The sequence below is a fragment of the Dermacentor silvarum genome, chromosome 7 (genome assembly GCF_013339745.2).
Source record: "Dermacentor silvarum isolate Dsil-2018 chromosome 7, BIME_Dsil_1.4, whole genome shotgun sequence".
NCBI lineage: Eukaryota > Metazoa > Arthropoda > Arachnida > Ixodida > Ixodidae > Dermacentor > Dermacentor silvarum.
In genome coordinates, this window is record NC_051160.1 from 132,457,017 (window position 1) to 132,529,105 (window position 72,089).

General features: G+C 45.7%; 1 protein-coding gene across 2 annotated transcripts; it reads left to right on the forward strand.

Annotated features, from left to right (window-relative positions):
• Nucleotides 1-23,995: 23,995 nt before the first annotated feature.
• Nucleotides 23,996-56,354, forward strand: LOC119458452 (uncharacterized). Of its 2 annotated transcripts, none has more exons than XM_037720292.2 (6): nt 23,996-24,135; nt 43,830-43,995; nt 46,534-46,807; nt 49,545-49,582; nt 51,243-51,392; nt 53,313-56,354. In XM_037720292.2, the coding sequence occupies exons 2-6, from the start codon at nt 43,903-43,905 to the stop codon at nt 53,382-53,384; spliced, it is 627 nt and encodes a 208-aa protein (XP_037576220.1). In that variant the 5' UTR covers nt 23,996-24,135; nt 43,830-43,902; the 3' UTR covers nt 53,385-56,354. The 2 variants fall into 2 exon arrangements, with proteins under 2 accessions (XP_037576220.1, XP_049527176.1); XM_049671219.1 differs by having other exon boundaries at nt 23,999-24,139.
• Nucleotides 56,355-72,089: the final 15,735 nt, after the last annotated feature.

A 72,089-nucleotide genomic window follows, 5' to 3' on the forward strand; every position in this document is an offset into this window, starting at 1 on the left:
CTAGTCACCCTTCCAGTGACCACTGCCAGCGCAGAGAGAATATTGTTTTAGCAAGAGTTTACTAAAAACTACTTGCGCTCTACAATGTCTGTGGAACGCATGGTTAGGCTGGCGCTTCTATACACCCACAGAGACGTCGGCATGAACGTGTCCGAAGTCATTGACCGCTTCGCTCAACTTTCCCGCCGAGAGAAGTTTGTCCTTTAGATAGCAAAGCAGCAAAAATAAATGTAAGTAAAAAGCACTGTTCCTTCAGGTTCGTAAGTTCTTAATTATGAAAACGTATGACCGTTCATTAGCTTTTAAAACCGCAGAAATTTTCGCCTTTTATTCTAGCAGTTGGCATCATGATCACAATTATCACGCGAATACAAAAATTACGAGAATACCAATAACCAATTTTGACCGACCTTGCTCATTGAAAGCCCGGCCCACGCGGCGTTCGCCAAAAACACACTCGGATATTGGGTAGTTCAACTTAACGCATCATCTGTGGCCTTTGTTTGTCCTTTTCTTTCCTTTTTTAGCTACCTGCTTTTATTTCGTTTTTGAAACGAAGGAATACCCTCCTTTAATTTAGGGTGCAGAATAATTGTTGGCGTTGTGCAGGCAGTTAAATTACACATTTTCGTACTGATTTATGCATTATTCCTCTATTATTCTACCCACATGGCGCTGTCGCCACCGCTGCATGGCCCAAGTACATAACACAATTTCTGCGATCATAGTTATGTTCTTGCCTAGATCATCTGTATTTCTGTGCGCAAAGTTACTATCTGTGACTGAGCAACATGTTTATTTGTCTTATTTGACGCATTATATACACTGACGTTTGCTTAAATGCGTAGATTTATTGGAGACTCATACGTATTTTTAAATATCCTATTGCGAGGTTTTGTGTATACAAGCAGCGAACTTTGTTTCCAGCGACTCTTTTTTTTTTGCCCTTTAGCGAGTTGTATCTTCGCATTTGTATATTCCATTCTATCTTCGCATTTCTAATATATATTTTGCAGAACTCCCACTTTTTATTTGTACTCACTGCTGCGAGTATTATCTCGGTGTAATTACAATACACGACCGGTAACAGCTGCTCCTGCGCAATCGATTGCAAGATTGCAACGAGAGATAGCGTCATTGACGTTTCTTCCTGGCCGTTGCATATCTAGAAAAAGGTAAACAAGGTTATTGAATGACAAAGATTCATCAAAATATTTGTCCTTTAACTTATTCATGTCATGGCCTTTGCGTTTTTCATATAAGCTGCATGCACTGCTTTGCTGGTTTCGAACTGATATTGAACCTTTTCGCGGCGATCCCGTGGGCGCTGTCATATTTGATCACGTGGTGACGCGTCCATTGCTTGCCTCAACTGCCTCCGTTGCCTCGTTGTTTACAATGGAAGTGTATGACGCCGGCGCGGCTTAGAAAACCTCTGTTTTCCAAGATATCGTGGACGACACGAAGCTTTGATCAGAGCTTCAGAGAACATGCAAAAGCGATTTCGGAGCTGATTAAGCTATGTCCAAAGCGCGCAAGCAGTGTATATGGTGCTTCGTCTAAATGTGGGGCTAAATATGCATTTCTAGCTTTCCGATTATGAATTCAGTCAGGATTAGTGTGTCTTGGTTTTTATTCTTTATTCGGCAAATATTTTGAAGCAGTGGCTTGTCAGTTTCTGACTCAGTGAAGTTCCTCGGTGTGGCCTCTATCTGATTATTTTCTGCCTTATCACTCGCGGGTGTGCTCAGTTCCGAATCCGATAGATTTGTTCTTGCTGCGCACAAGGCTTGAAACGTAGCTGTTTTGTACATTGTAATATACAGGGTGTTTCAGCGAACACTTTCAAAATTTATTTAAGGTTGCATGTGGCAGATAACCCAATTCTAGTTAATGATCTGGTCTACTCGAAGAGGTGGACATTACTTGCACAAAAATTTAAAATGCATAATCGAATAATTAACAAAAATTCGCTAATTAAGTTTATACTAATTACCCGATGGCCCATATTGCAATTTACAAATTGTAGCCGTGGAATTCGCAAGGCGGATCCACCTGGAATTGATTCTCGGGATGACACTAGTTTCGAGACAATATTTCCCGAACTTTGCGGAGAAATGCATTCGCGTTCCAGTTTCCAGTTAATTTTGTGCTTCAATGCATAAAGCGACGTTTTGTTAAGGAACTAACTGGAGCGCCAATGCATTTCTCCTCAGAGTTCGGGAATTAATATCTCGAAACTGGTGTCATCCTGAGAATTAATTCCAAGTGGATCCGCCTTGCGAACTCCACGGCTACAATTTGTAAATTGCAATATGGGCCATCTGGTAATTAGTTAAAAACCTAATTAGTGAATTTTCGTTATTTAGTCGATTATGCATCTCAATTTCTTGTGCAAGTAATGTCCGCCTCTATGAGTAGACCAGCTCATGAACTAGAATTGTGCTATCTGCCACAAGCAACCTTTAAGAATTTTTGAAAGTGTTCGCTGAAACACCCTGTATATTACAGCTAGTAACTTGCTTACTCTTTTTTTTAATTATGGGGTTTTACGTGCCAAAACCAGTTCTGATTATGAGGCACGCCGTAGCGGGGGACTCCGGAAATTTGGACCACCTGGGGTTCTTTAACGTGCACCTAAATCTAAGTACACGGGTGTTTTCGCATTTCGCCCCCATCGAAATTCGGCCGCCGTGGCCGGGATTCGATCCCGCGAACTTGCTTACTCTTGTGGACCGTCAGGAAACATTCAGCTTCGACCATTGGTGCGCCATAGGTGTAGTCCGTCATTTATTGTGTGCATACAGTGCGCATATATTCAAGTGTGCGTCCATTCACTTATTCTTGATACGTCGGCGATAGAGTGGGCGTAAGTGTTCCTGCCATTTGGACAGATGTGTATAGATAACCTGCGCGCAACTTACTGTGACAGGAAGCGGCGCTACTCCCTTTGTCATTGTTTAACGAGTGGCTGAGTCACTCTTGCCGACGTTCTGGGGATGAAGCCCTTTCTTTGAAGGTTAGCGATACAAGGCTGGCGGATGAGCAAATTTCTGTATCCTCTAGGAAAGCCGTACATAACGAAGTGCCGGTAATACGTTCGGACAGTTGCAGCAGCGGTCCGCGAACTTCGCCACACAGATTCATTCTATTCCTTAACATGCCAGTCACTATTTTTGCAGCCAACTACTGCACACGTCTTCAATCCACATTATTCAATCTAGCATAATTGGAGCACAGTGTGTTAGTGAAAACTGATAGCACAGAAGCAAGGTAGAAGCGGTAATGGTTTCGTATTCGTGCGCGGTCGCTGAGGAGAGGTATGGCGCGCCGCCGTGAGCGCCATCTCGTTTCTCTAAAACAAACTGCTCCGCGCAAAGGGTCAATAGTTTCAAAGTTCATGTGATGTTTTCTTTACTTATTAATTAGACAAAAAAACGCGGAAGCATTGATATTAGTTACTTCTGCCACAATTTTGGGGGCATACGAATATATTCTTTATGAAAACATACATATTTTAATGGACAGTGAATAGCGTTCAATAATTCGTTGCAGCATCTAATATACAATGAAATTGGCAATGCAGTTATTATTCATGCATTTGATCTCTCGACAAATTCTATAAGGAGGAGACCGCGCTGCAACCTGAGCCCCCCCCCCCGAACAAAATTTCTGGCTACGCCACTGCTCAGCACTGCTGCCGCACTTCACCCGATGTCCCGCCTTGATGTGCGAAGCGAACGATCCGGAGCATTCCAAGAAATTTCAGCAATGCGTTTGAGGAAGTTGCTTCGACCTTTGCTCTGCAACTGAGCTGGCAACGTAAATGCAACGGTTGAGCGTCTTTTAAAGCTGGTACAAAAACCACTATCAAGAAAAGTCTTGAGACTCTGATGCGAGTCAATGGGCTTGATGTTTTTATAATAACATGCGCAGCCCAAAACACAAGAAACATGGGCAGGCAAGAACGCGAACTTGGCATTCAATAAATTCATTTCGTGTCGTTTGTCCGTATTTCATATTCACTGTTGGAATTATGTGTGGGATGAAAGTTATCTTGCGGGAAATTTTCTTTTAGGTGACGCGAATTCATTTCTGCGACATGGTCGCACACACGTGAGAAGCATTAGTTTCTGGCTGTGGTACGTGATATTTCATCATATGTACTATCAGCGGGTTTAGAGGCAGCTGCAGGAACGAATAAGTTTTCGAAATTGCAGCTGTTTGCGAAGTATTTTTTTATCTGATTGTAATGATTAAACGCGAATGGCCTAATATATTAAGACACATATGGAGAACTTGGTCTGTTAGGCAAGGTGAAACATCTCTAGAACCGCTAGCTGAGATTCTATTGAATACCGGGGAAATATGCCCCTGATTACTTCTTCGAAGAGCGATCGGTGCGCGAAGTCGCATCTCGGAGATGCAGGGCAAGCCCGCAAATTCCCTAACAGCTGCAGCTGTCGTAAAGCAAGAGTGGTAATGAAGAATTGTGTGCTTTAGGTGGCTTTTAAACGAATATTTTGCGCGTGGTGGAACGACGCACGCGCCCAAGCAAAACTACAGCAGCGCGCGGCGCATTTCATCCCACGCGCACTCGCAACAACCGTCCCCATCCGGTGGCGCCGCGGCGGTGGCACGGAAAACTAAGCCCCCTCACGCAGTTTTCAGAGCGCGCGGCAGGCCGCACCGTGTGCGCTTGCATCCAGCGGCCGTGGCTCTACAGTCTCTGGTACATCGCAAAGGCGACAAATCACCGTGGATACAAAAGTTCCTTTTTTGTGCAACCAAGTACCTACAGGTAACGTTTCACTGTGCAATTTAAAGAAAAATGGTTTTGTACATGGGGATAAAGGCACCTTGCGGACTCGCTGCAACACGTCATGGCCTGGCAGACTGGAGAAGGTAGAACGGTAAACGGGAGGTTGGAAAATGATTGATGTCCAATCCTTATACATTTGTTTTTACGAAGCTGTGTAGAGATACTCGGTATAAAACCGTACCAAGCCCGTCTTTCCGGCGAAGGGCCATGGTCAACGGGCTGCGCAGCTCAACTAACTTGATTTACAATCTACAAAGCGCACGAGGGTGGACGTGCCTGCACACTGACACGAATGGCGGTACTGTAGTTTTTTTTTAAAGGCGATAGTCTTTCTTGGGGAACTTGAACGCTGAAAATTTGGTCTGTCTGTCTGTCTGTCTGTCTGTATGTCTTTCTGTTTGTCTGTCTGTCAACCGATTCAGCCACCCGGCCAAAGTTGGACCACTTGCTTACCGCCCACACTACTTAAACTGGTACGGCTGTTCATACTTGTGAACGTTATCGATCAAAAAGTAAATATTACGCATATCTGAGGCGCAACATCACTAGGTAAGTATTAGGAGGTGTGTTCCTTTAATAGAAAATACATAGATACGTAACTCTAAAGACCCTAGTTTCTTAAGCCGCGCTGAAAATGCCATGCTATGCGCGCCGACGTACGCCTCCTACTTCAGGGTACACATACCTCTGCTCTGCTTGGTTGCCAATGCGTCGGACGACGAGGGATGTCATGGTGACACTCAGTGTGCCAGTGGTACCAGTGCCACTGTGGAACGTGATCGTGCCTCACACCCTGGCGTCACCGGAGACGGGAAGGCGTCTACTTCGGCGCACCAGTAGTACATGCGCACAGCCATTGACCCTTCCACGCAATAAAATACATTCATGTCTCACAAATGGTTCTTCTTTGCAAACTATCATGCTATACAGTATACCACACGCGACCGAAACATTGCTGACATATCGTGGAGGTACGAACACATGGCATGCCAGCAGTGATAATGCGGTAAAATGAAATCTGTTCAAACAAACTTCCATTGCATTTATCATGCCAGGACGGAAATGGTACGAGAACAGCATCACGGGTGGCCGCGGATCAGACCAGCACTCATGTAGTACGGCCGGCAGAAGTCTTTCGACGACATTTGCAGCGAAGCACGCAGATACGCGGCCATTTTTTTTCTTTTTTTTTCAAGGGGCTCTTGCGGTTCAAGCGGTTCATGGGGCTTAGCGCCATCCTGTGTGACGAGGGAACACTTCTGGTGGAAGAAAAAATAATGTGACACCATATGCGCTAAAACAGAAGTGACTTCATTGTGTTCTCAATTGCGCGAAATTTGTTTTGGTGGCTTGCCATTAGAGATGTATTTTCAAATCTCCCGCCATTCGACTTATGGGCGTTTCGAGCTACCAGTGCGCACAGCAATACAGTAAAACGTCTGTCGTACGGGTGTCGAGGTTTCACCCCTGCAAAGAATATACTTTTTTGGGAGAAGACGAAAGCTTTGGGTGTAGAGGGCTGGTCCAATCGTCGGACGCCAAGCGCGTCGGCCAGCGCTGTCGCACGAAATCAGCTAACGTAAACAACTATCTCCTGGGCGTACCTGACTACTTTTGACTGAACAGGTAAAGAAACTATGAAACTACCCACGTCATCAAATTCAGGCAAACGTCGGCAAGCAAAACAACAAAACGTGTTAGGGGGGAGTATTGCAACAGTTGGACTTTACGCGCGCGTCTTTGTGCACTCTTTAAGAGCTGCATTGCATTGCAAGTGATAGCGGCGTCAGCGCCTTGCGTTGAAAAAAGGTATTTCTTGATAATGATAAATTAAATAGAGTTGAATGTCCTTTCCTCGCCACGCGCATATAAAATTGATTAGGAATTTTATTTTCGTTGAATCAATCAAACTGTATCTCGTTTCAATTAAAGAACGCTTTTTTCTTTCCCAATGTTTGTTCCCTCCTCACATATTCGCGCTTCAATCGCTGCTCCCATAACCACACTTGCTGATTGTCGGTCACAATTTGTTCTGACTCCCTTTTAGTCCGAAGTCTTGCGACTTATTTGGATCGTCGTTGCATGCACTACGATACAATGTTATTGGGCTTGATTGTACAGCAGAACGCCGTTCCAGGAGAAAAAGAAAGATAGCTTGCTGATTGTTATAAAGATACACAAGTCAATAAGAAAAAGGCGAAACTGAGTTATAATAGCACACAGTCTTTGTTACGTTATTGTTGCCGTGTTGTACCCTCCCCACCCTAGTCTATCAGGCATGTGAAGGGGTGCAATCCATCGCGGGGTTTCGCCAACATCGCCCACGGCCCCAACGGCAGACAACCTGGGCACTCGGAGACGCTGTGAGCATCCTCCTCTAGCCTTGAGTTTTCCCGCCTCCCATCACGATAGAGATACATAGATGCACTAGCACTTTGGCCAGCCTCCAATCGATCTGGTGATAACATCATGTCTAGGAGGGAGATAAATATATCCTAACAAGAAAGATGTATTTGTAATAGTTTACATTTTACAGCATAAGCTGTTGTGTACTCATTCTAATAGCTGTTTCGGTTGGCGATGGTATCGACCGCCATGGCTGCCGTCGCTGGTGTCCGTCGTAGCTATCGCCGGGAATTATAAAAAAAACACCCAGTTCCCGCCGGGATTGAACACGGGCCCGCTGCTCGGAAGTCACATACTCGGCCAGTCAACTACGTCAGTGCTGTGCTTTTTTACAGACATGGTATTTGTTGCATCATGTATAAGTGAGAAACATACTATACGTGAGAGACGTGCAAGCAATGGCCAAGACATCTCGTATTCATGGCCTAGAAAGTACTTTAAATCACGTTGAGAACACCATGCACAAACAAAAACTACGAGTAGCTTTGAACTTAAAAGAGTGGCAACGACAAGCCACTTATGAAGATGTGGTACCAGTCTGGTTGAAACTCTGTTATGTCATACATGTCTTTCAAGCGACCAATCATTTGAGCATACTGAAATTTTGACGCAACAACAGGTTCAGTGTTTCGGACCAACATGCCTGTCTTTCATGATCTATGTAGTACAATTAAGAAAAACATATCTACCATAAACGTCTTCTCCGTGGGGTGCAGTCAAGTATCGTATTGTATGCTGATTTAAAATGAAGTATTTCTGAAGAGTTCTTTGAACAACAACCCAAAATAAGATTGCATCTTTACAACTCATGATTATGAATCAGTGCTCTATAGTCTCGTGTACATCGCAAGGCGACAATTCACAGTGGATACAAAAATTCCTGTTTTGTGCAACCAAGTTCCTACAGGTAACGTTTAACTGTGGAATTTAAAGAAAAATACGTAGCGATAAAGGCATCTTGCGGACTCGCTGAAACACGTCATGCCCTGGCACACTGGAGAATGTAGAACGGTAAACGGGAGGTTGGAAAACGATTGATGTCAAATCCTTATACAGTTGTTTTCTAGGGGTTGTGTAGAAATACTCAGTAGATAACCGAACGAAAAGGAACTGCACAGTGAAATATACTACATACATAAACCCCCCCCAAACAAGCTGTTTCAGAATATTGGGATGAAACTACCAGGTTGGGTAAAGCATTCATTAAGTTAACTTATATGAATTACCGTAGTACAGGGAGTGAAATATCTCTAAAAAAGAAGAAACGACAAACATGGTGTCGTACAAATAGATGCACCAGACCAAGTCCACCAGCACATACTGTTCTCATGATATTATCTCGTCTCATAGGCTCAAAAGTAGAAGACCACACAACTGTAGCGAATATTCTATGAAAATGTTTAATATAAGTGCAGGCAGAACGAAGTATCTGCAGTTCATAAAATATTTTTGTACTCACATCCATGGCTTTAAAATTTTGGGCAATGAACTCAAAGTATTATCTTAACCAGATGATGTTGCCTTTTTCTGCCCAGACAAACCGAGCATGGACAAAGTTCTATCACTGACTGAAAAATTCGCTATGACTTCTAGTGCCTAGGTAAATTGGTCAAAAATCTCAGGTATTTGGTTTGGTTTATGTGGATGTACGCCGGACTTAATATGCTGGTATAGAATGGACCACCGCGCCACCTAAATACCTTCGTGTTCCTTTTGATACGTTTCTAGTGGCAAATTATACAAGCACTTCAATTCCGTGCGGATACCTTTACGTTATGCCGCCTTCATATATTTGGTGGGGGGGCAGCTTGTATCTTGTTCCTAAGCCACGCCAGCGCTTGCTAGCGTGTCGCGGAAAAAATGCCCTGTACCGGCGTCTTGGCGCGCGAGAAGACACGCGATGTGAGATGCGCGCCACGTAGCGTCCATAAGTTCCCTCTTCGCATTGCTGTTGTATAATATTACAACAAGTGGCACGCCGTGTAACAGTTGGATAGGTAGCGGTACAAGGTCGTCTGTGTTTCCTATCAAATATGTGGCTCCTACCCTCTATGGGGGAGAGGCCAAGAAAGAGATGGATTGTCTTGAGGAAGAAAAGAAGATTAGGGAGATGTATAAAGAATGGTAGAATGAAAAACACGTACGGCATACATGAATAAATCAAGCAGGCCAGGTAACTGTTTATCCCCGCTCCATTTCAAGGGGCTACTAATAAGTCATCTTATCATTAGCATCGTACCGGGCCACTTGGCACACGATGCGATAAGCGGGCCGCGTACGTCAGTACGTGCACGCTTTGCTTTACAGTACCCTATTATCACACCAGCTGGCACTCCATGTACCAGTGGCGGGTAGCAGTTGCATGTAGCAGTTGCACGTTTTTATGAAGCGGAGCCTGGTCAACCAAAGCAGGTAGGTGACCATTTATCACCGCCTCGTTTCAAAGAAGGGGCTAATAAATGATCATCATCATCGTCAACACATCATATCGTGCCATGGGTCAACGAATGTGGCATCAGCGCCGCACAGTCTCGAAACGTTTGTTTAGTCTTCGGTACACATTATGGCACCTCCTCTCAAGGTACGAACCCTCTAGGGCATTCTGCCGAAAATGGACTTCCTATGGAGAGAGACGGAGAGAAAGGCAACGGAAAGACAGGGAGGTTAACCAGACATTATATTCGGTTAGCTACCCTGTACCGCGAGAGGGGTAAAGTGATACGATAGGTTAGAGAGAGAAAAATAATAAAAGAAATAAATGTTATATATATATACGCACAAAAAACAGTTTCTGAGTACACTGTCACGCGGTCTGATGAAGGCGTTCTAATGTTACACCGTGTCAACGTCACATCCTACGTCACACTGTGTACAGTGACAAAGCTGCTAGGAAACCACACGAAGGCGCAAACTTTGGACTGCCGCAGCCCAACACCTAAGCAAGATAGCGCACACTATGACATTGGAGAAGTGGCACACACCTGAATTCACCCAGCATCGGCTGCATTCTCTCGACCCATCTATTCAACTGCGGCTGTTACCTGGACTTCCGCGAAGTGAGGAAACCATGCTGTGCCGCTTACGCTTGGGGGTCGCATTCACCAATGCATACACGTGTTTCATCAGCATGGCTGATAGCGCTGAGTGCAATGCTTGCGGTGTCGAGGAGACCACAGAACACCTACTCTGCTACTGCCCATCATATGAAAACGAAAGACATAAACTGTGCGCAGCTCTCAATCAGCTAGATAAAAAACCATTCATATTGAACAAGATCTTGGGACCATGACCTCGAATATCGCAGCTACAAAAGGCCACAAAAGCGCTGCTGCGATTTTTGAAAACTACAGGATTGAGTGACCGTCTGTGATCCGGACTGAGTGATCGTCAGTGATAGAGCAGAGATCTGTTGCTATACGTCGGCAATATCCACAGTGGACTATCTATTCTTCTCTTTAACTTTCTGTCCCCTTTTCGCTTCCCCCAGTGTAGGGTAGCCAACCGGGCTCTGTCCTGGTTAACTTCCCTGCCTTTCATTACTCATTTTCTTTCTCTGTCTCCGTCACAAAGTCCGGTGTCTTTTAAGTACCACTGGTTGTTCTTTATTAGCAGCTCGCGCTGATGTTCATGTAGGCCAGTTTCGAAAAATGCTATTTTCCGTTATTGGGCGCTTGTCCAGTTGGTCTAGCATGGTTTAAAGGGCGGATCTTTGAGGGTTCAAACGAGGGGACTCACAGGAATGGTACGCGATTGTTTCGTTGCACCCACAGAAGTCAGAAAGTGGGCTATTGGCCGTTCGGATAAGAAAGAAGTACGCATTTGAAAATGCTACTCCCACCCATAGACGGACTAGAAAAGTGCAGCCACGTCGTGGAAGGTCGGACAGAATACGGAGCTGGAAATAAGGGTCCAGGGTATGAAGGCGTGCACTTGTGAAGTCGGACCAGTTCCACTGAAGCAATATTAGGTCGCTTGCAAGCACGGAAATTTTTTCGCTGTGTCGGCTCTCGAAAGAGGAATGGCAATGCAGTTGACGCCATCATGGGCAGATCGGGCAGCTGCATCCGCTCGATCATTGTCTTGTATGCCACAGTGGCTAAGCAACCACCGACATATTCTATCGTGTCCTTCATCAACTATGCGATGGTGGGCTTGTCTGATCTTACTGACGAGCTGCTCATGTGATCCATGGCGCAGTGCTGAGAGTAAACTCTGGAGGGCTGCCGTGGAGCAACAGAAGATTCACAATGGATGGGATGGTGCCTCCTGAATGAAATGAAGACTCGCATGGCGGGCTACCAGTTCAGGAGCGGTCGTTGATGATAAATGTGAGGTTTGGATGCATTTTGACGGATCTTGCTAGAATCACCTCCGCGGTAGCTGAACTTGTAGGAGTGACTGTGCCATGGATGCAAACATACACGCAGCCACTGTAAACCTCATGTCAAAGCCCTAATGTGTACTGTTTCCGGTAGAAGGTCGGTATGTGAGCGTTCTTCGTGATTCCTGAGATGGTGAGGCGTATTTCAGGTTTGTGCAGGCCCCATGAAGCTGAGGGAGGTCTCGCTGCAGGTATGTAGTTCGATGGAAAAGAGGTAGGTTTGGCAGCAATTAAACGACTGAAAGTTGCGTGTGGCCTTTCTGTTGCTACGTCGGCGATATCCACAGCGGACTTTATATTCTTCTCTCAATCTTTCACTTCCCTTTTTCCTTCCCCCAGCGTATGGTAGCCAACTGGGCTCAGTCCTGGTTGTGAGAAGCAATGCTGTGAGAAGGTAGAGGGTAACGTGCCGAATATGTGCCCTGAGAGCATCGGTGGCTGTGTACGTTGATATTGGGTGATCTCGCGCTATGACAATCGTTGCCTCTGTAGACGCACACTTCGGAAGACCAAGACACTTCCTTGGGGCTTGAGCTTGTAGTTCGTGGAGTCCACGCAGGTTTGTTTTGCAGGTGTTGCCGAGCACAGGGAGGTTGTATCGTGTGAAACAGAAGAACAAGGCATTATAAAGGTGCAGCATTGACCGTACCGATCAGCCCCATGACTTTCCACCGAGAAATTTGAAGTGTGTTATTGACTTTAACCTCCTGTTTAGGTCTGAAACGTTGGGGCTCTATATAGGTCGTGGTCGATAACTACCCCTAAAAAGCGGTGTTTCCGTGCGTTTTCAATTGCTTGCCCATTGACACTTACAGCGTAAGGCCTCATAGTCTTCCGAATCGATGTAACAAGGCAGCATTTCTGTAAAGATTGCTCCAAGTTGGGCTTTCGCAAGTACAATGATGTTAACGCAGCTGCCTTTTGTGGCCTTGCTCGTACCGGCAGTCGTGTCACAGCAGATTCCCAGATGCAGATGTCATCAGCATACATTGCTTGAACGGTGTTGGGCAAGCATATGACTGGGTCAGCGAGCACTGGGTTGAATAGTGTCGGCGTCAACACCCCACATTGCGGTACTCCACGGAATGTTTGGCGGTGAGTCGTGGCGCCATCCTCGGTCATCACGAAGAAATGTAACTCGGTCAAATAACTGCAGAGGCACGGAAAAGCGCGGCCACCAATTCTGGCTTTAATCACAGCCTCTGTAATGGCCTAATCGGCTACATTATTCGAGGCGCCTTTTATGTCATGGAACAATGCCGCAGTGAGTCGGTTCAGACGTTTTTGATGTTGAAGAAGCGAGCCCAAATCGATGGCATTATCTATGGATGAGCACCTACGCCAGAAGCCAGCCATAGCATCTGCATACACGTTGTAATTTTCAAGGTACCATTCCAGGTACCTTTCACCGCGGTGCGAAGACCTAGTAGAACCAGAGGCAGGCGCTCTGTCCATATAATTTTTGAGTCATGCACACGCAATGATGCCTTCAGTTGATGGTGGAAGCGTTCCACCATGTCATTGGAACTGGGGTGGTAAGCCGTAGTTCATATGTGTGTCACGCCTAGAAGGCCGGAGAGAGCCCGAAAGAGGGACGATTCGAATTGTCTCCCTCGGTCTGTCATTATGGTGTGTGGCACGCTATAACGAATGATCCAGGTGTGTACAAGAGCCTGTGCAACAGACTGTGCAGCGATGTTGCTTAGCGGCATTGCTTCCGGCCAGCCGGTAAATCTGTCGATACAAGTGAATATGTAACGTTGGTTCGCGGACGGTCGCAGCGGTCCCACAATGTCGACGTGAACATGGCCAAAACGAATGTCCGGTGGTGGAAAATGACCCGGCGCACTCATGGTGTGTCTGTGGACCTTGGCACGCTGGCATTGGATTCACGACCGCGCCCAGCAACGGACATCAGCATTCATACGGGGCCAAAGGTAGCGGGAGGTGACAAGACGTTGCGTAGCTCGCACTCCTGGGTGCGATAAGGAGTGTAGAGCGTCGAAGACCTGTCGTCAGAATTCGTGTGGGACATACGGTCGTGGCCGACCTGTAGACACGTCGCAAATGACGGTATAGTCGCAGCCAGGTAGCAAGACCTCTTCGAAGCGCAGGGAATTGTTCGCAGTTCGGAGTGTCAAAAGGTCGGAGTCTGTGCGCTGAGCAGTAGCTAGGCGCATGAAGTCGATGCCGGAACGAGCGACTTGAGTTGCGTTGATGTGAATCCGTGACAGGGCGTGAGCAACCGGATTGTTGGTACCACTGATATGTCGAATGTCGGTAGTGAACTCCGTAATATAGGTAAAATGGCGAATTTCACGTGGCGTGTGTGAGGAACTGTTGAAAGCAATAGCATAAATCAGTGGCCTGTGGTCGGTGAGAATAAAGAAGCGGCGACCTTCGAGGTTATGACGGAAGTGGCGGACTGCGAGGTAGATTGCCAGGAGTTCGCGGCCGAAAGTGCTGTAGCGAGTTTCTTGCACTGTCAGCTTCCTCGAGAAGAAATGTATGGGCTGCCAAGCATTGTTAACCAGCTGTTGAAGAACAGCGCCAACAGCTATGTCGGATGCGTCCACCATAACGGAAATTGGCGCATCTGGCTTCGGGTGCGCTAGAAGAGTGGCGGAAGCGAGAGAATTTTTCGCAGTGGCAAAAGTACTTTCGGCAGCACTCGTCCATAGTAGAGGCGTGTTTGCTTGGGGTTTTTTTGAGAGCAGGCTCTGCAGCGGCTGCAAGATGGATGCGCAACGAGGAATCAAACGGCGGTAGTAATTGATGAGGCCCAGAAATTGCCGCAATTTCTTTGTGGTCGACGGTTGCGGGTAATCTTTAATAACTTGAACGTGGAGTGAGACGGGCTGGATGCCACGTTGATCAATTCGATGCCCGAGGAAATCAAAGGAATCGACGCCAAACTCGCTCTTCGAGACGTTGATAACGAGGCCGTATTGACGGAGACGTTCGAAGACCTTACGCAGGTCCGATTCATGATCTGCAGCAGATCGGCTGAAAACGAGAATGTCGTCTAAATAGACGAAACAACAAGTCAGCCCACGTAGCACTTGGTCAACGAACCGCTGAAATGTTTGAGCAGCATTTCTGAGACCGAAGGGAATGCGGACGTATTCAAACATGCCGCATGGTGTGATGATAGCGGTTTTAGGAATGTCGGAAGGCTCCACAGGAATCTGATGATAAGCTTTAACTCGATCCACTTTGCTGAATATGCAGCAACCGTGAAGCGAAGCGGTGAAGTCGTGAATGTGAAGAATAGGATACCGGTCGGGAATCGTCACTTTGTTTAACGCGTGGTAATCTCCGCATGGCCTCCAATCACCTGTCTTCTTGGGAACCATGTGTAAAGCGGACGCCCAAGGGCTAGCAGAAGGCCGAACGAAACCCAACTCGAGCATGTGATCGAATTCCTGCTTTGCAATTTTCAGGCGTTCAGGTGCTAAGCGGCGGGGTCGGGCATATACTGGTGGTCCTTTCGTGACAATGTGGTGCGTGACCTTGTATAGGATTGGGCGATCAGCCGAGGGAGGTTGAAATAATTCTGGAAATTCTTGTAGTATGGTGGATCAAGGTCTCGATACCTGGGTGTGTGCTTGTAGGAGACGCAAGGGCGGTGCAGTTGTGGTGATGCCTTGTATCGACAGGTTTGTCGTGGAGTCCAGCAGGCGGCATAGGCGTAGGTCGACAACCAAGTTGAACTTCCGCAAAAAATCGGCACCGTTGATGGGGCTGCGGACGTCAGCGACGGTGAATAGCCATCGAAAGGGACGCTGCAGTCCGAGATGAAGAGTCACTGATCTCTGGCCATATGTTCTAATATTAGAACCGTTGACCGCAGTGAGAAAGGACGTATCGTGGCAATGTCGTCTTCGGTCGTCAAAGGTAGGCGGAAGCACACAAATTTCTGCGCCAGTGTCTACAAGGTAGCGAACTTTCGTTACGCGGTCGGTGACATTGAAAAGGCGGCTTGACGTAGGGCCGGTAGCCCTTGCCGTCATCAGCGACTGGCCCTACCGTTTCCCGAAAAGTTACACGGTGGACGGCACTGATGTGCACGAGTGCCGTATCGGGCGTGGTACCAACAAATAGCGGCAGTGGAATAGCGGGAGTGTCTCTGGTTGGGCGTGCGATGACGTGACTGGTCTCTCCCCCCAGAGAAACGCAAGGTAGCTAGCTCAGTAGTTAGTCGATGCACTTGCGAGCCAAGCTGTGTGTTTGAGGCGCTGAGTTCGTCAAAGCGCTGCTCTAACTGTAACGGACTTGAGACGGGCGCCTGACAACGGTCGATGGCAGATACGAAAGGATGGGAAGTATCCATGATCTCGTCTGCCGTTGTTGCTAAGTCTTCAATGGAGGTTGTCGCAGGTGAGGCACATAAAATCATCCGTACCTGATTCGGTAGACGCTGAAGGAAGAGCTCGCGGACGAGTTTTGAGTCCGTTGAAGATGAATTGCCTGCGAGTAGCAGGGTCATGCGACGAAGCAGCTCGGTCGGCTTTCGGTCGCCAAGTTCATCCGATAGAAGCTGTTGAATGCGTCGCGACTCGGAGTCAGTCGTGCGTTGAAGCAACTCCCGTTTGAGGACATTGTAGGGGTTGTCGGGTGGGGGAGTGAGCAAAACGTCGCGGATCAAAGCTGTGGTGGTCGGGCTGAGTGCACTCACGACATAGTCGTACTTGGCCGTCTGCGATGCGATGCGGTGACGGCGGAACTGCACTTCGATGTGGAGAAACCAGAGCTCACTATCTGCAGGCCAGAACTCGGTAAGCTTGAGTGTGGCGATGGAAGATGCTGGTATTGTCTTGGGAGTTCGATTCCATGGCGTCGAAGAGAAGCGGCGGGATGAATAGTTGCGATGCGGGATCACGTCCGAGGTCACCAACTTGTGGGAACGGAAGACTCGGAACAAATAAACATTTATTCATCGGGGCAACTAAACTGATGTTGCGGCCATGATGTAGATGTAGATGTAGAGCCTTCGAGTTACTGGCACATGCCCACTCTGGGGGATTGGCCAAGTACCGGGTAGTTTGAAATAACAATCAGAAGGGAGATGTATAAAACAATACAAACACTAAATGTGGGAGTATATGCGCAACTGAGAATGAATACTTAGAATATATCAAATGACTTGAATAGAATAAAGGAGTAAATGATGACTAAAAAAAGAAGTAGACAGCAAGTCATCAAATTTGTAAAAATATTTCGGTACCCTAAGCCATGATTCTGTCATATAAATCTTTTTGACCCTGTAATGTAATTCTGGATGGCATCTACAACCTTCCCGTCGCTGAGCCCAAGGGTAGAGGCCCCCAATGATAGTAAATTTTGAGCATTTAATTCTAATCTAAGAAGGCGGAACTGGTGTTTCTAAGGTTCGTTTTCGCAATTCAGAATATCTTTGACAGGCAATGAGAAAGTGATCTAATGTTTCATGTTGTCCACAATAGGGACAGTTAGGTGAGGGAACCAGACCAGCTCTGTGTAGGTAAAAATTTAAAAATAGAATTCTGCAGCGTAGTCTAGTGATTGCGACTTCAAGTGATCGCGTTTCACAGAGTTTGCTATTCCAATAATGCGACAAGTGCTGAAAATCTGACGAGTTTGTTAAAGAAGGGGCGTGAAATTCACGCAGCATCATTTTTCTCCGAAATCTAGCCCCTATGATGAAAGCTGAAATCGGTAGGATATGAATTACCGGGCCATTCAGGGACGCTTTCGCCAACGAATCTGCCATTTCGTTTAGAATTAGGCCCTTATGCCCTGGTACCCACACCAATCTAATCAAAGCTAAGTGAGGGGGTACTAACGTTCTGAAAGCTCGCAAAACTGGGGAATTATCGGACGCTGTGAGGGAGGAGCACAGAGATAAAGAATCCGTCACGATCTCTGTGGAACATGTTGATGGATTGAGTTTACGGAGGGCTAGAACGACAGCTAAAATGATGTCGAGCTTCTTCTTTTGTCTTCGTCTTCGTCGGACGCGAAGCACACTGCCCACTACGGTTTCTATCCCTTAAGTATTCCACAGAAACGAATATCCGCTAACTTTGAACAGTGAATTCTCGAATCGAGTATGAATGGCATAGCAAGGACCCTCAACTTGTATTCGAAATTTAGAATATTCGCACAAGCCTAGGGGTAAGAACTGATGTACATTGCTTCGCTTTCCTTGGTTTGTGTTTTGGTGTAGTTCCCGTGCTTCGGGACGCTCTTTCCCGCCATGGACGCCGAGCAGGAAGCACGCTTGGAGCAGGGCTAATCAAGCGGTGCACGCCCGAGAAGCTGACGTTGCTCGCCAGCCCAGGCAAGCTAATCCCAACATCGTGAAGGCCAAAACACAGGCTGCTCGCCAACGTTGACAGGCCAGCCCCCAAGCCCTGGCCCGGAAGCAACACTCCAATTGCTAGTAGGTACAGCGTTTGACCCCTGGCGCCACGCTGCGCCGCTCGCGCGTACCGCGTTTCTAGGTGGTTTCTTTCGCCGAGGGCGCTCGAACGCAATCAGATGATTCGCATGAATGCAGCCTTTGGAAGCGTGGCTGTATGGCTGAGTGGCTACGGCGCTCGCTTTGGGATCATGAGTACGGTGGTTCGAATCCCGCCCGGACTGGAATTTTTTTTCTTAGTGTCACGCTTTTCTTTTTTTTCTTTCCTCTTTGTTTGCCAGCGTGGTCGTTTGAACCCCGGTGCCACGGCGGTAGCCGTGGTACCGGGCGCCAACGCGAAGCGGCGGTCGTTGGGGTGTTGCGGAGCGCAGCGTAGCAACACCCCATATAAAAAAATACTGCTCCAGTCAGGTAGACTGCTCCCTCCCTGATAGTGAGATTATATTTGGATCATCAAAACAGTGATGCGTTTATAATACCACCGATCCCAACAGCACGCTAGTCACCACCAGCCCAGGGTTTTCTCCGTCAACGCCCCCTACGTTCCAACGGCGCCGGCTAGAAACATGGTACGCGCGAGCGGCGCAGCGTGGCACCAGCGGTCAAACGCTGTACCTACTAGCAATTAGAAATACGCGGCCCGGAAAGCTCAAGGGGAACGCCAGCGTCGACAGGCCACTCCGCAAGCGCAGGCCCTCCAAGCTCAAGCGAATTCATGCTTCCTTTAGGAAACATGAATCGCTGATCGAACGTGGCATACCGAAAGAAAAGCAAAGAAACGCGAGAAACAGCACATATAGACGCGGAAATAACAAAGCAGCTAATGTAGTCAAGAATGGAAAGAGATAAACACAAGAAAAGAACAGAACATTATACCTTAACACAAGAAAAACACAGGGTAAAACAAAATAAACACATGAAAAATACAAAGGAAACACCGGCGAATGATTGCTCCGCACTCCCCAAGCTTTCACATTGAGTGGAAGTGCATTACCGCCGAGATTACCATTGCATTAGCGCCGGTTTTACCGTTGCATTTGGATTACTTCGGCATTACATTTAGCGTCGAGTTAACCATTGCATTTGGATTACATTGGCTTTACATTTACCGCAGAGTTTCACATTTTTTTAAACACAATAAATGCCCACACCAAACAGAGAGCATGACACACACAAACTCAGTGTTCGCTGTGGGGAGAGTCTGTGTTGCACCGGTAAATAGAATGTGCAGTAAACATCAGGTAGGAAATAACTGATGTTAAAGCACAAACACCATTTCTTTCTTGAAAAAGCAAATTTCGTAAATACATTATGAAAAAAAAAACTGTTCTATTCAGTACATATGTAGAGGCGCCGTATTATTCAATGTACCGAACTATACTCTATCTCACAAGTAACGTGCAGCACTGCCGAAGGTGCGAGGGGTACACAGGCAATATCACTGCGCAACGTAATATAGTTCCGGGCGTGACTGTCTGATTATTCTGTGGATAAAATAGATTTATTTTTGCTTGGTACATAACATTCCAGCGATACGTAACATGCTCAGCCCTTTGTGCATGCACGTCGTATACGGCGAAATAACTGTGTCGTTTACCACCGGTAATCATAATAGCCGCCCTAACCGCGATTACGTAGCAACATGGGAGCCCATGCAGCCCAGACCATCCGCTTCGATCGAAATTTTCCCTTGTTATTGCCTCTCTGCCGTGACAGCAAGAAATAAATGGTAAACTCAGTCATCGCTTTGTGTAATCGCACGCTAAGAACAAAGCATCAAGTATCTTTTATCGTTTTTATTCAAATTAGCTGCTTGTTTTGGCGTTGCTAGGACTATAGAGGTGGTGCCGAGCCGTACATGTTGTTTGATTTCCAGTTAACAGATGACGCCACAGCATTAGCGCTGGAGATGCGTTGGCGATGCGGTACTCTATTAATGCCTATTTGTTCGCCGCCTCGCTAATTTACTACTCCGCTCTTGTATGGTACGTGATGGTGGTGACAAGCAAACGCCAAATAGACGCCGAGCGTACGACGCGGCTTTTATACTAGCGTTCAGCATTATAGCTGGCCAGGAGGCTGCAAGGAACAGAACAGAAAGTGTGTAGATGAAGGGGGGCCCTGCTGTCGCTTTTAAGAAAACGCAGCTTATGGCCGCATCGCCAAAACATTTGCTGCGTCAATCCACCAACCGTGCAGGATGGCAGAGTAGACGCTGAGCAGACGACGTGGCGCGCATGAACACATCTTGAGAGGTGTTCGGCCTTCCTATTGGCTTATATCTCCTGTAGCTTTCACAGTGCTGCAAGGAACTAGTGAGATAGAGCGTCTAAATTATGCCTAGCACTCTCATTCCGTTCCACAAATTGTTTCACTGAAGCACTTCTTTTACAACTTACACTACCGATCTAGGGTGCCACAGTTATAGTACTCTGCCTTTATATGAGTTAATATAAATATTTCTCACCTCCAGCGCTCATCCGAGGACGGCAATCGCAAGGCTTAAAAATGTATTGACACGCTTGCCGAATTAAGCCAACAGCGAGAAAAGATTCAAGGTATGCTCCGTATACTGAATTACAATTACCCATTAAGGCCCATATCAGCACGATTTTATTAATTTTGCCACCGAGTGTGTCATGCACAACGTAACATGACGCAGCAGTGCCTGATGCAAAAGCGAACCTGTGCGTGAATGACAAGCGATCCTAGGTCATGTGCTCCTGTGTCAGGCAACAGGTGCAGTTCCCGGAATTTATGTTAAGGCTGATTTAGAATGACGGCTAAAGTTACTACCATGCAATGAATTCATTAATAAGAGGCAAAAGAGGTAACAACGTCACAAGGAAAGGTTAATCTCAGTGCTACTCGACATCCAATTCACAGTCCTCTGGCTGCACTCATTAAATCGCGACCCTATCGCGCAAATTAAATCTCAGCATAACGTAATGAGCCACAAGCCACTGTGACTTAAGGGTTATGGCGTTCTGCTGTGCAGCACGAGCTTACGTTTTCGTAAATGAAATAAAACGTCCCTGAAAGAAACTAAAGCCTTCTACATAATTTGCCTAAAATTCCATTATGGGAACATCGGACTCTTCAGCGCGTCTGGCATGTATCCAAAATTGCAAAATTGTCTTGGCGAAGCTAACACGCATGGCAGCAATAGGCAACCGCACGACATTTGGAGTCTTATAGTCGCGGGTCGGCACGCATAAAATGTTTTTACGTTATAGATTTTGTAGAGAGCAAAACCAAGGCATGTTGGACATGCGAAAAGCATTTAGGAAGAGCTTTTTGAATTCGGCGCCAGGTGCGCACAATGCCATGATGAGCACTCGATCCAAGTGCTACAATGGCGACGAAGTATATTATGACAACAGCGCCTGCTTTCAAGGGGCCGTTCTCAAGCATGTGCGCATCACTTGTCTGTTTGATAGTTCGTTTAGCCGTTATCATTGTCTAGCAAGCCAAGCAGCTCCACTAAAATGTCAAAGCTCGTTGCGCTGCAGCAAGCTGTCCAAGTGTTGCAGACAGCAATGTAAGCGATGTGGCCGTCCGCAAAAAGCATAATAGAAGGGCTTCTCAAGAACTACCTCACAGCAAGGCAGCGACAAGGGGAACGGCTTAGTACAATTCACAGCCAACGTTTTGTGCAGAGGGCATCGTATTCCCGTTGAAAAAAAAAAAAAAAGTATAAGCCTTCAGCGCCCAAACGCGAGTCATAGGAACACATATGCAGGGAGTAAAAATGCACCGTTGCATTTTTTTTCTTTTATGTACATTTGCGTACTCGCTCGTTTTGTTTCCCTCTCCAAGTCCTCACATGCGAGCCACGCACGCTTTCACACAGCTGTTGGCGTTCCCTCGGGGTAAAGGCGGGTGTACATCAGCCCGCGGTCGCCGTCAGTGCGGGACCCGCACGCCTCGATAAGCGGCGCATGCGCGGTACAGAGCTTACGAATGTCGCAGGTGCAGCGACGCACGCCGGCGACCGCGCATCACATCCAGCGCAGGTGCGCGCAGACGCGGCGCCCGCATACGGTCCGCTCTAACTGTTCGCAGTTGCGTGCAGCGCGAAAGGCCAAGTAACGCGCCAGAGTTAGGAGTGAGAAAGGCGTTAGAAACTGTAACACTCCGCCATCTATAAACATTTATTTTGTGGTTGACATCTACATCTATCGAAAGCTGACCACCAACGTGGTTAAGCAAATCGCAACTACAGCGCGCAACGCGACAGGCAGTCCGCCAGCAAGCCGTGAACTAGACGTTGGGAGTTTCGTACTACTTTCTTTAGCGTAGGGAGAGTAGTGCATCAACGGTGCGAACGCCGCGCGCAACTTGAAATGCCATGGCATACGGCGGTTCGCGCACGCGCGAAATCCACGGCCCCGGCTCAAGTTCTGCAGCCGCTTTCGGCAAAAGAAAACTCGGCCCGTGCAGCGAACACTTCGAGCTAGCTGCGTCGTCGATGCGTGCCACTGGACCGTTTCCTGCGTGTCACTGGGACCTTTCGGAACGCTAATGTGAACTGAGTGTTTTCGGCTGACCGCAGAAGAGGGGACTGTCGTGCCAAGTAGTGGTTGTGCGAACATTCCAAAATTTTCGTAGCTGTGCATGCATTCATGTTTCCTGTGCACGTTCTTCTTGGACAAGGTGAAAGTGTGTCAAAATCTCCGTGAAGGACCTGCAAGAAGCCATGATTCAGAACCAGTGACGGCACCTCCACTTGCAATTCGCCGTTCTTTAGAAGCTGAAAATTCGGGGAGGGACACCGCGGAAAAAATGTGTTAGCAAGAAAGCGAGTTTATGAGTAACCGTGGCTTTATAGTGTAAGCCAGCTTATTAGAAGGATACATATTGTTTTGATCTTGGACAAAAAAGAAGCCACTGCCGTTTTTACTCTTCCTGTTTTTTTTTGTTTTTTTTTTTGTGTGTGTGCCCGGCTTGCATATCGACTTCACCTCGAGGCTCTTAATAGCAAGAAGGATGGGCACGAGAACACAAGGATAAAAACAAGTAGTTGGATTTGCTTTGTCTGGAGGTCATCGGTAAAGGTAAGATTTGGATAATGAGGAAAGGAAATTATTCACAGTTCAGTAATTTTCTGCGAATTAGGCCGTTTTTATTTGCATTTTTTTGCACGTCAAGGTGTCTCAGTAAAAATGACTCGTCTTTTGCACACGATAATTCCTCCTTTTAGCTATCAGTGCACATTACAAACAATGTCTTCCTGCTACATTAAACACTTTTTACCTTCACTTTATAACAGCAACCTATACCACTTCTATTCATTCTGAGCGCGCCATAAATACGGCTTTCTAACTGAGAAAAAGAAAAAGGAAAAAGCTTGTACACTCAGAGCTCTTCGCACATATGTGACAACTCCCATGTGACAACTGTTCAGTGATGTTCTGTATACCATACCAGGTTCTTTGTGCGAAAAAAAAATTAACGTTAGTTAATTTCAAAGAGCGTCCAACAGCGGGACAGTGCGCAATCTAACTTATCTGTCCTCGCTTGTGTTTTCATTCCGTTTTGAATCACTAAGTCAAGCTGCCATGCCAATTATACTAAAATTACAAACCCAAATTATTTACTTCATGGTACGCGTTTACCTCAGGGACTCAACAGCTGGTAGCTCTTTATTTTCGCACTTTTCCGCCCTTAGAATCTTTATGTATAAAGCAAATAATATGCATAATGACGCTAAACCAGAGCTGCCTATTCAAACGCTATTCCATACCGATGACGCGGCGGCCATTTCACAGAGCGAAGTTAAATGAACGGGACCCTATAATGACAGCAGCGATAACGGTGCGGTGTTTTGATCACATGCTGCGTCGTCTCGATAAGGTCCCGTTTTCGTTGCCGCTTATCGACACCTCGCCCCCGAGCAGACGACCGGGGCCCAGAGGCAGCAGACGGACGGTCACCGCGCCAGTTCCGGAAGGCGTTGTTCCTCACTTCCGGTGCGGCGCGCGCATCCGGACCGGCTGCGACGGCGGCAGCGCGCGGCAGCTGCACCGGTGGCTGCACAACTGATAGGCGAGGGCAGGTCTCGAGCTCTTGCCACGTCTTCTGGAAGGGTTCGCCCACTTGGAGTCCCTCAACGCCCCATAGGTCAGTCCTTTTTTTTTTGCAAATTTAGAGGTAAACATTTTCCGTAGCAGCCGTGTTTAGAAATGCTTTTGGAATCCAACGGAGCTGGCAACTTAAAAGCGCGAATGCTTCTTTTGTGCAGCTGGCACAAAATAGTTCGAGAGAAGGGCTCTCACTCGGTATTTGTGTCACCAACTGCGCCATTGTTGCCGGTGAAGAATTCTCCGCCATTTAGGCCACATTACATTGACCGCCAGGTGCCTTTTGATATGGCACGTTAGGTTACGCGAAGCAAAAATATGTCTGTCTCGCCCCTAAGCGAAATACCCTTGTCGGCCATGTCGATCATGACCACGTGAGACACCTGCTTCTTTGCGATATACGAACCGTTCTTTCGCCGTGATGCCAATTCCAAACAACGCGTGAGCATCGGCTTCTACATTTCGGCGGAAAGCGTTTCTTATAATCAATTTTATTATGAAAATATTTTTTCAATACCGAACTGTAGCACGCTTTACGGTATATTTAGAAGAACAAGAGTGGCGCACCGGCGTGCACTTCTCGTTCAATCACGTAGCAAAAAATAACCACAAAGAACACGCTGTCTGTGAGAATTACATTACAGGATACGCCGTATCTCTTTAAAATGAACCCATTTTAACCATTGTACTTGAATTGCAATTCTGCAAAAGCATCCCTACTAGCCAATGCAAGGTCAGTGACCTGTGTGTTCAAATCATCCTCTGGTAACGAAGACAATTTTTGTGGCACTGAGTAAACCCCTCAAATCAGTGGACAGGGCGCACAAGGGGGTCGGGGAAGGTGGAATAACTTATCTTAGAGCTTGGATTATGGACTGAGGTCTTGTTAGCAGAGCCAGTCATAGAGCTCAGATAATGTGCGCTGGTTTCACTAATGACATCTTTTTACGTGTTTTCAGCCAGCATGTTAATAACGCTTGCTCATTCTTATCACGGAACATCATCTAAAAAGTCTGTTCTGGTGTAAGGTACTCGTAGTTTAGAGTATTTACAAGCTGCACACATTGCACATGGGAAATTTATAGACATGATTGTATGAATTAAACGCCTCACTATAAACATCATCTAGTGTTTCACGTGCATATGCCTGAAGAACCAAGACGATAGAAGAGAACAGTACTAGTCAAAAATGTCTGGTTTTTCTTTTTGACCAGTAATGAGATATAGTTTTCTGCGGATCCCCCATATAACGTTGAAGCATCCAGTTTTCAACACCATGGAGTACAGAAATTCGTCGGCCCTTCCACCCCGTGAAGATGGATGATAAGCGAAGCTTATCACAATCACAACAAATGGAGGGTATACGTACCCATTCAGAGTGCTCAACGCAGGCAGTTTCCCCTTGATTATAAATTCCTTACACGTACCGCAATCTCTAAATTCACCAAGGTCTTTTCCACTAGAAGCGTAATGTCCATTCAACACTTCCGAGGCATTGTGTCGTTGTTCCTCGAAGCGGATCACACAGATGAGGGACAACTTGTAGTCGAACCACAAACGCTTGCGTTCGATGTCTCGAATTTGCTCGGAGGCGTGGTTAGCAGCATCCGCCCACCATTGCCGCTTGCGATTCTTCGAAATGAAATTGCTTCAAAATTAAGAATGTCCGTCACGTAAGACAGTGAATGGCTCATACCCCCTTAAGCAATGGCTCAAACCCCCCGCATCCGCAGCTTCCCCATTACGATGACAGAAGCGAATTGAAATTATACGCTGGAATGAGGAGCGGCTACGGAGCCAGCTGTGCAAGAAGACGACGACCAACGCGAGAGCAGTGGCACGAGCGCGTTCGCGCGGTTGCGCCGAGGAGTGCCAACGTGCCCGCTGTGGGAGAAGACGACGACTCTCGAGCCATTGCTGATTATGATAGTTTCTGTGAACAGACATAGGACATTCAGGCTAGACATAAACAAGCTTCGCTTGTAAAAAATAGCGGGATCCTATTCACTGTGCGAAACGGTCTAGGCGACGCCTTAATCAGCATTTTCGAGAAATGCAGCTCTTATACAGCGAAAACCTCCAACGAGTACTAAACTCGCTACCAACACGAATGCATTTTCACCGGGAAACGCCACCTTCAACGTAAATTGTGACATGCGGATGCAGCGACTAAGAAATTACGATGACATGATCACGAGGGCTGCGTGACGACGGTGTCATGACGACACTGCAGCGACAATGACGTCATGATAACCATGGCATGACTATGAGGCCATGACGACATTTGTAAACGACTATGCTGTGGCCGCTTACAATTGTCGTCATGCCGACAGAAGAATGTCGAGTGCGTGATGACAATGGCCCAATAGCGAAGGCTTTGACGACTGCGCAGCGACGACGACGGCATAATGTCGAAGGCATGAAGACAGCGGATTAACCACGATGCAATGACAACGATGGCCCTTTGACGATGACATGCGCATGACAGCGATTGAATTATGATCATGGTTTGGGGACGAAGGAATGTCGGCACCAAGGTGGTACCTACGAAACAATGACGATGGCATGGCACCGGAGGCAAGACGACGACAAATTGAAGGCGACCAAGTGACAACGACGGAACTGCGGACGATGACGTAATGACGATGACATGATGACCAGGCAGTGACGCGCAAGAGAGCAGGCAGCATGCAGCATCCAGCATTAAAAGCAGCATACAGCATTAAAGATACATTAATATGCCGAACAAAACTGTTTCTTTTTTTTCGGGACAGCCGGAGACTGGTCCCATTCTAAGAAGAAGTAGTTTAATGATTGGAAATTGTGGTGACCGGACCCACGGTCACGCGGTCATGTAGAGAGGTCGGCCGGAAAATGGACCATCTGGCCTGCTACTCTACGTAAGGGAAGGGGAAGAGGCGAAGAAAGAGGGTCACAATGGACCATGATAATGGGAGGAACGAAGTGAAAGAAGGTCCCATTCTAAAAAGAATATAACTTGTTACGCTACCAATTGCTCGGACACTGGCAACTCGGAACTGCCATGGAGCACGACTTTATTTGCGTAAATTAAGCATTTTTTTTCCGTGGCCGTATAACGTTGTCGAGCCATTTCGGCAGGTTTGCGAGATCGCTGCGCCAACTCTTCTTTGCCGAGGATCCATTTTGGCGCCATATTTAAGCTTCTGTTGCATGCCCCCGCGATTTTCGACCAGCCACCGCAAGCTAAGCAAGGAGAAGAGGGCCAATCGCAGACGCCGGCACCACCCTCCTAATCCGGTTATCTATTTTCATTGCGCTAGCTCGGCCCCAACGGAACGCCCTCCACTTCTGCGTGCTCCTCGCCTATTGTAAGCGAATGAGATAGGAGAAAGCTGCCAAGATAGGGAATGGTATTCGCTTTGAAGGCAAACAAAAGTGACCTCCTGTAAACGCAGAGAGCGTTTTATTGGCTGGTTCAAACACTGTGGGCCTCGCCCGATGCTTGCGTCGGCGAAAGCGTAAATTTGACATCAGGACATTAGAATAAAATCAGATTGGGATAGTTTTACTCTATAGGGCATCTGTAGGGATTTCGGTGATTCTTATATTTCTTATACTGCTCCTCAGCAGGTATGGTAGCAAGGTGTCAAAAATGGCGTTTCGGAAGTCAGGGGTCCCTTGGTGGCTAGACTACTGAAAATAGGTATAATTTCCTGGAGCGTTATGGCGTAAACCGATTCCAATATGTTTTTATTTCAAGCTCTGGACGTCAAAGTTACGTAACCACCGATGCGGGCGCTAATGTGCAGCGTTCTTTGAGCCCGCAGTCAACCACTTTCCTCAATTATAAGAGTTCACTCTTGCTTGCTTTCAAAGGGAAAAGCACTGCCTACATTGACAGGTTCTTATCTAATTGATTGACAAGAGGGGATAAACATGCAAAACTGTAGAGGGCGTTGATGGGGCCGAGCTAACGCAGGTAAAGTAGATAACCTGATGAGGAATGTCGTGCCGGAGTATGCGATTGGCCCGCTTTCCCTCGCTAAGCTTGCGGTGGCTGGTCCAAAATCGCGAATCGAGTTACTGAATGCCGCTTAAGTTACTGAGTTAGTGAATGCCGAGTTACTGAATGCCGCGAAAAAGAGTTGGCAGGCCGTTGTCGCATGTTTGCCAAAAGGGCTCGACAAAGTTATATTGCCATACAAAAATTTTCATTATACGCAAAAAAATTTATTCTCCGGGGCAGCTCCGAGTAGCCAGTGTTAGAGTGATCGGTGCGTAGACATCCTACATTCCTTTTGGAACGGGGCAGTTTCTGGCTATGCAGAAAAAAAAATGTTTTGTTCAGCCTAATGATGCACCTTTAAGGCGTGCACGTCACTCTGACGTGGTGGGTTTTCGCAGATTTGGCACGTTGCATGATTGACAGGCGTAGTGGCTGCAGCTCTAAAGCATCTTGACCAAACGCGGAAAGTTAATGATGAGAATGGTATAGAACCGGAAAGTAACGTGTTTTTTTTCTGTTCGGTCTAATCATGCATAATCAGTGTGTGCAGGTCATATCAAATGTGGAGGTTATTTTTTTTGTTATTTTCAAATACTGCAGCCCTATGTAGGGCTATTGCAGAAGTGGGGTATATAGAATACATAAATGAAAGAAGTAGACCAGTAACATCACACCAATGCTTCTACAAAATCAGATGGCGCCATTTCACGAACGCAACCGGGTAAATCATTACAGTATTCAATAACTCCCGGAAAAAAACTGTATTTGAATACGCTAGTGCGCGCAAAAAAGGGCTTTAGGTTAAGGTTGTGGCCACGTCTAGTCTGAAGAGCACTAGCACGCACGATGTAGTTATCATTAGATAGTCGGCAACACGAGTGAACAAATTAATGTAACAGTTTCAAAGCATCAATATCACGTCTGGTACACAAGTGAGGTAACTTCAAAGAGGTAATTGCAGATGAGGGTGAAAAATCTCGGTCATAGCGATGGTGAATGAAACCAACAGCCTTCCTTTGGACAGATTCAATTTTATTCATCTCGCACACTTTATATGGATGCCATACGCATGAAGCGTACTTTATATGGATACCATACGCATGAAGCGTACTCTAATATTGGGCGAATGAGTGTTTTGTACATTAGTAATTTAGTGCACTTTGGAGATTAAGATGACGTTCGTCTTAAATACCGTAATTTTTATAGTGCTTTAGAGGTAACCTAATCCATATGATGTGACCACTGCAAGTTGTATGTGAACATAACACCAAGGTACGTCTGCGCCCGTGGAACTGTTATGTTGTTGAAAGCGTACGCATGCTTTGATGGAGAATGGCTGTTTGTAAATAACAATACTACTGTTTTATGAAAGTTTGTGCGCATCTGCCAATCCGAGCACCATGAGCAAAACGGCCTGAAAGAATCCTGAAGTAAAATGTGATCATTAGAAGAAATTATTACTTGGCAAAGCACGCAGTCGTCGGCATAGAGACGAACTTTGGACCTAATATTGTTGGGAAGGTCATTTGTAAAACTCAGAAATAGCAGTGGTCCCAGAGCGGAGCCTTGCGGAACACCAGATGTTACTTTTATTGCTGAGGACGGGTTAGAAATAAATGAAACGAATTGAGAGCGCGAGTTGAGACAGCTAGCTATCCAGTCGATCAATTGAGGATTATTTAAAATTACGCTTAGTTTACTTAGAAGCTTGTTGTGTATAACGGTGTGAAAAGCCTTGGAAAAATCTATAAATAACGCATCAATTTGATTACCAGTGTCTAAATTGCTACCAACGTAATGTGAAAATTCTACCAGTTGTGTTATTGTGCTGAAACCACGACGAAATCCGTGTTGTATGTTGGACAGAAGGTCGTTCGATTCAAGATACTCAGTTATATGTTTATGAATGATATGCTCCAGCAGCTTCCCCGAATCAGAGGTAAGCGATATGGGTATATAGTTGGACAGAAGTTGTGTATTGCCTGATTTATGCAGAGGCAGGACTTTAGCTAACCTCCAGGACTAGGGGACGGTACTTGAAGACAAGGATTTGTCAAAAACGATCGCCAAATAACGTGAACACCAGAAAGCGTAACGCACCAGAAAGCTGTTGGGAATATTATCGGGGCCAGTGCACTTCTTTGTGTCTAAGCTATCGCAGTATTCGCAACGTCGCGTGACAGGTAGGCGAAGTGGGGGTGACGTGAAACATTTTTGACAAATCGTAGAGGAACGATTGCAGAAATTGAAAAGAAACAGCTTGGAATAACTTCACCTTATAGCGCCCTGGTATTACTGTTACAAGCAAAGAGGAATAAGAACACCTAAGAAACAACTAAATGAACAAGGACCACGTGTTTTGGGGAGACAAGCCATCTTGATAAAGACACAATTCAATTTAGTTATGGGGTTTTACGAGCCAAAAGTACAATTTGATTATGAGGCACGCCTTATTGCTGCACTGCGGATTTATTTTGACAACTAGGGGGCCTTTAACGTGCCCCTATGCACGGGAAACAGGTGCTCTTGCATTTCGCCTCCATTGAAATGCGGCTTCCGGTGGCCGGGATTGGATCCCGTGACCTCGTGCTTAGCAGCGCAACACGATAGCCACTAAGCCACCGCGGCGGGAAATATAAGGACTCAACATCAAGAACATGAAGCCATGTATTCAGGCCACAACAACATGGCGACAGGCTCTCTGTATATTAAACCCACATAGCAGAGAGTGATGTTCTACCCGCGACGTGTTGCAAGGTGGACAAAGTGTGAAGGGAAGCTACGTTAAAAGCAGTGTCGGACGTAATAATGTAGGCTTCTGATCGCGCTTACATTAGACGTCACAATATTAATCTCCATATAATTCTGCAAACCTGAACATATACTTTCTGGATTAACGTCATCATCACCATCATCATTATCATCATCATCATCATTAGCCTATATTGATGTCCACTGTTCCTCTCCTTGTGATCTCCAATTACCCCTGTCTTGCGCTAGCTGATTCCAATTTGAACCTGCAAATTTCCTAACTTCCTAATTTCCTAACTGGATTAACATATCCAGTTATTTTTGCACCTTATCTCCAACTCGTCTGAGCAGGGCACTCTTATATTCGCACTGCAATAGAGCAGCTGAACCTTCCACCTGATCCTTGCACCTCTTCCTTCCCAATATTAGATTTTTAATAATTGTTTCATTACAATGAATAACATGGCGAGGTTGCGCATCTTAGCGTGCCAACTTTCTTGATTGCTATTTTGTCGCTTTTTTGGGAGCTTTTTTCGTAGCCGTGTATTGGCTACCATGCTTTTTTAGATGTTCAGGTGGACTACCTCTATACCAAGGCTAATTGAATAGTGTCGCATATGAGTGCACGTGGATTTGACATATGCTCGTCTGTCTCAAAACAGAATGGAAGGGTTGTAGGAGAGGGGTGCAATACCTCAGGTCATGGTGAGGGTGACTGTGACAGCCTTTCTTGCGCTACGGTCAGCGCATGCTAGTGATTGCCTTAATTTATGTTTGTTAAATTAAAATTAAATTATAGGGTTTTACGTGCCAAAACCAGTTCTGATTATGAGGCACGCCGTAGTGGGGGACTCCGGAAATTTGTACCACCTGGGGTTCTTTAACGTGCACCTAAATCTAAGTACACGGGTGTTTTCGCATTTCGCCCCCATCGAAATGCGGCCGCCGTGGCCGGGATTCGATCCCGCGACCTCGTGCTCAGCAGCCCAACACCATAGCCACTGAGCAACCACGGCGGGTGAAAGAAACGCCTCGAAGGCAGCGAACATGCTCAACTGCCAAAGTACTCGTTGGACTCACTGTGCAAGGTGCTGCTGGGTTGTATTTTTATCGGACTGAAAACAAAGGAAAGATATTCAGCCACCCCCTAATATACAATTCTACATTTCCCCGCCATCCACAATATACCTGTTGCAGATAGAGTTCGAAACTTGAGTCTCTCTTGGACCAAAATTGCCGGTTTTTGGTACTGAGAGAACAGTGAATGGTTCTGACGGGCGAACATTCGGGAATTCCAGAGGGAGTCAGATCATCGAACGTGGCCAAGTACAAATATGTGCTCGTATTATCGGTGAATGTTGACCGTTCCTGTTCCGCATAGAAGTCAATTATCAGCATAAAAAAGGCTGGGCATGAAACCAGGACATATTGAAGTGGTGCTTGTTTGTCGCTGCTTTCACAGGTTTTCTCACGCTGTCTAGTTCCACTAACTTTAAGATATTTCTTATAACCTAGAGAACTTGCTACATTCAGTTTTGCTCGATAAAATAATTAGAATGTCAAAAAAGGGTTTATTAGGCTGCGTTCTTTGTATATCATACCTTATCGTCAGCTGCACAGCGGAACTTTGTTATTTGAGCATATACGTGCCTAACAGAGCATTCGGTGCCTATTTATGCCTTAAATGACAAATTTAGGGCCTAAACATCCCATGCCTAGTAATAATGAATGTAGTACAAGAGAATAAGAAACGTAAAAGGTTTGGAGAGGCCAGAGCGCTGTGAGCTAGAAAGTAAACAAGGCGTCCACCATCACCGCGAGAAAAGCAACACATAAAATAAAAGGCGAGGATAGGTTGCACGACTCACTATAGGCATAATGTCTCCTGCGATGCGTTAAGTGGCTAACCTGAGCTACACAAGGCCGCGATGACGTCCGTTAAGCGGTGGCTGTTGCCCCATTGTCACCAGGTGGTATGGTGCCTAATAGACACATGTATATGTGGTAATAAAATTTCTACGTTTCTCTTTGTATATCAACAGTTTTTACTGGAGTCCAAGTTGTAAGCTGCCGTCAGTCGCAACGTGGCCTTCAAAGCAGTACTCAATCACTGTTGTGCTTCTCTCACAAAGGCTCTCTCACATTCGTGTTTCGATATCAGCAAACGAAGAGTCAATGAGTCGTGCTAAAAGTTGCGGTTGTGCACTATAATTGAAGTAACATCATCTTAGACCCCTTCAACCATTATCCTGTCACATCCACTAGAATAAGTACATCTCTAAAGTTCCCTCACAATAAGCAACGTTAACAATGCCCTTCAGTAGCGACATGGCGTGCGAAACCAATCAGATATTCCCCGGAACCGTGAACCCGTCAAAAGCATGGCATTTCTATAGTACGGGCACCTGAGGAATGACCCGCAGCAAATAAACTGCGCAGAGGATGCGCGTACCACGGCCGCTGGATAAGAAAAAAAGGTTTTCCAGCGGCCGTGCGCATACGCTCGCGGTCATAATTTACTCGACCACCTGCGTGATCAGCCAGGACGAGGATTTCCCGATTTCCTGCAGTAAGTGGTGCATCTGCTCACGCTCTTTTATTGCGTGTATGTGTATGCGTGCGTGTGTGCTCGTGCGCATGCTTGCCTGTGTGTACGTGGTTTCTAAGTGCTTGTGTGTGTCTGTTTGTGTGTGCGTATTTAGGCATGTGTGTGTGTTTGTGTGTGTCTTGTGTATTGATGTACTTGCTTCTGCGTCAGGGTGCTGTCTGACTGGTGTTTACATCGTATGTCGTCAGCAGACCAATGCGTTGGCGTCCAAGCGCCACTGTATCATAAGTGTAATGCCTTTAGCGAAGATTCAAAAGAGTAAAAATAAATCAATACATCCCAGGTTTGTCTCGTTAATGTACAAACATGGAAAGGTAAAGCTCTTTATGTATACACATGTACCTTGCGATGTGTGCATAGCCTTCTGCATACTACTTTGCGTGGAAAAGCGAATGCATGGCGTAAAGGCTCTAGATGTAGAAGGAGAGAGATGTGTCGGGAAACAGACATAATAATGTGGAAAGAATAAAAACGCAACAAGCGGCACACGCGATATGGACCGGTGTACTGGAAGAGCAGTTTTTCGGATAAGCCAACGCGTCGTGCTGGGGACCACAGGAGAACGAGCGATCCAGGGACAAAGTGGGTGGTCCTGTGGTGGCTGTTGTAGCGAGACTGCTGGTGGATTTGGGACTCAGAAAATCGAGTGCGAGCAACTTGACGTGCATGGTCGGCACGTGCAATGGTCTCTTGAGCATATTCAGTGGGTGGGCACCCAGAAGAAGGCACCAGGGTGTCCATAGGCAATGTAGGGTTGCGACCGTATAAGAGGAAGAACGGCGAATAGCCAGCGGTCTCATGCCTGGAAGTGTTGTACGCGAATGTCACAAACGGTAGTGCAACGTCCCAGTCGTGGTGGTCGGCAGACACATACATGGCCAACATGTCAGTAAGGGTGCGGTTCAGGCGTTCTGTCAAGCCATTCGTCTGTGGATGGTAGGCTGTAGTCAGTTTATGTTGCGTCGCGCAGGATCTTAGAATGTCATCGATCACCCTGGACAGGAACTGTCTCCCACGGTCAGTGAGCAGTTGCCGAGGAGCTCCGTGCTGGAGTATGACGTTATGCAGCAAGAAGTCTGCAACGTCGGTGGCACAGCTAGTGGGAAGTGCACGCGTAATGGCAAACCGCGTCGCATAATCTGTGGCAACGGCGATCCACTTGTTCCCAGAGGTGGATAGGGGAAACGGACCAAGTAAATCGAGACCGACGCGGTGAAAAGGCTCGTAAGGAATGTCCAGAGGCTGAAGATGTCCTGCAGGCGGCAGAGTCAACTTTTTTCGGCGCTGACAAAGGTCGCATGAGCCCACGTAACGGGTACATGCGGGGTACATCATCAGCACATCACGGAACTTCGAAGCGGAAACCTCGTGGGCCCTTCGACCATGTCGACTGAGAGGCCCGCTGCTTCTGCTTCGGCTACCCAGCACCTCCACCAAGATGTTACGGGGAGATTTACAGAAAAGGAGGTTTATTCACACTATGTACAATATTCACAGATTGGATGCCATAACAATAAAATTGTATAAATTCAAAAAAATATTTCTCTTTGTAAACCATGAGACTGAGAAACATGGTGCGCTCCCACCGTGAAGCAGTCTCCTACGTCAAAATAAGTGAAATAATAACAAAACACAAATACCTGATAACTAGCATTTCATTCGGCTGCTACGGATAGTTTTTACTAAGCAATTGTCAAACCTACAGTTACGTTTTTGGTTCAGAATAGCACCCACTGCACGCCCAACAACCACAAAAGTTTTGAATTTTGTACCTATGAAGAAGTTTTCAAAAATGTTCCTTCAAAAAATAAGAAATAAATTTTTGTTTTTACATTTTAAGAACGGTTCAGTATTTGCGCACCAAACTTAAAATACATTTAGCAAATGGCTACTGCAAACACGCTGGAGAATGTCATGGAGGTTGCATCAAAAATAACAAAGTTAGAGGCTGTAGCACCTGAACACCTATAGGGTTTGCTATCCCCCCCCCCCCCCCTTAAATCCCTTCGTTGTTTAAGTTACGGTAGCGGGTAAATTTGCTCATTGTGGCATGTTTCGGTCGTAATAAATAGGTAATATCATGCAAACGAAACGGCAAATATTTTTTCCTCGATTCAAAGCACGTAAAGCGACCTTGAAGAATCTGTAGCGATCTCCCCTCCGACAGTTTTTTTTTTTTTACACGAAAGTGTTTTACGCTGTGGTCCGCGACGAACTTCCGTTACGGATGTAAGGGATGTGACGTTCGGCGCGAATGAGAAAAATATGTTTTGTTGACAGGCATGACGCCGCCATCTAGAAGCGGTGAAGCGAAGTACTGCATCGTGACACTAACGAGCGGTCGTCACAGCGCAGCGGAGGCTCCAGTGTGGTATATCCTGGTGTCGGTACTTTCAGCACATAGGTTGGCTTTCGCGTCGCATTAGCCTGTGGTGCCTCGTCGCCTACGTAGTGCAGCTTCAACATGCATCAGCTAAAATCCCTATATAAGAAAAGTACCGCCATCCTTTGATAAACGCCGCTTCTCTCTCTCCTGTATCTCCGATTGGACGATGATAGCGCGCGCTTTTCACTTCTTTATATGTTCTTTTTTTCCGCCTCAGAGCCATGTTGAAAGTCCTCTGCGCAGCCGCAGTCGCCGCGGCGGCGGCGCGCGCTCGGCCTGAAAGCTTCAACGTGGACTTTCTAGGTGCGCCACCGTCGACTTGGCTTTCGCAAGCAAAAAGTAAAGAAAAAAGCAAGCGCTTTAGGAGAGGAGGCGGCGGAGGAAAGAGTAGATGGCGGCACTTTTCTTATATAGGGACTTTAGCATCAGCCGCGCTTGCACGCCGCCTACTCCTGCTGAGCTAAGTGGCACACAAAGGTAATGGCGTCGACGGGCGAATATCGGGTCCGTCGCGAGACACGCCAGCGTGAAGCAGAATGTCTTCGCGCGTTCGCGGCGCACGCTGCGAAGTCTGCCACGCATTCCTGAAGCTGAGCGCGTCGCATCTGAACTGGCTGACCAAGACACTACGGAGTCGGACCAAAATGCCTGTACAGTTGCCGCAGTGACTCGGCAACTGGACGCCGCTCTCGAATGCGATGTCACGCACCAAGCAAAACCTGCAACACGGTCGCCCGCCCGCAAATCGTGCGCCTTTGGATGCAGCGGACCGAGAGTTCGCCAAGCAAACATGCAACAACTTCTGTGAAGATAAGGTTCACTTAAGCGGTCTGCCAGTTCCTACGAAAGAGCGAACAGCCATAATATTTTTTTCGAGACACGTGACCAAGAATTGTCTTCCATTGTTGTTCCCATTCACTTTCATTTATTTGCACCCTCATAGCCCTAAACCATTACTGAGAAGTGGTAGGATTCAGAAATACACTAAATATTCTTGATTATACAATGTTAGCTAACATGTCGTCAATACATTGTCTTGCGTGCAGTTCTTGGTTATATATAGAATTCCTTTTTATACAATGTTAGCACATCGTTCACAAAAAAGGGCTATGTTTCGCATGGAACTAATTGATCCGGGAAGTCGATTCCAGTCTTCCGAGGTCCGTGAGATAAACGAGTAGGGACAAGCATTTAGGTGACATGTTTGTACCGGCCTTATTAATATCATCAACGAATGAAGAAATATAAGTAGGTGGAGAAACTAGATCAAATCAGAAGTGTGGGATATGGTAATCAATTGGGTAATATAGAAAGCCTGCACATTTCGCAACGGGATGCATGTAAGGCCGGTTCGAGGGCGCTTTTCGTGCACATGACACTAAAAGTGCGGCAACGCGTGTGAGTAATAAATCTGGGGGTGCTCTTCTGAACAAGTTCAATTCCAGTAATATGTTTTGCGCGAAGGCACCTGCTACCAATGGTCTACATTATCGAAAGTATGGGAACAGCGCAATTTTGACGGAACACAAGACGAAGAAAGGACGAACACGGCGCTGCGTTCGTGTTTTCTTCGTCTTGTGTTCCGTGAAGTTTGCGCTGTTCCCCTATTTTCGCACCATGAACCAACTAGCCCGAACCACAACCCAAGCAACGTCTACATTATCACCGCTCATATTAAGCTTTGTTTTCCAGACTATTACTCGCGCCCTTTTATCCGTCTAGCATGAGCAAAGGCACACTTCGTAAGCAAGCAGTAATATTTTGCACAGGGGATGGAAAGACCTGGTCAAATCGCAGCTGGGTCCACATTGCAAACGTTTCGTTGCAAAATCAGTTTCTGCCTGCGTCTACCATAAACTGCAAGTCCTCAAGACTCCTTCCACATTATATTGCCCATAGCACCTAAATCATTTCAATAATATCTCCGTAGCTAGTACGTAAAATAATCATCCAGTGTGAGAAGTCAGATGCTTGCGGAGTTGAATAGAAGTAGCCTGACCTGTTCTTTCCGGCAGAAAACAAAAAAGAAGAGAAACGAAAAAAAAAACTGTCTAGAGGGAAGGAGAATTTGTTCTAGTAAATACGTCTGAGCAACAACTGGCGCCAATAGACAATGAAAAGTACCCGTGCAAATACTTTCGAATACTGTGAGATTACACAAAGGTCCAAGATGGCGCATGTATTGTTGTTGCATCTTCACATTTGTGTTTAGGCAAATAAAAGCTGTTTCTTGACTTACACGTTGCTATAAGATGCATTTACCTTCTCAAGATATAGAAGGGGTATTGCTTTCATCATTTAGTTTTAGTATTTAAACATAAAATATGTTATCACCTTCTGGAGAAAACAGTAGGTAATTAACGACTTCAAAGCTGATTATGTACTTGAGTGGTCTTTGCGTCTCATGAGGACATAAATCATCAGTGGTGGCAAGAGAGAAAGAGTAAAATATATTTACAGAAAGGCAGGCTGGTCGGCCTGAGCTATAGCTTGCTCTGGCCTGCTACTCTACACTGGGGAAGAGGGACGGGGAGAAAAAGGTCTGATGAATGATGATGATGATATGAGGAGGAGGTGCGTATATATAAGTTCACAACGTTGTGGCACCTCTAAAGCCGCTCGTCCAGCCCAGTGGCTTGCAGAAAGGCTATAGCGGCACTTGTAATCAAGGCTGCGTTGTTTGCATTAGGTCAAGCACCCAAAAGAGACACGTCTGATAGCGGCCTCTTATCGATGTTTGCAATGGAAGAGACCAGTTGCTGTGGGTCTTGCGCGTACGCGGGAGAAACGCGAAATATATGATCAAGTATTTCTGGAGCCTGGCAGTATTCATAATTTTCGCTAGTATCACTGCAACCTCTGAGATGTCTATAATGCTTGGTGAATGCGACACCGAGGCGAATCCGGTGCACCATGCTTGTTGGTATTCTGCTGAGTTTGTGAGGCATACTGAATTTCATTTCCGGGTCCCATTTATGCACGCGCTTGTGTCGTCGATCTGGTTGGGCCCAGTCTTCCAACACAGAATTGCGTATTATGCAAACAAACTAAGGCGTTTGTGTCTGTTCGTGACAACGCAATGCGTACTGCAGCAGCATTATTTAAATCAGTTTTTGCTTCAGCATCTGCCTGTTCGTTCCCTATCACGCCACAGTGTTGGTGTATCCACTGGAAGGCGATATTGTGTGCATTTCTATTTGTATGAACGAGATGCTCTGTAATTTCTATAGCAATTGAATATTACGGGTCCCATCTGAGAACACAGTCACTGGCTTTGAAGAGCTGGCTTGGAATCACAAAATATCGTTCATGCGCGAGCAGCCTTCTAGGAGAGAAATCGAAGTGCCTCCTGGATAGCAACAAGTTCTGCGGCAGTTGATGTTGTCCTATGGTCTAGTTTAAACTGCCGAGCGATGATCATAAGTGGGATGACGAAGTCTGCAGTGTATTCATATGGTGTGACAGATCCATCGGTAAATAAGGTCGCCATAATATGTGCAGTTGCATGATTTCCCGTTTACGAAACAAGTACAAATTTCCAGAAATATTTATTCATTGTAAGCTATTTTTTTCTCCAGTGTTGAAATACGTTCGTACATGTTTTTTTTTGTTTGTTTTTTTCTTTGAAACTGTGCATACTAGCAGGCGTGCAGCACTGCATTTGGAGCAAATGCCTTTGTCAGATTACTAAGCCTTTTGCTTTTGTTCCTGTTCTTGTTCCTGTACAGAAAGAAACAAATGAATGAATGAATGAATTAGTTAAATTTAATATACACGTGCACAGGATCTCCGTACTCTGCATAAATGCGAAACAGGGTAAGTTGCTTCAGGCCACTGGATAGAACAGATCACTTTATGTACCTCGAGGGATCTGCTGGTAACGAAAGGTTTCGGCAGGACCCACGGGGGTATTCTCGGAATACAGGCAGGAGAAAATCTTGACGGTAGAATCTTCTGATGGCGCGATAGAGTCCTTGAAAAGCTGTAACCTCAGTGTGTGGCAGGGAGCGATAACAAAGGATATTGTCTGTGTCGTGTCAACACGCGAAGGTAGATTCGCAGAGGAAGTATACACCAACGTGACAAGCACGAGCTTCTGTCATTGTTCCACTAATTGACGTGCATCTCGGTAGGCCCAAACTTGTGCGCAATGCTTGAGCTTAAATGCTCTCCAGCGGGCCCACACGTCTAAGTCCCTTGCTTGAGAGCGCCGACACGCTGTGCTGTAAATACCCTATGAATTGTGCTTGGTATAATTGGAGTAATAATGACTCCGAGGGGCCCTGTCTTGTTCCTGCAACGACGCGAAGGACGCGAATGAAACTCCAGAGCTTCTACTTCTCTGCGGCGACGTGTCTTGAGAAATATAATCCCCGGGTCTATGACTACACCAAGTAATCTGGGGTGTGCTGCTGCAGGTATCGCTGTTCCGTTAACGATTATCGGATACCCGGTCATTCGTTCCCGCGTGAATGCAACCAAAGAACGTTTTTCTGTTGAGAGCTGGAGGCAATGAGCGAAAAGAACAAAGAGAATAGAGCAACTCGACTGCATAAACAAACACACAAGGACTCTAAAGAAGCCTACTGGAACTTATATTTTTGTTTAATTGAAGTGTAGAAATGATAGGATCAAAAAAAAATGTCACCGAAAAGAATCCTTGCTACCGCGGGGAGCTGAACCCATGTCTTCCGCGTTACCCGTGCGGTACTTCGCCATCCAGCTACACCGCGGCGGCCGTCCTCGCCTCAACATTCTTGTTTATTTGTGTGTTTCTGTACGACATTGCACTTGGGAGTGTCAGCCAGCGCCTCTTACAGTCACGGTAGATAATGTGGAACATCCTTTCAACTGCAGTTGTCACGCAGTAAGGGAGCTTAATAGCTAGGAAACAGGACTATAAGCGGCCACTGTCTGTGACTGTAGGTTGTAGAAATGTTTCCTTAGTAGCACACACACACACACACACACACACACACACACACACACACACACACACACACACACACACACACACACACACACACACACACACACACACACACACACACACACACACACACACACACACACACACACACACACACACACACACACACACACACACACACACACACGCACTAAGGGATGGAAACCCCAGCTGTTAGGCCTGAATTTTGGAGGAACAAGGCCTGCATCATTGGCGAACCCTAGCTGTGAAGGAGGCACGACCGTTAGCGTAAACTCATAATCCAGTCTGTTGTGAAAACTGCACACATTAAAAGAAAGACGTGCACATGACACACAGATCCCGCCATCTGGTGTTCGTACGGTGCCTGTTAGCTTTATTTCTTCCTTTTTTTTGTTAGTGTTGTTTGATTGATCCCTATCCTCGTAGTTCAGCGAAATAAATATAGAAAAACGAAATATGAGTGCTAACCTTCAGCATGGCGTTCACCTTTATTCACATGCTGCTATTGGTGGCAGTCGGTTCGGTTTTTAGGGCGCCGATGTGCTAAATCCCTGCCGCCTCCCTTAGTGCCTTGTTTCTGAATATATAAAGTTAAACAGCAGAACATCCCAGCATCACTTCTTTCTCGCGCCTATTTCGCCCTCATTCGCTGCTCGGTGTGCATTGGCGACGGTACTCATCTGCTGAAGGAGGCGCGCTGTTCACAGCAGACGGTGTTCGCAAGCCAAGCAGCTGCGCTCGCTTTTCACGTGCGCAAAGGCCAAATGACATCTGTTTTACGACTGCTTTCCTCGCAAGGCGTCGTTCACGGCGATGGCGGACAGCATTGTGATTTTTAAAGGGACATACCTTTCAGGTGATATCAGCATAAAATCGTTTTTATTTATTCGTCTGGGATTGTATTGATGTTTTATGCCTTTATTTGCCTTTCGTCAAATCTTCCTTCCTTTCTGCTGTACTGCTGATTAAATATTTTCTTACAACATACTTTGAGGGTTACGTTACACCGTGGTAAGCTCGTCTTCGTACCAATCCGATCGTAAAAAGGAATAAATTCTGGGGTGTTACGTGGCGAAATCACGATTCGATTAAGACAAACGCCGTAATAGGGGACTACGGATTATTTTGGCTGCCTGTTTTTTTTTATTTAGCCCCTGTGGAATGCAGCTGCCGCAGACGGGATCTCACCCGTGGCCCCCTCACTTACCACCCTAACCCTTGAGCCCTTGGGGTATGTAAATAAAAAAAATCGACAAGTTCACCTTTTGTGCTCCAGTAATTTACTAGTGCTATTGTTTCCGGGATTTTCTTTCTGAATCAATGCAAATATTGACCTCACGCAGCCTAAGCAAACGCTTTAAATTTCGTCTATCTTCACTGGGACTGTTCGATACTTTTGCTGACAAACGACAGATACCGGCGATGCCATTCTTGACCCAGTGAAAGGTATCCTGAAACTTGGTTTAGTGTTGCCTAGGATGTTCGTTGCCCTAATTATGAGCGCATGCGCGCTGGTGATGTTTGGATGTACATGTTAGGTTACTGAATAGAACAATACAGCGCCTATTCTAGAGGTAAATAATAGTATTCGCCATACTGTGAGCACAGACATAACAGGAAATAAAATAGAAGAATACTGTTCTTGTGATAAAAAACTTGGAGTCAGAATTGTAATCGGCGAGAATTCACAACAGCTGAGGGCATGGAAACTGCATGTCTGATAGACTTCGTCAGTAGTGCTCAGCATTGCGCTGATGTGCACACTTAGTTTTCTCTTTTTGTTTTATTATCCATCTCCTTGTAAGAATTCTAGTTCCGTTTACCTCTTACCGGAGCGCAGAGTAGCCAGATGGTCTTCAGACAGAATAACCATTCTGTCTTACCTTTTTTTTGTCCCTGCGACTGCTGCCAGCTAACGCCATTATTGTGGTTGAAAACCGCCAGGGTGAATGGTTATCCCGGACTCAGATTCATGGCGATGCACGCTAAAAGGATACTCTAGCGTTGCATTTGCTTCTGCAGTTGCCACGTGTGCAAGTGAGAAGCGCGAATGGCGTGCGGAACTAATCTTTGTCACTAATAATATTATAACGCCAAGCTTAGTGCGCATAATTGCTAGCGTTCGAGAAAGCTGGCGAATGGGCATCGGGACGAGGTAAACGCCGCTTTGGGTTAGCGCTGAACTACGGTGCAATATCTTCATTTTTCTTTATTTTGACGGATGATGTAAGACACATTGACTCTGGTTTAACAGATAACGGCAAGAGAATGCCTGTCAAAGGCATTCTCACTCAAATAATTTTTTTAATAAGTGATGGAGTTTTACGTGCCAAAACCTCGATCTGATTACGAGGCACGCCATGGTGAGGGAATCCGGATAAATTTGGACCACCCGGGGTTCTTTAACGTGCACGTAATGCATGTTACACGGGCTTGTTTGCATTTCGCCCCCATATAAATGTGGCCGCCGTGGTCGGCATTTGAACCCACGACCTGATACGTAGCAGCGCAGAACCCTATAGGTACTAAGGAACCACGGCGGCTACACTCCAGACCAGAACTGCAGTAACAACTTGAGAGCCAAGTCCGGCACAAGTGAATGTCAACCTTTGCTTCTCTATAGTTCTCCGTATATATAATACCTATCAGTGTAAATAAAAAGCAACATACACATTCTTTAAGGGGAAACATCCATAAAATGGCTTGGCTTGATTCTTTGCAGATGTCAACTTAGCTTAACCATTTCTATATGTTTCGATTTCTTCTGGCAGCGTTTTCTGTTACTCGCTATTGCTCGCTACTTGAGTGCGATTAAGACTGCATCGTCACGGCAGAAATAAAGAGCTTACAGACGTCGTTGAAACCCTAATGACGCACCCATTCTCGTCCGTACAAAACATTTATTGATGTACTGTATGATGAAGCACTCGAGTGTTTGGCAGCTTGCAAGACGCCGACTGTCGCTGTATATTTATTTCATTGTCGAGGAAATGACAATGATAATCATTGATGTTCATAGCGTGCGCGCACCTCTTTTGTATTGCAAGCAGATGAGCGACCGGAGAGGAATCTAGCGAGAGCGAGCCTTCGCCAGCATCGCTAACCACAGCTGCTGCCGCCGCCATGTTGATTACCCGGCGCTGCGGTCTCCTGCTGGGGGCGGTTGTAGCGGCGGTTGTCGTCTGCTCCTGTGAAGCCGCGCCGTCTGCGTCCAAGGTAATAAACGCCGGAGGCAAAAAAAAAATAAATGCCGTCCGCTGAGTGTGTAGTTCACGGTTATATGATCAACCTTTACAATTAAAGAATATCTCAGCTCCTGCTAATGTTCGAATGGTGACCGCGTTGTGGTTGATCGCGTTCACTAAGACTTGCGTAGCTTCCAGATATATCACCTACATACAGGGTAAACACGGGAATGCGGGAGATGGAAATTCGAGACGATGAGCAGCACGAGAACAAGGTGAAAGCAGAAGCCAACGTTTCGAGAAGTGTGCTTGTCTTTTTCAAGGCGACATATGTATGCTCTCCTCGGCCCAGTATATATAGGTACGTTTCTTCAGAAGGGTAGACAGGGTAAGGCGAGTGGGCAACGAGCGAGGAGTGTGTTAGCGGCCTGGACGACGGGGAGGGGGCTGGGGATTACGCTCTGCTGGAGGTCAGTGAACTATCGGCTCCCTGAAAAAGAGAATAAAATTAGCGGCAGAAAAATGATGCTTGTGGAAAAAAATATAATATATACATAAAATAACGAAAAAAAAAAGAATCAAAGACAAGGAGAGTTGGATTATTATTGACATCCGAATAAAACAGAAAATGTTATTATTTTTTATTTTTATTAACGAAAACTAACGAAAAATAACGAAAATTTACGAAATTATTAACGAAAAATAACTAAGTGCTGTTGCCTATAGTTTGAAGTTTAGCATAGCGAATAGACACTAAAGCTCCCTTGAAACGTTTATTCATATTGGTTGCAATGTCTTGAACTTATGGATGAGAGATGATTCTCTGTATTTTCTTTCTCGTGCAGATCGGAAAGTTGACTGCAGTATGTAGAGTTTAAGTTCATCAAAGATATGACCTGGTTGGTTGAAATGCTCGGCGACGGCTTTGGGAAGTTTTTTAGCTGTGTCCGCGCGATGTCCGTTTAACGTGATGTTCATTGATTGTCCAGTTTCACCGATATATTGTTTATTACAGAAGGAACATTCAGGCATATAAATTACATCGGAACTACCGCAAGTAAAGCTAGTTTTCACTTCGTGTGTATAGCTATATGCAGGGCTTTTAACTTTAAGGTCACTTCGAAGGTGCTATCAGGTTCAGCATCTTCTCGCCCCATCACGTGGGGCCAGAAGATGCTTGTATTACGGGGGAGTGATATTGGCTGACTTTGCATGCACAAACATGTCTTTAATGTTTCTGTGGCGGCGATAGGTAACCCTTGGTACATTCGGAAACGCTTTTCTCAGACGCTTGTTGCCTGTTGTTACTTGATAATATTGGGTGGTATTTCCGTAGGATGTCGTTTATGTTTGGGAGGGCATTAGAATATTTGGTTATAAAGGCTGGCGGTCTCTCCAATTCAGGTGTACGTTGTCTCTTAACTAATGCCGAATGCCTCTCTAATCTTGACGCACCGTCATAAGCCCGGTCGAGATGAATTTGTGGATAGTTTCGTTCCGCTAGCGTTACCTAAAATTTATTTAGGCCGTGGATATTATCGTTGTCTTCGCTAGAGATACTTCTTATTCGTTTCCCAGTCTGAATATCGCTTCATGATGCCCAAGAACAAAGAAACCGGCCGCTTTTACCTTCTGCCTAAAATATATAAGGTTCCCGTAGAAGAAATATTTACAGATTTATGTATATATATGTATATGCATATATATATGCACATGCATATATGTATATACATATTCAATAGGCATATATATATATATATATATATATATATATATATATATATGCATATACGTCAATTACTTACAGGGGTCCCTGATCATGAGAAAGAAATTTACAGAAGAATAAAATTGGGTTGGAGTGCATACGGCAGGCATTGCCAATTCTGACTGGCAGCTTACCACTGTCGTTGAATAGAAAAGTGTGCACTCATTGCATTCTACCAGTGCTAACATATGGGGTAGAAACTTCGAGGTTAACAAAGAAGCTCAAGAACAAGTTATGGACCGCACAAAGAACGATTGAACGAAAAATGTTGGGCCTAATGTTAAGAGACAGGTAGAGAGCAGTGTCGATCAGAGAACAAACGGGGATAACTGATATTCTAGTGGATATTAAACGAAAAAAATGGAGCTGTGCCGGCCATGTAATGCGTAGGATGGATAACCGGTGGACCATTAGAGTTGCATAACGGATACCAAGAGAAGGGAAACGCAGTCGAGGACGGTAGAAAACTAGGTGAGCTGATGATGTTAGGAAATTGGCAAGCACAAGTTGGAATCCGCTAGCGCAAGACTGGAGTAATTGAAGATCACAGGGAGAGGCCTTCGTCCTGCAGTGGGTGTAAATATAGCCTGATGATGATGATGCATATATATATATATATATATATATATATATATATACAATAGATATGATTTGCAAAAAGCGCCTCATTCGCAACTGTGGAGCGAGAATTACTAAAAGTTAGCACTCCCAGCATCCGACGCTTTCCAGGCGTGCATTTTCTACATGCCGCAACTGCGCTACTAGCCCCTCAACCACCACACTGTTTTGACTGGACGCACGCAGGAGACCCTGAAAGGCACCGAGCATAATGCCTCCACCCCGAGCACGGCCCTGATGGTCCTTCCTCTTCAAACGCCGTTGACGCCAAGTTCCCACGACAATGCCACGGCGGCCAACGAAACGACACTGACGCCAGCGCACAACGCAACGACTGCGCCGGCTGCGGCTGCGAACGGAACTGCTCCCTCCAAGGTGGCAAACACCACAGGCCACGAAGGAGACGCCGTGCTCCACTTTGGCACGGGCTCTGGTGGTGAAGTTGTGAAGAAACCACAACGTGAGTATTCCAGCGTGGCTGCTCTTCTTGCTGGACTCCGCATGCGGCAATACGGCGACGATAAAGCAAACAAAAGAGAGAAGCAATGGGGCCGTAATATATAAGAAGTCTTCATTTTGCACGTTTTCGCCCATGGTTGTTGGCTGGAGTGAAACCATGTGTTCACTATCATCAGCATCGGCCACTTGCTACGACGGGTGATAAGAGACGAACAGAATCGAAGAAATCCCTACATAGTACGGCCCCAACGATATTTTTGCCTTTTCACCTAATACGCAGATGTGAAGGACGTGCCGTGTATTGAGAATTCGCGTTACCTCTTGTCGCACAATATCTCGTTAACATACAAGTTAATACTAGCACTATTAACAACAGGCTATCAAGCACAATAGTTTCGTGAAAGAGTAGCACGTGAGCCGTCTACATAAAACAGTGAAATTCTAATACACAAAGAGAGCATTAGGAAATGTTTAGTGGCCTAGGATTATGCGTCCTAAAACGAAACTACTACAAGAATACAAGTAAAGGCAGCGCAGAGAAATGAGCAAACATGTCGGTGTGCAGTGCTCTGTCTTATGGGCCTCTATTCAAATGTATTTTTGGAGTACGCTACTTACACAGGAAGTGCAGTTTATCTTCCTTTTGCTCAATCTCCACATCTTTTCTTGAAATAGAGAATTGGATTTTTTTCCCTCTGGAAACCGTCTCATCAGTACCGACGTGCAACAAGAAAATAGCTGCGGGTGCCTTAAGAGTTATCGTAAGCCCTTTTGCCAACAATACGCGGGAAGAGGGCTGGGGAAATACATTGTAACAGTACTCGACTCAGTGGCCTGGTGCAGTTCACAAACACCACCGAAGCCACTTGAGTTTAGCAGCACGTCGGATATGCCACAGATAGTGAGTCACGGTGCACTTGATTTTGTCCTCAGCTTTGGTTGTTTAGTTGCGTGCACGACTTCAATCCGCCTGTTAAAAGCACCAGACTGAGGGAACCACTTTAATGCAGTCATTTAATTGTTGTACTGATTATTCTTCTATAGCTTCTCAAATTTACATCAAAACAAATCTCTCTCCCCTATGTTCCGCGCCTACGTTTAGCGTTAACCTTCCTCAATTTTCTGACGCTCGTGTCAGGACATTGTAACAAAGTGAATCTAAAGAATTGTAAGAACTGTGTTTATGGCTTCCCATCTGAAGCCACCGCTGTACCACGGATTTAGGAGTTTTTTTTAGCTTGAATATCTCGTGTATTGCATAACTGCCAACTGCAATTCTTACATAATTTATATTTGATATCTTCCTTGTGTTCAACGGGTGATTAAGATAGCTGAGAAATCAATATTTCGCTTATAGACAGGCAACGTACAGGTATTGACCTAAATAAACTCAGTAGGCATAACGAAACCCATGACTCTCGTCCTTGCGTTTTTCTGCACAAAGTAAAAGTAATGCAGTAATGCGTACAGTAGCACTAGTTAGATCTTGCTTTGTGAGAGGGGCTCGAACCCTAGTCAGGAGAACCCCCGTCAAGTTAGAAATTGTACAGGGGCATTTATACATTAGAAGAGACAATAAACCGCATGTAAAACTTCTATGTCGAATGTACAGTGCTAGGCTTTAGGTATTTTCACGCCATGAGTAGTGTTCTTCGCATTTTTCAAATTCAGTTCGTCAGAATATCCTCCCACGGGTGTCAGAGAACTGGGGAAAATAAACGCAGTAAATACGTCTGAAAGAATTGCATCAGTAAGGGCGGGAGGTTTGTTATGAAAGAAAATAACAGGCCGTCGAGCTTAAATGAGCAACCATTCAAATTACTGCAGTAAAGTGGATGCCTCATTTAGATGCTGTTAGCGCATAGAGCGAAGCAATGCACGCAACTAAACAAACGAGAACTGAAGACAAAATGAAGTGCGCCATGATAAACTATCCGCGACATATCCAGCGTACTTTCAAAGTGAAGTGGCACTTGTGGTGTGTGCAAACTGTACACGCAATTTATGAAGTGCTCTTAAATGTCTTATGCCAACCTTATTTGCACCTATGGTTGACAAAGGGCTTAAGATTACACTTAAAGAGCTATTTTTCATTTTTCCTTTCGGTCCCTTCTATTTTGTTCCGTTTACAAGAATGGAAAATAGGTTCATTGATCAACTGACATGGAGGGCTAACGTAGAGTGAGCACTCAAAATTTGTAAGCACACAAGGAAGCGGGACTAGTTGGATAGAAGCATTAAGCAGGATTTACCTAGCGCTAAGTACGGACATTAAAGAGAAGACCAGGAGAAGTTCAGCGTTTGTCGAACATGTATGTTGCTCTGCCACGCCCGAATTTAGCTCCTGTAAGTCTTATTTCACAAAGATTGGAAACATATGTGCACTACCCATTCTCACTGCGTCATTGTTAGGCGTAACAACTTCGTGTGCACCGTCGAGCATTACTTTCAATGGCCACTACTTATTAGGCTGCTGAGAGATAATGAGAGCTGAAGACGAGTGATCTGGCAGTTTCCACAAAGCATGACTTATTTTAAAAAGCCACTTTCACCCACAGGGAAGAACAAGAAATTCATTTGTATATTAGTGCTGAAAATGTGTATTTACACAAATGTTTTAGCGAAAACATTCTATACACACGCGTACTTTTCGTTTCAGTGTGGTAAACTTTTCTGCTCTGTATTATATGGATATATCGCGTTACATAATAATCACAGCGTGTTTATATTCTTTCCAGCTCACGCTTACTTCTTCTCTTCTTGGATAACATGGCGGGTGAGTTGGAGCTCGAAGTTATTCAAGTATTTTCTCTTTTTTTTCTTTTTCTTAGCACAATGCTGTAAGAGCTGGATGGAGTCCTGCTTTAGCGAGAGCATGCAAAGACTATCCTTGTTCGCCTTCCGAGCTATTAAATCAGGGTTATGGTGCGTCCGCTCCGTAGAAGTAAATTCGCAATTATTCTGCAAAACTTATTGCAGTAGTTTAATCAATGTTGGATTGTTAGGAACGATAACAAAGAGTTCACACATTGGGGAGTGCTTAGTTCACTCAATTTGAAGTATATAGATCAAGTTCGGTTTATCTGCAGAAGCTTGGTGTCAAGGGAATAATAAAGTAGCCACAAGAATATTAAAGGCATATCTGGAAATATTTGGATGCTAGTCTACAACATCGTGTTATCCTGTGAAACTAAGGAGAATATCCCGTACGTGCTAACATATTCGTCCTTGAAACTGCACCTGGCTGTGTCAAGTAGTAAATCAATAAGCGATTCTAAATATAAATGCAAAAAAACTTGTTCTTTTTCCAGTTTTTGCGCATTTACAAGACAGCTTAGCAAGCCAGATCATATAGAATGACAGCAAACAAAGCCTGGCGTGTGCTTCATAAGTTATGTGGTCAAGTACAGCGCGTTCTTTCCTTCTGCTGGCTTATAAGAAGACTTGGAATGGTCATATGCACCGTCCTACCACATCAAGTCTAATCATGCATTCTCAAGTACCTATGCTAGCGTTTTCTTTCTCTTACTGCACGCGATACCGAAACGTGTTACGAAGGTTATACATCAGGAAAAGTGTAAATTGCATAGAAGTATATACGTTTTCTTTCAGTTCACGGCTACTCAAATTGGCTCGATTCGTGGGCCTTAGGTTCTAGGTTGACGATACAATAAGTGGGCCATACTGCACAAGAAAGTACTTATGATTAGGATTGCTCATCAGGTCAGATGCCAGCAACCCGTAATAACAAACATAGGCAGCCGGCGATCGTCTAACTGGGCTTACAATGTTTTTGAAATCATTCTCTGGAGGCAGAACAGGCAGACGACACCCTATGCTACTCTGTAGGTCAAAAAGTGAACGTGGCAGGCCCTGAACGAAAATATAGAGTACAATATTTTACAATAAATTCCACTACAAATGCACCTATAGCTTAAATAAATGCTGTAGAGCGAACCTATACAGCGTGCGCGTTTCGTAAAATATAATCTAGTGAAGACGTTGCTATCCTCTCAAAAGGCATCCCCTTATCTAGCCTTTTAAGAATTTGCGATTGACTGTAAGAAAGATTTACTCGATATTTACGGCGCAACGCTCTTTGATCCACTTCTAAACTCCAGTAGACAGTCTGGCTTAAAATACCCGAGAGTTAATCCACGCAGACCTTTGAAGTAGTGAAGTCTCTGCCGCATGATCAACGTACGGTGTTTCTCCACAATATATAAGTTTAGACTTGCCGTCCTACCTTGACAAACGCGCGCCTGATCATTCTTACACGCATTTATGCCCCGCCACATGCGCACTGGCACATTCATCTTCCTGCATTACAGCCACAGAATTACTCCTATACTCAATTCAACCCTTCCGATTACCGATGCATTCCCACCGATAACTCACTCTCCCTCACTCACCTGAGTATGTTTAATCTGTCACAGGAGGACAACTACCTGATGAGCATCCTCATCCCAATCGGGTGTGGGGTGGCTGCAGCTGTGCTCATCCTGTGCTCCTTGGCCTGCATCGGCTGCTGCCGCCGACGGTGTCGATCACGCAACCGCCGCAAGCTGCACCGCAAGATCGACCCGGTAACGTCATTCACTTCCTAACCTGGTTGTTGTGGTCTCTTCTTGATGATTAAGACTGAAGATATGAATCAAGGAGCCTCCGTGACAGCACAGATAAGTGTACGAGCAAATGTGAGTTCAAATAGTCTGAAAGGTCGGAGTGAACTGCTATAGGAATACAAAATAATAAATGATACCGTCACACCAACAATCGTGAGCGGGCCTTTTTTAAGCTCTCTGCTTTTTAATCGCCTAAGAGGACACCGGTTTAAAATACTGGCGATCTTGGCAAATGTGATCTTTAGAAAACAAATGTGCGTTTACTTATGATGCCAGGTGTACCAAAAAGTGACGCAAAAGCGAAGCGATGATTGTGGCTCCATGTTTCAATTACAGTCGTAACTCTCCGAGGCGTCCCAGATTCTGTAAAAGAATGCAGATCTTAGCTTTGTCTTCTAAGATGAAAATTATATCAGTAACATTTAAAATCGTACGAAAACACAGAATCCCCAGCTTAATACAGATGTTATTTGGCGTCAGGGTTGAAACGCGACAGTCAGAAAGGTAGATTTTTTTCATGCGCTGTTAAGCAATAATTCCCGAGTAGGGCGAGTGATGCCAGCTAAGAAATAATATTTTCAAGCAGTATAATTTAGCACTTCTATTCACGCACTCCTCAAACTAAAATATTTAATTGAATGAAAAAAAAAGATTCCTCGTCTTCTGTTACGCGATCGTGATATCGCTTGCCTGTATTTAAGTGTATCTAGGGTATTTGCGTTGTCTAAGAATTTTATAGTAATAAATTTTGCCACTTGCGAAAAATCATAGCGCATGTTTCGTAATATGTCTGTGTAAGATCGAACACACATTTCTTCTTGGCTAGTGATAGTATGTTCAATCGTCAACGCCAATGCCATTTTTTCTTTCCCTCGGCAACCTGCAGTACGCATTTCTTGCAATCGTTCTATGACTGCAACATTGGCTTACTTCGCACAAATCAGGAAAACTTTATTTCTACGAATTAGATCCGGTTAAATGTTTACTTGCACTTTCGACGTCCTTTTTTAGAAGCGAAATAGAAGTAATTTAAGTTTTCCACGCTATTTATGCGCGCGTACAACCCCGTTGTCATGACTGACATGGCACTGTTGTGATTGCGCTCTGAATAGGCATAAAATACAAAATAAACATTTATACATTGGGTCATTTCCTTATTTTCTGTTGCCAAAATCTAAGAAAAAGAAAGGTAATATATTTCGGCAACGTAAGCAACGCTTGTAAACAAAAGAAAAATGATTCCACTATCCCAACTGGGTAGTACACGTCACTACGCCAGTGGCATTACTGAAATCTAAAACTCATCTTTAGTCTTTGCTGTCACTCAAGCACACTAATCTCTGCCATACGCATCGCACCTGTGGCTTAGTTGACAGTTGACAACAGTGTGAACCTCACATCGGCGCCAATACAATCCTATTGCAGTGATGTCGGTCTATCGGTGCCGAGAAGTCAAGGTAGAATTTGCAAGTCCCATGGTCGCCTCGCTTACTGAGAAGAAAAAAAAAGGTGTGACGCTATATCCGGTCCGGTGAAAGTCATTTCAGCGCAGCTTAATGCATTATTTTCCTAGAATTAAATTCCCCCTCCCCCACTGCGATTTGCATTTTCTATGGTGGCTTGCAGAAACATTCCATTACTTTCCGCTGTAGAGGTATACTTTGCGCTAACCTTATTCCGTCCATGGTACTGCAAGTAGTCGACCCCCCATACCACTATCATCAGTAAAAATGTTTTCTTTCGCGGATACACTGAATGAAATTATTATAGCTTATATTACTCTAACCGTACCATCCTGACACGTGTTGCGAAGGTACATTATTTGCTATCTATGTGTGATCCATGCGTAACCACCACTATCTTTTCTTTTTTCTTTCGCAGAAAACTTTCCGGAAGATGAAGGCTGCAGACAGAATCAAGCTGCTGGCTGCAAGTTCGGACGAGGAATTCTGACCCGAAACCTGAGGCTTCACCTGACGGGGAAATTTAACTCCTGCCAAGCCAGGGTGTGCAATGGAGTCTTCAGCATGCCACTTGACCTCTTGAGGCTGCACTGTTAGTTGTGGCCATCTACATGCTATGAACACTGTGCAATACTTGGCGGAGTTTCCAATGTTGCAGTACTACTATGGCATGGGCTTACTGGTGTTACCGCTTTGACGACTATCCCCTTGAGTGGTCTCACATCTTTTTCACATCATTTTCAAAGGAAACATTCTGAACAGTATTCTACAGCCACCACCATGGTGACGTGTAGGACGTATCAAGGGCTGGTTAAAAAACGTCAGCAGGGTTCCGCCAAGAAAGTACTTATTTTGATTATATTGTGCTGCCAAATTCCTGTGGCTATCTTGTTTGTGACTTTTCAGCTCAGGACTGTGCTCTGAGATTGTTTTCAAAATCATTAGAGGAATTTACCAATGTTGATTCATCTCCCCAAACTCTGAGTTATGATTCAGGTTAAAAAAGACTCTGAATACGTGAATTCGTTAAGAGGTGGCAGGTTTGTATTCCAGATTGACGAATGACATAGATTTTTCGCACTGTTATTTTACAGCGTCCACAACGTTTGTCTTAAAGTTATTGGGTGAAATTTTTATGCGAGCCGACTCTTTGATTACCCACATGAAATTACGATATATCTGGCAACTAACATTGGCACGATGCTTTAACTCTGGTGATTGTTATTTATTCTGCAAATAATGGCCTGCCGCATGCAGTAATTCACTGCAAACCTGAAACGGCGCCATTTGAAACAACCGATATTTCGAACAATGCGTTAAAAATAATAAGATCCGTCTAACATGTTTCAAATGTGCTCATGGCGCCGCAAGAGTGCCAGTCTTGAAGCTAGGAATCAGCACGAAAAAAAACTGTAGACACTTTGCGTAAATATGTGGCTGAAATTAGTGGCAACAGCAAGTTCAAGTACCCCTTCAACACCGTGTCTCAGACGTATAACATTTTGCTGCTTAATCGCCACTTCTGGTGCATGTTAGAGGCAATTGCTCTCTACCAGGACGCAGATGCCACGCACCCCTATAGAACATGTTCGCGTGCTCAGTTCCTATGCTGTGTTACCGTCCACCATGCACTCGAGAATTAAGACCGTTGCCTCAAAAATTTGCGTGCGTAGCTGCGTGTCTTTTCACGGAATTTTTTGCTTGACTAGACACTACACAGGAGGCTTCAGACGCCACGACACAAACCAGTACAAACATTCTATAAACGTACTCTCGCATGCTAGATTTTAATAATCACCCATCATAGAGGTGCATATGACGCACAAGACGCTGCAGACGACCACTTCAGACAACAGCTTGAAGGTGCAGTGCAAACATTCAATATAACCTGCTAACTCAAGTAAAACATTTGCTTTGAAAGTGATTTACGTTCATAGGTTCAACTTGCTCCGCCACCGCTAAAAGTAGAACTTTTGGCGCTTGGATGTCTACATGACTAAAATTCGTCTCCTTGCGCCCATACGAGTAACCGCGTTTTGTAAATAACCGAGTTGGGAGCACCTATGTCAAGTGGAGTAGATATAATGAAAAACCTATGAAAATAATTAGTCACGAACAAGCTGTCCTAATCTTACACCAAATTTATATTGTTCTTGTTTCGACATTGCACTACGTTAATTGCGCTGCACATTCAGTTTGTGTTGGCCAGCACAAGCGTCCTAGCTTATGTAGTGCACTATTTCTGCATGGCAGAGTATCTCCCTGAAAGGAGCAGGAGGAAACATTTAAAAGAACTGCAACCCGGAAAGCGAATGTGTCTGTGTAAGCACAGTTGCATAAAACCATCGCTTATCGATTTCATTCATTACTCGCCACCCTGGGGCTAATAAGTCTAATTGCTCTTAAGGGAGTGCACAGCAGTTTCAAAATGCTTGTAAATAGCTAGCGTACACATATTTGATACCTTGGGATATAACGTATTAACAAAAGTCTGAAGTTGATCCGCAGGAAGAATTTATGTACAGGTTCCGATGGTGCGCAGTTATTTCTTTTTCTCGAGATTTCAGGCTTTTGTTTCCTTTTTGTATAAACTGCATGACGCACGGCGTGGTGTTTTCTAAACGCCAGTGCTCTGTTATTACTACAGTGGCGTCACTAACAGTATCATATTTTGTTTACATTTTCACCTAAATGTGGAGTGTCAGAAGCTGAGATTAAGATTTGTTCTACATGCTGTTGATTGCATGCTGCAAGCTGGTGACATAGCTTAAAGAGCACCAGTGTACTTCCTCATTTCGGTGGTGTGACTGTGTGTATTCAGAACTTTTTTGTCACTGTTGCTTTTTCACTAGACCTTCTTTTTCCATTTTTTCATCATTTAATTTCTGCAGTTATTTCTTTGAAATTAACAAAACCACCATTTTTTGCGCAGCTTGTTTTCTTCAATAGTGTTTTCTTGATGATTGTACTCGTTTTGCTGCCTGTAGTGAGTGTGAAACTATTTTCCTAATTCTGTCTTGCTTTAATGGATAATATGTTTTAGCCCACGCCATTCCTGCTTTGTATATTTTCTTTCCAAGTGAAAGGATAGCGACCCTTCCCCACAGTGATGTACGATATTTCAAAATTTGACTAGACACCTCTTCTAGTTTTTGAGGTGGCAAATGCGGATGAGAATTTCTAGTCATAACCTTTTCCTGCACTCAGCATACTGAGGAACTCCTTCACCTGACACTTTCGTCACACGTTTCACCACTGTCTTCTTTTTAGTTTCAGCGCTTGTAGACTTCATTGAGAGAGTGCACGCTTATACGTTTTTGTGTGTAAATAGTGTGGACTAAAGGGTCGATCTGAGAGCGTGGGCTGATGACGGTGTACACAACTATCTCGTGTACATGCGACTATTGAAAAAGAAACGAAAGAATAAAGTGTCCGGATAATAAAATCAGCATTCCTTTGACTATATGTTTTGACAATAACTATACCGTGGCGCATATTAGTATCGTGAATCTTCTGTTAGTAGAATCCTGCATTGTATTGGAATGGTAGTTTCAGTGTGTATGCAAGCTCACAACAGTCAACGTTTTAGCGACGTCAGTGAAATGACATTAATCAAATCCAACATTTGGGCTTTAAAGGCTCGTAGGATCTCACAGTTGTACCTTGAACAGGAACAGGTACAAAGATGGTGGTTGCAGTTTGTGGCTCACGTGAGGGCCCTCCTATTAGAGGTGGTCCCATCGTCTTTGGTGACTTTAGTACACTGAATGTTTTATTGCATTCATTTGACGTGCACTTAACAGTAATAAACTATACAGAAGCCTAGAAATTTCTTTGTAGCACCACATCCTATATTGTACATTCAGCGTATATCACAGTCTCGTAGATAGTAGAAAGAGAACTAGCGTGCTAGGCACCTATAACGCAGACGTTCGTTGTGACCACAGTCCTCCAGTGTATTTTCATGTGAGGGTATGTGATATCCACTCTCTCAAGCGTGGTACACAGCACTTGCCTCTCTCTGCTGTGACTCCTGCTCTAGTGCAAAGCAGAGCTCATACTCTTGAAAGGCACTTACGCTAGAATTGTTCTAGAGAGAAAATTCTAGCTCAATGCTGTAAATGTGCGTATCATAGGTGAAGGCGGCTGGGCCAATGGGAAAGATTCACCAGCGAACGAAAAGCATTGTGAATTCAGCCCCCAAAGCACAGTTACTTGAGAGGGCCCTGGACGGGGCAGAGCTCATACAGAAGGCGTCAGACGTATACTGTACAAAGATTTAGTCCGCGTACGCCAGGCATTCAACCAGGGATGCCAGACACCCCGAGCGCGAACCGCCGCAGATGGAAAGCATGTTCATTACGACATGAACATAACAATGATGATACGGCGTCCATGTCGCTGCGACTACAGCTTTGCCACTGGTGTAGAGATTGCAAGTAAGCCGGTCATCTATACCAGCTCGATTAGAAGGTGGCCTGGCAGACGTGACACAAAGCCACTGAAGATACAGCACGGCTTCTTCAAACCGAGGTTGTCCATGCTAGGTGAAAATCAGGGATCCGTTATTGTACGGAAGATGCGCTTTTATTACCTTCCGCCACAACGCCTGCTTTGCGCATGCGCGGCAGTTGCGTAGGTGACGGGACAGTGTCGCCTCCGCCGCCTGCCACCGAACTCGACCACCGGAGAGTATACGGGCACAGGCGTTTGATTAAAACGCATGGTCGAGTGCGACTGCAAGCGGCTGCGCGGCATTAACGAGACACCAAGAGTATTTATTTTCTCTCTCTACTTCACTTATATAGGGCGCTTATGCTCACTCTTTGTTGTGGTATCGTGGAAGACCGTTGAATTAGTACCCAGCTATTGGTGCTTGGTGCACTTCATCTCTTATAACACTCGCAATGAAGCTCACCGTGGCCTGTGGGGTGCCGTAAACCTTCAGTATCTCTTCGCGCACAACGGTGCGGATGAGGTCTCGAAGGTTGTCATTGTGGCTTCCGATGGCCGTCGACATATCCGTAGTCGCGTTCACTGGCCGCTCATAAAAGTTAGAGCGCTGCTGAAGCATCTTCTGCATACTGACAGCCTCGGATAGAAATTCGGCGACAGTCTTCGGAGGATTGCGCACCAGACCAGCGAAGAGCTGCTCCTTTACCCCTCGCATCAGGTGACGCAACTTCTTTTCCTCGGTCATTCCAGGGTCTGCTCGTCTGAAGAGGCGCGTCATATCTTCGAAGAACGCGGTAATGCTTTCGTTGGGAAGCTGGACCCGGACCTGAATTGCTCGTTCGGCTCGTTCGCGGCGATCAGGACTGGCGTAGGTACCCAGTAGATGACGGCGGAACTCGCGGTTTTGAAACCATGAACGCGTGCCGTCCTCCAAGCAAAAGTAGACATTCCTACGTTTAGTCGCGTCGTTCCATTCATTGTATTCGGCGACGCGCTCGAAGTCGGTCATCCAGTCTTTGACGTCTTCGAAGACGTCGCCATGGAACGACTTTGGCACCAGTGGATTCTGAAGTGTATACCGATTCGTCATTGCACGTTCCATACCGGTTGGGGTAGTCTGAAGCGCTGCATTGTATTCAGGAGGTAGTCCCCGGATCCTGCGGCTGGTTCGATGGACGGGAGTATGGACTAACACAGGGCTGGTGCTTCGGCATGCCCCCAGGAGGAGTCTGCGGCATGAGTGATAAGTACCCAGCACCCCCACCACTTTGCCAAGCGCCTTCAGAAAGGGGCTGACGACGTTTATTGAGAACAGCTGGGCTCTGGAGAAAACGGCGGCGAGAGCGAACTACCGAGCGGGGCGGTTAGCCCGCGCACTTCTTTCTTCTTGCGCCTCTGCGCTTGCCCTATTCCCACTACTACCGGTGACAATATATATTGCTACGCAAAAGCTACGGAAGGACAGAAGAGGAGAACGAAGTGCGCTTGTCGTTCTTCGGGGGCGCCGTTTTTTTACGCAGCACCGTCCACCAAAACTGTTACGATATATATATATATATATATAGAAGTTCAGGCGCACGTAGAAAAACATAAACATTTTAATTTCGACGGTTCGGCCGGGGTCCGGCCTTCATCAAGAGTGCGATGCAAGCCCACAGTGCTCCATGAATACATTTTCGCTGTAACCAAAAAACAAAGAAAAAGTACCTGGTCTATGACCACAGGGACGTGTACGTTTCGTGAAGTCATGCATCCCAACACGTACATTGACTCACGTCAAACTCAATGGAAATAGGAGGGAGAGAGAGACATCAACGTGACTACAAACTTGCGCGTGCATAGAGTGTCGGGAACAAAGAAGGAGCGTCGGTACCTGATTTATGAGCACAAGCACGTGTACATTTACTGACGTCATGCATACCAACACGTACATTGACTCGTGTCAAACTTCACGGAAATCGGAGAAAGAGACAGACATCACCATGACTGAAAACTCCGGGCGCATATACAGAGGCGCCATAATGTGACTCCAAACCTGAGCGTGCATACAATGACGTAAAAAAATTATTGACAGCTAATTAAGGGAGGAACGACGCAGCCAATTTCAAAGGTATGCGGTACAAAGGGTACAAAGAGAGGACATCAACGTGCCTGCAAACTTGCGCGTGTACACAGTGTCGGGAAAAAAGACGGAGAGTCGGTACCTGATTTATGACCACAAGCACGTGTACATTTAGTGCCACCATACCACGATTTGGCGATGGAAGTCATTTTGTCAATTGCCACACCGTGCGTCAGCAAATCCAATGGATTCCCCGATACGGGACAAGTGTGTACCGGAATGGTTCTGTTCTGCACTTAATTGCCGTAATCCGATTTGCGATTAAGTGCTTGTACGTATATTTCAAGGAATATCCTTGTATTCACAATAATACAATCAGAGTAGTCCGCAAGGTACTCAAGATTAACGTTAGAAAGTCTATAGTTCACGTAGGTCAGTGGTCTCGCGCCAACCAATGCAACTAAAGGATCCAAACGTGGTAGCGTCGTTCTCCTGAATAGAAGGCACACGTTACTTGACAAACAGCAACATCAGTCTTTCAGCCACGTCCATCACGTTGTAAATTGCGGCTCCGTAAGCAGCTGGTCTTGCTGTCGTAGACAACGTAGACACTCGTTGGGCACATGTTGGACAACTTTTCTCGTCGAAATAACGAGAAACAGCTACTTCCTGAAGTTGTGGAGACTGTCGGACCCAGCTTAGACACAATTGGCGAAGGTCTTGAAGTAATGTCTCATCCCAGCTTATTTCTCGTCTCCACAGTTTTGGGAATCAGAACCGTACGACAATCGTGTACAGGAGGAGGAGGAATAACTTTATTGAAATAATTAAGGTCGGGGTGAAAGGTTATGAGCTCGATGGGTGGGGCCCCAAGTCCAGGTACAACACAACGAGTTCGAGTGGATTGAATATTCTCAACGCCACCTTAAGATAAACGTTTAGTGACTAGATTGGCTTACATTAAGTCTAGTAGACTGTCCACAGGAAAACTGAATTGGTCCGTTGCCGGATGCCAAGCTGCGCCAAGAACTTTCACGAAATGCCCATGTACTACCATTTCTTATTGGCAGACTCTTTCTGCTGTTCCAAAGCACACATCAGGTTGGGGGAAGTCGCGGTTCATTTTTGGAGCATCATTCCAGCTGTCTTTATAATTTCTTGCGTTTTGTGACAAGCTTTCTCGGCCTCTTCTTCTGTGTCAGCGCTCGTAACCAGGTCATTTGCGTAAAGTGACTCAACTGGTGTGTTCGGTGTTTGTGCCATGACATTTGGTGCTCCCTTCACATAGTCGCTGTGAGCAGGAATGCGCTGCAAATAGCTCAAAAAGGGACACACGTCATCATCCATTCTTTAAGTTGACTGTCCGTTACGTTTCCTCCGGCAAACTACAAGAAGCGAACAGCGTCCCCATCTTGCTCCCGTATAGATATCTGCAAGAACCCATTTCCTATATCACTGTGGCTAAAGGTACGTCAGACGTACCCGAATCCCTGAAGCCAAAGTTACATCGGACAGACGCCGAACCGACTTTCTTGTGCCTGCGGCGCTTGTGCTGAGTAAGCCATGTCGGATTATACCTTTCTCGCGCCTTACGACGCCCTTACCTAACTAATCTGATTTTCTCGGGGGAGTAGTAGGGGCCGTAGTAGATACCGGGCTTACTCTCTTGGAGCAGTATCTTTGCTGGTGCCAGGCTTTTCGCATGCTTCTCTCCGTGACCTTTCAACAGCAATTTTTTACCAGTCCCCTTTGAGTTAAATAAACGCCCTTCTCCAAGAACACGTGCCAAACTGGGTAGGCAGGAGCAGCGGAGAAAACTAAACGGAAGCAAAGCTATGTCTGACGTACATTTAGCTTCTGAGATTCGAGTACGTCCGACGTAACTGTCGAAACTTTCTTTCTATATTGGCAATTGCCACAATGGAGTGTGTCCTAAAGCGCAGGAATATTTTCCCAGGGTACTTGCATTAATTATTTCCCTTGTTAAGAAACTGTTAAGAAACTGTTAAAGGAACTTGTTAAGAAACCTGCATCCCTTGGCAGAAACTACGAAAACACCGGAATTTTCGTGGCCGATGCTGGTTCTCCGATGACGTCTTTATGTGGCATGTATTATTGCTTGCTTTGATACGGAGGGAGGTCATCGACAATTTCGGCGTGTCCAGCTCGCAGGCAATCCCGTATGGTACCGTCGTATATCTGCATTATCCCTTTCTGTCTCGCTAGGTGATAAAGTAGTTTTTGATTCCTCGTGACAGCAAATTGTCTGTTGTCATACAGCTGGAAGCCAACCCTCCAAGGCAACGCCACTTCACATATTCCACTTGCGATGTTGCTCTGATAATGTAACTTCGCTTACTTCATTCGTTCTACCACCGTATCTGATATACCAAGGTACTCAAGTTTCTAGAAGCAGCGTAGGAACTCTTTCGAATCGACTGCCTCGGATTTCAGGACGCAAACCATCGTCGGCGTTGTTACTTTATGTCATGTCAAACAGGCCGATCGTCCATGCAACGTCAAATTCAGTTTAGAATTAATCGTGAAACCTCGCCTATCAATACTCTACACATTTGGTCAGTGCCCATAAGTAGGCACATAGCCGCTGCGCGTGGTGACGTGTGCTTGTACCAGTCCATTGGTTAAGTCTCTTCCCGCCTTCTTGAATGACGCAACAAATTTCACTTTTATTTTAGCTGCCTCAACGTCCTGGCGAATTTGCGGAGTCTCAATATCGCTCTGCACATACTCCACGTCGAAAAACTTACACGGTATGCTCAAGCTCGGCTCTACCAATCGTCGTTTTTTGGCCGTCTCGTCTTATGCTCTCGCGAATCTGTTGATTGCTAACTGTACCGATTCAATGCATATTGGCCGAACGTGTGTTCACAGATCCTCTGTATGAAAGGCACTTTGGCTGCCACCATCGAAGATGCCTCGAATAAAGTGACAGATGTCGCCATTGATTGTCCAGACTCGGAATGTTCGGAGGTAGACGTAAGCTGTGCATTCATTATTGCTACGTCGTCGTCCTCCTACAGATGCGCAAACGGTTCTATTTGCGCTGCCGTTCTTCGCGCCTTGGGGCCAGTTGGAAGCAATCCCCTGCAGGTCACCATACTTGAGGCCTGATGACCTTTGTACCTCGAACAAGAGATCCTTTGTTTGCCGTCGTGCACCTGATGATTCTGTTATTTATCGGAAGAAACGTTTATCGTTGGGCAGAACTTGCTTCTTGTGCGACAGGTACATATTACGAGGGCACGCTTCTGTCATCTGCTGGCATGACGTGCAGTACACACATCTCCTTGCATCCTTGAGAATCGCGAACCGAGTTTGTGTGCAGAACAGGTCAACTAGGCTTCCAGTTGCGACCGCGTGGTAACGTGCTTGACGCAAGCTGACTAGGGAGCCTACATGCAACGCAGCGTTGCATTTAGGCACCCTATAGCTGAGCGCCGCTGTCGGGTGCGCTGGTATTTATGTAATCACTTATATTCAGGCTCCCCAGCTCGACAGAAACGAGTTTGAGTATACCATTTAGTCCGGAAAAAGAGGCAGGGTTTTCAGCTTTCTTCTTCTTTCTGCGGTTTTACGTGCCAAAACCAATTCTGATTATGAGGCACGCCGTAGTGGAGGGCTCCGGATTAACTTTGACCACCTGGCGTTCTTTAACGTGCACTACAACGCAAGCACACGGGCGTTTTTGCATTTCGCCTACATCGAAATGCGGCCGCAGCGGCCGGTTTTCAGCTTTGACACTCATGTGGCTCAGGTGCAACGATATTGAACTACGACGTTTTGCCGTAATGCACGGTCAACGATGTCGCAGTTATCGATTGATCAATGAAGACGACGTCTTTTATTGCGATAGCAATTATATGGACACTCCAAAGCGGATTTCTGCCGTCGTCGTCGGCGTCGCCGTGAGCGTCCGTATGACATCAATGGCGATGAAATCGTCGCCGCGCTCCGGACGCTGTATGTGCGAGTGAAAGGGCACAAGGGACGCGCGCTTTCACGGGGAGCGAACGCACGTAGGAGAGCAAACGCGCGTTCTGCGCCATGCTCCCTGAGGGGCTGCAGAATTAAGCGTCTCTTTCCTCCTTTACAATCACCATATATAGAGAGCAAACGCGACTTCTTCCATCGCGCGAAATGCCGTGGGGGGACGGGATGTAGGGAGGGGAGGCGACGTTTAGCTGCGGCACCAAATGCGTATTTATATAAACGTTACGAGGCGAGAAGGCGGGTAAGATTTCCGACGCTGCTCGACGAGTGTCCCATTCTGATCTCGTCGAAAACCTCCGAGCCGCCCCCACAGGCACCGGCAACAGTCACCAACGCCGCGCGCGTGCGGTGCGAACGCGGGCAAAAGACCGACGGCGTCGACAACAGTTCTGCGCGTTGTTGGTGCTGCTGCATGTCCAAGTTTATACAGCTGATAAAACTGCTATCGTTACTCCGTATAGCTCTGTACTAATTTGCTATCGCAATTGATGCTTCGCCTTTTGGATGAAACTGCGACAATTTTTTCAGTGCCAGGACTCCAGTCCTCGGATGTTGACAAGTACCCGTATATTGTCTGAGAACTGTTATGTCACGAGAACGTTCTGGAATAAGCAGGTGTACCCTTGCGCAGTACTACTGCTCCTGGTGCGTCTGTTACCCGAAGAGTTTCTGCAACATACATATGGCGTCCCTGTAGCATCCTTCTGTCGTCGGAAGACCCACCACCTCTGAAGCGGCGTCTTTTTTTTGAGAAACAGTCACAAATAAAAATTATCCATGTTGGTAAGAGTTGCATTGCTATGAATAATCTGGGCAAATTGCTCCCTGAATTCGGTGCATTTGCACACATCCACGGCGAAGAGAGCAATGGTGAGTTCGGGTGGTCTTGCGACAGTCTGGGTTAATGTGCCCTCAGCTGTAAAGGTCGTCCTGCACGAAATGCAGTGGCGCGTGCTAATCAGCTCCGCAAGTGCACGCACAGAGTTGTTTTCATAGTCTAGGACTGTTTCGTACTCGGTTTTGAAGTCTTCGTCCATGATGACACTCTAAGTCCATATTAATATTGTTGAGCTCAACATTATGTGTATTAAGGAGATGGAATCGAGCTGTTCGTGCGTTGTGGAATAGTTACGAAAGAGGGCACTTGCGCTTTGAAGATCCGACTTTTCCGAAATCGTCATGAAGTCCGCCTCACTTGAGTTTGTCCGTATTAAAGGAGGCAACTAATGGACATCTGTAGGTCATTCCCGGATTGATCAGCACGAAGTTTGTGGAAGATGGCGTTCTGGTACCCGCAGATAGACTTAAGAGCGTCGATACCTGAAACAAAAGGCATATTTTTACACTGAGTTGGCTGCGAAGTAGTCAGCAACCGATGTCCTTCTCACACGCTCGACCACGCGCTTACCCGCCGAGGTGGCTCAGTCAGCTAAGGCGTTGCGCTGCTGAGCACGAGATCGCGGGATCGAATCCCGGCCGCGGCGGCCGCATTTCGATGGAGGCGAAATGCAAAAACGCCCGTGTGCTTGCGTTGTAGTGCACGTTAAAGAACCCCAGGTGGTCAAAATTATTCCGGAGCCCTCCACTGCGGCGTGCCTCATAATCAGAACTGGTTTTGGCACGTAAAACCCCAGAAAGAAGAAGAAGAAGACCACGCGCTTCTGTTTTGACCTCCAAGCACGGCGCTTGCGATAAAAACACGCTTTCGAGCACATCAATTACGAGACGTCTTCAAATAATCAGCGGCAATTATTAGTGTCGCTGACGCGGGCGGCGGGGTGGCCCATACCACCGAGCTAAGAAGCGCTCACAGCGGGTAGCACGGAAAAAGCCACAAGGAAGGAGCAGGAGAGGGACTCGTTTTTTGCAAATTGTTGGCCATTACATATTATATCACTGGGGCCATACGGCATGCCGCACTACTTGGCCCCATGGGGCACATTACCCTAACTTCGTAAAAGAAACTTAGCAAGCCACGGTACCTCAGTGTCCTCCACACAAATGAAAAACGGGAAGATAACTGACATCACGATGGAGTGTTATAGACGTGGCTGCGTGTCACAATAATACAGAAGTACCATTTCTAAGCCATGCTAAAGCTATAAAAGACAAATTTTTAGAAGGCACTATGTTATTCATACACAATTAAAAAATAGGCACGCCAGTGTGATCACGGAAGGCTAATGCTAAAACCTTGTGTTTGTTGATGTACGTTATACTATAATTTAGTAGTGCACAAGCTCAAGGGTGATAAGAAAAATTTTGGAAAAGTATTTATTTAAACTATATCACTGAATTATCAGGAATAACGTGACACAGAGGGTCCATGACGAAACCATTTATGCTTCGATCATTGTCATATGATTCTCATATGACATTGCCATGCGGATTTACCGCATATTGCCGATATAGGCATTCGAATGTAAGAACCTCCGTCGTGTGCTTTCTAAATATTAACGGCTAAGTAAATGTAGGATCATTTTTCACAATAAGTATGTGGCTGCGGTGACTATTACCATGGTCCCTCAATACTTTTCTGGTCACGAAACTCCGCCGTCACTCTATGGGAGAGCTTGATATGCCGCATGAAGCCGCCGCGCTGCGGAGCCACCGCAGCTGAGAGGCCACGTTTCTCCGTGTTAAACCCGGAGGAATGCAGATGCGGCTGGCGTGGGCTGAAAGTTTGGACGCGAACTTTATATTTGTGATTGATTTTTAGGCAAGATCTGAATTCTGGCATTCTACAATAGAAGCGACACGTTCGCCTGACGATGCCGTTCAGGTGTTTTGTGCCGTGGGGCCGTTCCGGCTACAAAGGCACTACCGAAAAGGTATCGCTGTTTTGCATGCCGAGTGTTCGTGAGCACTTCGAGAATTGGAAGCGAGCCATACCACGGCAAGAAACGGACGATTTCAGCTTCGAGTCCAAGCATGTGCGTGTGTGCACGAAGCACTCTGATCCATCATCCGTCGCCGTACGGACGACATCACGATAAACGGTGACGCCGTATCGTTGCCGAGGGACAAGCCGCGCCTCAGGCCTACTGCCATTCCTTGTTTTTCGATGGCGTTTGTGTGTGTGTGTGTGTGTGTGTGTGTGTGTGTGTGTGTGTGTGTGTGTGTGTGTGTGTGTGTGTGTGTGTGTGTGTGTGTGTGTGTGTGTGTGTGTGTGTGTGTGTGTGTGTGTGTGTGTGTGTGTGTGTGTGTGTGGTGTGTGTGTGTGTGTGTGTGTGTGTGTGTGTGTGTGTGTGTGTGTGTGTGTGTGTGTGTGTGTGTGTGTGTGTGTGTGTGTGTGTGTGTGTGTGTGTGTGTGTGTGTGTGTGTGTGTGTGTGTGTGTGTGTGTGGTGTGTGTGTGTGTGTGTGTGTGTGTGTGTGTGTGTGTGTGTGTGTGTGTGTGTGTGTGTGTGTGTGTGTGTGTGTGTGTGTGTGTGTGTGTGTGGTGTGTGTGTGTGTGTGTGTGTGTGTGTGTGTGGTGTGTGTGTGTGTGTGTGTGTGTGTGTGTGTGTGTGTGTGTGTGTGTGTGTGTGTGTGTGTGTGTGTGTGTGTGTGTGTGGTGTGTGTGTGTGTGTGTGTGTGTGTGTGTGTGTGTGTGTGTGTGTGTGTGTGTGTGTGTGTGTGTGTGTGTGTGTGTGTGTGTGTGTGTGTGTGTGTGTGCGATTCTCAGTAGCCTGTTCTGTTTACAAGATTTGTTTCATTTGTAGATTACAAATAAAATTGCTGCATTTTGCCACAATTGTTCCTCCATGAGAACATAATCACATATAAAAAACTTTGTACTGGTTCAACGATAAAATATGCATGACCTGTAACCATGATTGCACTGTCTGTGTGTTGATATTTATAGATGGCAAATTATTCGCATAGCTTTCGTATGCTGATAAAACAGCTATTGCCAATTCTAACATTTGATTAAAGTTGCTACATCAGCGCTGCTCGGCTCAGAAAAGGGCCATGCCACAGGAGTAATTTTGTTTCCTGAAACAAAGTAGGCTTCCAGCCGTGATAAATGGGACGTTAGAAACTTAGTGCAACAGGAAAAAAACAAGATGTCAGTTTTCTGTGTCAATACAACTTTCAGTTCGTTTTTGAGCTCTACACTACAGCAGTGCTGAGTCAAAGCGAAAATTAAATGTTATTTGCGATAAGAATTTTCGCCAGTTACAACGGCTACATTTCCTTCAAAGAAAGCTCGCGATTCAAATACCATTATGCGTCGCAGTTTGCCGAGGAGGTATGGCATTGAGTGCAATGGACCGTCAATCCTCGTCACTCTGCGTTGCGTCACTCTGCGTTGCTCACAGCGGGTAGCACGGAAAAAGCCACAAGGAAGGAGCAGGAGAGGGACTCGTTTTTTGCAAATTGTTGGCCATTACATATTATATCACTGGGGCCATACGGCATGCCGCACTACTTGGCCCCATGGGGCACATTACCCTAACTTCGTAAAAGAAACTTAGCAAGCCACGGTACCTCAGTGTCCTCCACACAAATGAAAAACGGGAAGATAACTGACATCACGATGGAGTGTTATAGACGTGGCTGCGTGTCAGAATAATACAGAAGTACCATTTCTAAGCCATGCTAAAGCTATAAAAGACAAATTTTAGAAGGCACTATGTTATTCATACACAATTAAAAAATAGGCACGCCAGTGTGATCACGGAAGGCTAATGCTAAAACCTTGTGTTTGTTGATGTACGTTATACTATAATTTAGTAGTGCACAAGCTCAAGGGTGATAAGAAAAATTTTGGAAAAGTATTTATTTAAACTATATCACTGAATTATCAGGAATAACGTGACACAGAGGGTCCATGACGAAACCATTTATGCTTCGATCATTGTCATATGATTCTCATATGACATTGCCATGCGGATTTACCGCATATTGCCGATATAGGCATTCGAATGTAAGAACCTCCGTCGTGTGCTTTCAAAATATTAACGGCTAAGTAAATGTAGGATCATTTTTCACAATAAGTATGTGGCTGCGGTGACTATTACCATGGTCCCTGAATACTTTTCTGGTCACGAAACTCCGCCGCCACTCTATGGGAGAGCTTGATATGTCGCATGAAGCCGCCGCGCTGCGGCGCCACCGCAGCTGAGAGGCCACCTTTCTCCGTGTTAAACCCGGAGAGAATGCAGATGCGGCCGGCGTGGGCTGAAAGTTTGGACGCGAACTTTATATATGTGATGGATTTTTAGGCAAGATCCGAATTCTGGCATTCTACAATGGAAGCGACACGTTCGCCTGATGATGCCGTTCAGGTGTTTTGTGCCGGGGGCCGTTCCGGCTACAAAGGCAGTACCGAAAAGGTATCGCTATTTTGCATGCCGAGTGTTCGTGAGCACTTCGAGAATTGGAAGCAAGCCATACCACGGCAAGAAACGGACGATTTCAGCTTCGAGTCCAAGCATGTGCGTGTGTGCACGAAGCACTTTGATCCATCATCCATCGCCGTACGGAGGACATCACGATAAACGGTGACGCCGTATCGTTGCCGAGGGACAAGCCGCGCCTCAGGCCTATACTGCCATTCCTTGTTTTTCGATGGCGTTTGTGTGTGTGTGTGTGTGTGTGTGATTCTCAGTAGCCTGTTCTGTTTACAAGATTTGTTTCATTTGTAGATTACAAATAAAATTGGTGCCTTTTGCCACAATTGTACCTCCATGAGAACATAGGCACATATAAAAAACTTTGTGCTGGTTTCAACCATAAAATATGTATGCCCTGTAACCATGATTGCACTGTCTGTGTGTTGATATTTATAGATGGCAAATTATTCGCATAGCTTTCGTATGCTGATAGCAACAGCTATTGCCAATTCTAACATTTAGTTAAGGTTGATACATCAGCGCTGCTCGGCTCAGAAAAGGGCCATGCCACCGAAGTAATATTGTTTCCTGAAACAAAGCAGGCTTCCAGCCGTGATAAATGGGACGTTAGAAACTTAGTGCAACAGGAAAAAAACAAGATGTCAGTTTTCTGTGTCAATACAACTTTCAGTTCGTTTTTGAGCTCTACACTACAGCAGTGCTGAGTCAAAGCGAAAATTAAATGTTATTTGCGATAAGAATTTTCGCCAGTTACAACGGCTACATTTCCTTCAAAGAAAGCTCGCGATTCAAATACCATTATGCGTCGCAGTTTGCCGAGGAGGTATGGCATTGAGTGCAATGGACCGTCAATCCTCGTCACTCTGCGTTGCGAGTTGATGAATAAGCGCAGTGCTGAGTCAGTCGGGCATAATCGTTTGGGTTTTCATAGGATATATTGACAACGAAAATCGCGTTTGAAAACTTTGTCGCACACTTGGAATAATACGCACGAAAACTAGCAAAGCTTGCGATACATGAAAATGACAATACTTCCCTTCATGCCAGCGCTTCATTCACGGCTACGATCTGCTGATGTACCTGTTCTAAATTAATTCTGATGTCATAGAACATTTTGTTACGTGCGATTAGAATCTGTCACCATCGCCTGAACGGCTCGAGTGCAATCGGCATTCAGTAACAAGACACGACCTTGAGCTCAGGTTGTCGTTTACTGGTAACGCCAGACCGCTAATGTCTTATTTTTTGTACAGCGCATAAAAGTCATTTAAAAGTGGTTAACCGAAGCCGGTTGGGCCAACTAACGACAGATTACTCAGTAAGAAGAATTCTATGCGCGTCGTCTGCTTACACACGGAGCCGCCAGCTGACTTTGAGATTATTTACTTTTTGTACGCGCCTTGATTTCGCTTAGAAAGCACTCTCAGATGTTCAAGTTTGGATACTGTAACTGCTACGAGAAAATACAATGTAAATAGAATCGAAAAGAAGCTGGGCTTGTGGCCGCAACGCGACCACAGCAGAAAAAATACCGCCGCCGCCTGCGGCGGCCGCTCGGTTAGTTGGCCTAAATTTCTTTTACTATGGTGCCCCTAGCGGCACGCGCTGACTCTATATCAAACTGAGGCGGGAGTTTCGTGACCAGAAAAAGCTATTAAGGGACTATGCTATTACTCAAGAGCTCCAGCTTGATAGTCACACTACTGCAGCACTTCTATGACAAGCGCGCCGACGGAAGGTGTTAATTCATTTTCTCGGCTTTAAGAACTCACCGTAGTAAGGGCAGCTACGCCAACCCTGTGAAGCTTTCCACACCGTTAAGTACTGTTTCGGATAGTCTTTCAGAAATAAATTATACTGTATCCTGTGAAAGGTGATCATCCGCAAAGGTCAAAGAACAAATTACCAGTCACAATAAACTAGAGAGCAGGCCAAATGGTGGTACTTTGAAGTCTTCAAAAAAAAACTGCCATAACCGTAATCACTATGACTTGACTATACACGAAAGGAACGTATATAATGGGTTGAGCGCATCCGCAAAGAGACGCTCCACCAAGCGCATCCATTAAGAGACCCTACGGCCTATTAAGCAGACATTTAGAATGTCTGTCGAGAAAAGGTATATATATATATATATATATATATATATCCTCTTTCCTACCAATATATATGTATATATTTATATATATATATTGGTAGGAAAAAGGAAAAAAATAGGTCTTGAAAAGAGCACACATAACGGAAGTGGTCACCTACATAGTGCCGATTTCGCAAATTATGGCGATGATCGGAGAATAGTTGTAAAATTCCACAGTGCAGAATTACTGTAGGAACTGTCTAAACGTTCAAGTGCTTGAAAACCACGGAGTACAAACCCAAATATAGACGAGCACATTTAACTTTAAGGAGAAATTGAAGATGGGAAAAGGATGATAAGTGAAGCGGTTCGGAGAAACATTTTCAGTCACCGAACGTGATGGTCACCATAATTTCGATGTGAAACACCCTCTTCATTGTAAAGCAGCGTAGTAGAGAAAAGAATCTGCAGAACTGAAAATAAAAGCGATGCACAGAAGCGATCTTGAATCTTAACGTAAGAAAGTCAGTCGTAGAAGGTGCACTTGGTCGCCGGGTTCATATTTGAACCCACGGGACAGCCGAAGGCTTTGGCGAACGGCGCGAAATTCATCACCGCCTTGTTGCAGTCGCCACCGAAGAGGTTGTCAGCGGGGGTCACAGCGCAAGATGAGAGACATGCGGTGATGAAGAACACTTTCTCTTCTGTCAAATCCTGCAAAGAAGAGCCCCAGTGTTTTATGATTAATGTGTTTTGGTCGTCTTAAACGGTTGCAGAAGCAGCAAGATAAAGGTACTATAGGCAATGCTACAGGCAAATTTCCCGCGTTCTTGATATGTATTCTTGCAACTGGATGCGCATCCACAGCCTGGTACCACTGTTTCAACATGCCGGCACGTCAACGGTTCTCACCCTTGTCAGCATTTCAGGACCTCCTCTCTTTAATCACTGCACAGCGCCGCTAAATGTTTTATTGCTTGGCTTGAGCAGAGAAAAACGGCTCAATAACGCGGCAATTGTTCAAGCCCAGCAGTCGTCCTGCAGCAGGTAGACAGCTCGGAAATGGTCAACGGAAGGTTCTGAGTGGTGTTGCAGAAGTCGGGGGTGTGGTAGCGCTGAACGTAGCATGACAAGTTGATGGCTGGGTGTGACTATACTTCTTTATAGTTTTTTTTTACTAGTTGTATTAACATCCAATTTTTTCGTATTATTGACAGCGCCTCCTGAACACGAAATCTGCAACAGGGATA

Bases quoted from the DNA above. Each gene is read 5' to 3' on its own strand.
- LOC119458452 (XM_037720292.2), top strand. From the start codon at position 43,903: ATGTTGATTACCCGGCGCTGCGGTCTCCTGCTGGGGGCGGTTGTAGCG. The intron at 46,808-49,544 runs GTGAGTATTCCA...TATTCTTTCCAG, and splicing joins AGTTGTGAAGAAACCACAAC to CTCACGCTTACTTCTTCTCT. The intron at 51,393-53,312 runs GTAACGTCATTC...TTTCTTTCGCAG, and splicing joins TGCACCGCAAGATCGACCCG to AAAACTTTCCGGAAGATGAA.